We start from the raw sequence: 67,068 nt of genomic DNA, 5'->3' as shown, positions 1-67,068 counted from the left end.
TAAAAAGCACACATTTGTGAATTATGCTACATATAGACCACAAGACCATTCCGAATATCCTAATATTGTATTTACATGTTGTGTTTTGTACATTAACCTTGTGTAGGAATAATAGTGAGACACAATCTTATAAACAGCTCGATATCTTGGCGAAGGACCGCCCGGACGCAGCGATGCCCTGCAGCAGAACTGTTGCAGGTGCGATAAGAGAATCTGAGAAGTCAGTGACGTCTCTCAGCCGGCCGGCACCGTTTATGTAAGACCTGTTGTTCTCTCTGAGTGTATGCTGGCTCCGAGAGATATGCCTCTGGATCCTTTGACCACAAATAATTGTTATTCTCTAATGACTTCATGCTCACTAAGTGGGCCATAGCTTGCAGTCGCATTATCCGCCGGTCACTGGCTTGTCACGGTGTCGACGGGAGTTACTCAAGGGTCAGTAAGGAGTGCTGCATGTGATCACCGTGTCCCGGTTGGGCCGCTCCGCCAGAACTTGTGTAGCTGCTTGCATCTATCTGCTGAAACATTTTGCATCTCATTCTTACCAGAGGTGTCAAAAGTATTCACATTCATTACTCAGGTAGAAGTATAGATACTAGAGTTTAAAAATACTCCTGTAGAAGTTGAAGTATCAACTCAAGTTTTTTACTCAAGTAAAAGTATAAAAGTACTGGTTTCAAAACTACTTAAAGTATAAAAGTAAAAGTAATGTAAGGGGGAAAAAAGCCATTAAGGACAAAAGCTATTGAAAATGAATGTATCTTAGTATAATGCAAATATATTAAAGAACCATATATGTGTATTATTGAGCATTAACATGTGTTTCAGAGAGCAGGAGATATGATGACTAGTTGCCTATAAGTATTGTAATGGTGCAAAAAGTCAAACTTCAGAGGCATGTTATCATTTATCCTAACCTTTATTGGAATGTACATCCAAGTTTAGTTGCAGGAATCTGAGGGCAACGGATGTAAGAACAAAACTGGACAAGAACATCTGAAACAACCACAACCAAATTCACTCTATCTGGATGGAGCAATTTAACTGGATAGTTTTTGTTTAAAGGCCGAAATGAAATAGAGTAACAAGGCTGTTTTTAAAATGTAAGGAGTAAAAAGTACAGATAATTGCGTGAAAATGTAAGGAGTAAAAGTAAAAAGTCGTCTGAAAAATAATTACTCCAGTGAAGTATAGATAACCAAAATTTCTACTTAAGTAAGGTAACAAAGTATTTGTACTTCGTTACTTGACACCTCTGATTCTTACATATTTCAGCAAATGCACAAGTCAAAACATGTAAATAAGAACATTTTGGAGTTGTAAGTAGTTTATTTTGTAGCCATCCACCTCCAGTGACGATGTTACTCTGTGCTAGAAGGGCGTTGCCAGACTGGGTGACTGCATGCACAGGGACAAAGATCAGTGTCTACCTTCTTATCAAACTGTGGCAAATGAAATATGTATCCAAATGTTGGTGCTTCCCTTTAATGCTGTGCCTTGCCTCATTATGCTCTGTGTCTGCGTGAAACTATATTTATGTCTTCAGTCAGTGCAGAGTGCACAGGTCACATCCGCTTGGTGACATTTAAGAAGCTACATGGATATGAGGGGATTTTCTTTGAGCAGAGTACTTTATCCCAATTAACTCCCTTCCTAAGTGCAATCATATTCTCTCCACTCATTCACACATTGGAATGATTTCTCCTCTTCATTTTCTCCGTTCACAGATGACAACTGTCTCCTTTTTTATTGCTCGTTTGTTGCAATGTGCTCACATCCAGCAGTCTGTTGTCTCCATTCATTTTGACATGTTGCAAAAGCACTTTGATGAGCTCCCCGTCATTTGTCTTCCTGTCAATCGTGTTCCAAATTTTTGCACTTTTCCAGGCTGTCTTTGTTCTGACGCCACTTCACTGTGATGAAAAAAAGATGAGTGGGAAAAGAGAAGTGGGAATAAAAAAAAAAAAAAGAATGACAATTCTGCAATGCTTTGAAAACTGCGGCTGCCAGAAATTGGAGGCATTAACATTCAAAATCTGGCACATTAATATTTGGCACTGACAAAAGTTCTCCTTCGCCATAAAATACAGCATCTGCTTTTCAGTGTCATTTCCTCTCAGACACTCATTATAATTGGCATTAATTCAGCGTTACAAAGCTGTGAAAACATCATTTTCAGGTTTGAGAGCTCTGAATGTGAGAACTGAATGTAGCCTGTGTGGAGAGCGTTGCTCTTCTGCTGAGAGGGTTGGGTTAAAAGAATGATGGCGGACCGAGTGTGTAGATAGAAAGGACTGCAGGGGTGGTTATTCAGAAGTAAAGGGGTCGGGGGGGCTTTATGACTGGCTTGAGATCACCTGTGATTACCGTCTGTCCTCCATCAGCCGGCCTGTAGCTTGCACTGCCCACAACACGTCCGTCTGCAGCAGAGCTCAGCAGTTTGATGGACAGATATCATCCTACCTTTTTTTACAGTAAATGAACAAACTGAGGAGAAAGGCAGTTTCTTATTTGGCTTTTCCTTCCTCTGCCCCTGTGTGTGTTTATTCATGCTGAAAGTCTTTTATTATAGGTCTGGGCTCTGCAGACAGCTGTTTCGGTTTCTTTGTGTGCTTTTGTCGCCTTGTTCTCTCTGTTGTCTGATTAATTTTGGATGTGTGTGCTCCTCGTCTGTCAGCTGCTTTTGTGCTGCCGTGTTTGAATGTTTTTGTGGGATTTGCTGAGATTATTCTCTGTCTGGCTCCTCCCTGAACTGTTTGGCTCCCGCACACGTCTGTGCGATAGTTGGACGTCTCTCTGGAATCCTCGCTGCTAACTGGGCAATGCTGGCAACTCTCGGTGTTTATGAGACAGCGGGCATGTGTTTCGTCCCACCTGGCAGGGGGAGATAGAGAGGGACGGGGTGGGGTGGTGGTGGGGGGGGCCTGAGGGAGTGTGAATGAAAAGCCTGTTGTGACACTGTGGGGAGCGGGTGGGCATATTGGAGAGCAGCAGGTGCTCAGCCAATCTGGGAGGTGGCCTGACCCCCCAAAATGGCAACCTCAAGGGGAGGGAGATCCCCTGATTGGCTGCCGATCAAAACTGACAAGGGCAGCAACCATGTTGCCCTGCCAAGCATCCAGTCTGAGTGCACCTGGCCTGGAGTCACATGACCGGAGATGTCTGAGACAGAGCCTGTGTGTGGTGTTTGTGTTTAGCTGCTTTGAAGTCTTTGATTGGAGCCTGCTTATGCTGCGACCACATGGTGAGTGTAGGTCCAGCTCTTCCTTTCAGAAGAGGGAGTGGCTTTGTCAGTCTGCCAAGCCACCGCCGAGGTGACTCTTGAGAGGACTCTTCTTTGTTTTCGAGCTTTTTTCATTGCTCTCCGTTTCTACCGTCACAGCTCTCCAGGGGTGGGACTCAAAGTGTTTTGCTGTCAGGTAGGTTATCAGGTTGGTATCAGGCTATCAGGCAGGTCCACTAACTTTTAAATGTGTAGCTTTTTGTCTGGGCTGCTGAGATGAACCCAGGTGCAAAAGAGGGGAAGCGAGGCAGAGGTACAGAGTCTCGCAAGGCAAGAACTTTAATCCGTGATGGAGGCAATTGGTCATACACAAAAAGGCAGGCAGGATCAGGCAGACAAACAGGCAAGGAGCATGCATGCAAATCCAAAGTCAAAAAAAGCAATCCGGTCATACACAGCAGCAAACAAAAGGTACACAAGAGAGCTTAGCACGCGGGAGGTAACAAAGACAATCTGGCAAAGACACGGGGAATGAGGCGGGGTTTAAATAGACAGGAAACGAGACACAGGGGAAAGACATTAGGGCAGAGACAATAATATACAGGACTGTCTCAGAAAATTTGAATATTGTGATAAAGGTCTTTATTTTCTGTAACGCAATTAAAAAAACAAAAATGTCATACATTCTGGATTCATTACAAATCAACTGACATATTGCAAGCCTTTTATTATTTTAATATTGCTGATCATGGCTTACAGCTTAAGAAAACTCAAATATCCTATCTCTTAATCTTAAAGGACAACCCCAAAAGTGTGAAAACTTAACTTCTGCCTGTCCTGCAGATATGCAGCAGCCTGGCTGTGAGCCTCACACGTCAACTATGATTCTCAGAATTAGAAAGATAATTGAAGCATAAATGAAAACACATACGATCAAAGGATAGTTCATCTGACAATTTAATATTCATAAAATCAGTGACTGATGGTTAATATTAATCTTAATGCAAGTTAAATGAGTTTTCATAGAAAAGTACTAATACAGTAGTAATAGTCACAACTCATTGAAGAGAATTCAATTATGGCTACTGCAACAATTCAATTCCCCTCTGAGATTAATAAAGTATTTCTGAAGTGAACTGAATTGAATACTGTATACGAAATGTAATCGTACCAACGTCTAGTTTTTGGAGGCTTAAACAAACCAAGAGACAAGAAAGTCTCTTTCCTTTTTTTGGTTTCTTGTTAGTATGCAGATAGAGCCGAAGGCATATAATTATCAACATTAAATTAAGGAGGCCCTCTATCAAGGGCTGTCCGGTCTCTGTATGATCGGAGCAGGAGTCTGGTTCGCATTGCCGGCAGTAAGTCCGACTTGTTCACGGTGGATGTTGGACTCCGGCAGGGCTGCCCTTTGTCACCGGTCCTGTTCATAATTTTTATGGACAGGATTTCTAGGCGCAGCCAGGGGCCGGAGGGGATCCGGTTTGGGAACCACAGGATTTCGTCTCTGCTTTTTGCAGATGATGTTGTCCTGTTGGCTTCATCGGACCGGGACCTTCAGCATGTGCCGGGGCGGTTTGAGGCCGAGTGCGACGCGGCAGGGATGAGAATCAGCACCTCGAAGACTGAGGCCATGGTTCTCCATCGGGAAAGGGTGGCGTGCCTTCTCCGGGTGGGTGGAGAAGTCCTGCCTCAGGTGGAGGAGTTCAAGTATCTCGGGATCTTGTTCACGAGTGAGAGAACGATGGAGCGGAATATTGACAGACGGATCGGTGCAGCGTCCGCAGTTATGCGGTCGATGTACTGGACCGCCGTGGTGAAGAAGGAGCTGAGTCGAAAGGCGAAGCTCTCGATTTACCGGTCAATCTACGCCCCTACCCTCACCTATGGTCATGAACTTTGGGTAGTGACCGAAAGGACAAGATCGCGGATACAAGCGGCCGAGATGAGTTTCCTCTGCAGGGTGGCTGGACGCTCCCTTAGAGATAGGGTGAGATAGGGTTCAATCACCCGGGAGGAGCTCGGAGTCCAGCCGCTGCTCCTTCACATTGAGAGGAGTCAGCTGAGGTGGCTTGGGCATCTGTACCGGATGCCTCCTGGACGCCTCCCTAGGGAGGTTCCAGGCATGTCCCTCCGGGAAGGGACCCCGGGGAAGACCCAGGACACGCTGGAGAGACTATGTCTCTCGGCTGGCCTGGGAACGCCTCGGACTCCCCTGGAAGAGCTGGAGGAAGTGTCTGGGGTGAGGGAAGTCTGGGCATCCCTGCTGAGGCTGCTGCCCCCGCGACCCAGGAACGGATAAGCGGAAGAAGATGAGTGAGTGATGATGATGAGTGAGTGAATTAAGGATTTACAAGTTAGATACCCATAGACTGCTCTATTTGGGCAATATTCTGAACTCTGGGTTGCCCACAATGTGTTCCTTACACAATGGGCTTTCAAAGAATAGCTCAGAAAGAGTTTTTTTCTTAAAGAATTTGCACTTTTACAGTATTATAATGTTGTCTTGGTAAAGCAGAGCGTGCTCATGGGCTGCATGGTGCTGTGGTGGTTAACCCTGTTGCCTCGCAGCAAGAGCGCTTACAGCTCCAAACTCAGCTTTGACATTTCTATGAGGACTTTTCATGTTCTCCTTGTGGCTGTCTGGGTGTCTTCTGGGTATTCTCGTCTCCTTTTCACAAGGCCATGTGGAATTGTAAATAGCTGCTGATCTTTCTGGGTGTATCACTGTTGAGATGGGCCCAACTGGATATAAAAAAAGTGAATGAGATGCCTTGTTTTTTCTCCATGTACTACAAAGGACAGATAAGATCAACAGGGCATGTCGGCTCCTGCAGCCTCCGCTCGGACGTTTCTCCCTGACCCTCAGTGACCCCTGACCCTCTGGGACCCACACCCAGGAAGATCACATTACACAGTTGAAATTACAGCCTCACACCTCTGACTTCCACCCATCCTCCTCTGGACCTTGCAAAAAATAAAGCAGCGGCTATTACCACTATGTCATTATTTCATCCTATAAGCAATAAAATCCTGTAGGGGAAAACGAAGAACGATGAGCACACAAGAGAGAGTAGAACTGAATAGCGTGGTCTATTGTTGTGAAATTGCTCATTTTTCTGCGTCAGGACAAAAAGGGAAATCAATGGGAGATATTGATGTCGAGCTCGGAGCACACTTTGTATTGTTGCTGCTTGGTCACGTTTCTTACGCTTGTCAAATTGTGAGAGTGTGTGATGTGTCTTGTTTTTTTTTCTGGTGTGTGTCTCAGTGGGCTGCTGAGCTGTTGAGCAGATGGCAAAGAGACGACTACGTGTCAGTGAAAGAGAAGTCAACACCTCGCATGCCATTCACCTCTGTAAATAATTACTGTGGAAGCTGTGAATAGCAGAGAGAGAGGGGGAATGCAAGTCTACTTTTCACTTTATCACTTGTTTTATAGATGCAAAAGACAATCTTCACTTCACCTTTCATCATCAATCCAAGGCAAAGAAACATCTAAGATATATATGGTACAAGCAGATGCTATGGCATAGTTTCAGTCTTCGTCCTTGTCCTCGCTTGCAACAGTTGACCTATTTGTAAGACCCCTGAATGCATTTGACACCATGGCTGTTGAGTATTAGTTGCACAGGAACCAGAACCTCGAAATCTGTACTTTTCACCTTTATAGAAAAACACTGGAAAATCATAAAATCTCATTTTATTGTGTTGATACCAAACAAGGTGATGAATGGATTCCCTGGGGTGCAGGTGATACCGATTCCAGGTACTCCAAGATACACGAGCAGTGGAGTTCATTTTATTCCATTTTCTAAACTGAAACAAGACAGAGATAAACATCTCCTTTCCATGAAGCTGCCAACTTAATACACAGAATCAGCAGAAGACTGATTATTTACTGCTGAGGCTTAGAGGAGAGATATCACAAGAATGAAATTCATTTATTACACGACAACCTAATGTAGCCTCTTCGTTTTATTTTTGTGCCAGTATCTCTTTTCAAACATTCACATCTGTCAGTCAGGGCTTCATCTCACTTCCAGCGTGCTTCTAAATAAATATATAAATAACACATCTTCAGTGTGTTCTTGTGAAACAACCCTCATTACTTGTCTGCGGTAGAAAGTCCAGAGTCAAGCTATCATTACTGGAACCATCATTACTGGCGCCCACGCACGGGCCATGATACAGTCAATCAACAACATTTTCTTTTTCGCATTTGTGCACAAATGCTGGACATAGAAATTACAAAAAAATCCATATGCACACACACACACACACACACACACACACACACACACACACACACACACACACACACACACACACACACACACACACACACACACACAGCTACACATACTCACACACACACAAGCAATTAAGTCTCCAAATCTGAAATTAAATCACAAACACTCTAATTTCCTTGGCAGTGGCATCCTGACCATGTCTCTCTGCACGGCTGACTGTTTAGAGTGGGCCCGTCTTTGTCTTAGCAGAAGAAGTAATCAGTACAAAAGATAAAGACAGAATTAGCGTTGAAAAGAAGAGGACAAAATTGGGGTGATTGAGAGTATAGCGGGGACTGACAGAAGAAAACACAGAGAGCGTTTGTGGGAGAAAGCTCTGGATATGTGCATCAATGATCTGCTTCATTTTACCTGCAGTTTAAACTGACAATACATTCTGAATACTTTCATTTTCCTTGGTGAGTGCATTCTGTTGCTGAGGTGAGAAAGCTCTTTATTCACTGACATTTGCCGCCTCAATCAAACACAGGCGCCGAGGAGAACTGAAAGCCATTACTGTTATGTTATAGCAAAGAAAAGCCAATCACAAGCACATCTGTATTCAAAAATACATGCACTTCCTGCTTCTGAGAGGTGCGTTTTACAGTTTCAACAAATACGCAGCCAGTTTTAAAAGCTGCGTTCTTTCCAATGGCCAACCTTCCAACTTCCGGATTGAACCTACTGAGGCAGGAAGAAACCCGCTAGAGGCCGGGCTCAGGAACGAGTACATCTCCACTGACCTCCATGCTAAACAACATTACATCCTGGTTCAAAGAACAGTTTTAGTTCCAGCCAGACCTCAGATGCATGACAACTGCAACTGTCATTCTTTTGTACCATATCAGGTACAATCATATAAAGCAACGATTTTATTAATCATTAGGGGTGTGCTCTTTTGAAGGGAAAGAGAGACAGCCAATGGCTACCTGTCATCACTTTTGCTACTTAAAGGAGCATGAGGCTCCTTTTAAGAAATGAGACTCTCTAGCGCCACCCTTCGCCACGACGGCCGCCAGGGGTACTGCAGCCAACAGCGAAGCCGGCACGGGAGAACGGGGAGAACGTGCATGCAGCGTCATGTGACGTCACATCCGCAGGGCAGCGCGGGAAAAGCGGCCCCAGCCTTGCAGCACATTTTGCAGCACACAGCCTGTTCAAGGCAACGGACAGATACACTAGAGGGCTCACTCTTTTTGGTTTGGAAAGCTTCATCTGACATTATCACTAGAAACTTAAAACGTATACAATTTTGTTTCATAAATCCAGCCTCAAGCTCCTTTAACAATTAGCAGTGAGTGTGGTTACATGCACATCTAAATCAAGCTGTTGGCAACAATCCAGCTAAGGATTAAACTGGAGGTTCAGAGAAATCCAAGTGTACATGCGTGAGAAGACAATGGATTATTGAGTGAGATGCGCTCGCCTCGCCACACTAGTTGGCGCCACATGCACTTTTACATTGGCGTTCTTCCAGTTAGTTCTTTGTTGTTCGTCTTCTTCTTCTCCTACTGTGTTGATATTCTGGCTTTCGCAGTGTCGTCACTTCCAGAAGGGGGAGTCCCCGGGTAGTCACTAGCTCGGCTACGCGTGGGTTGGTATACATGCAGGAATAACTCGGATTAAGACACATTATCTGGCACTAATAGCTCGAACTCAAGAGCTTCAGTATGGCTCTTAAAAATTCAATATCGGTCGGACTAAGGCAACAATTCGACTTTCTGTCCTGCATGTTTTAGATTTTTCGCGGCACCTGATTCTAATTAATGGTCATAATAAGCTTGTCACCAAGGTCTGCACAACTCTGTTGATGACACAGGTACTTGTATCACAATGTGCTGAAGCAGGGTAGCATCCAAAACATGTACAGTAGGACTGGGGGGGCTCGAGGACCAGGGGGTTGGGAAACACTGTGTTAGTGCATGTAAATGTACTGAGTGTGATGACTTCCAAACACAACTTCTGAGCTGTGAATAAAGACCTAACTGAGCATTTTGTTGTGCTGTTAATGGCCTTAACACCACCACGACTAGCTGCAGGTTGGTCTGGAAGGATCTGTAAACTCTGTAAACCTCATGCCCCCACCAGAACCATATTTGAAAGTGGAAGTCCAACAGCAGATGTTCGCCAGCAACTCTGGAGCTTCTGCTGCATCGCTCGGCTGAAGGAGCAGGGAGGGTGGACCTTTCATTTCAGGGCCCTTTCAAGCAGGAGCCTGCTGGAACTACAGCACCACTCCACCTGCCACTTGAGGGTTGACACCAGTACGCATTTTAGGTTATGTTTCAGTAGCAACACTTGAAAGGTTAATGTTAGATTTGATCAGAATTAATGTATATAAATTACTATAATAGATTAACGTAATCGTATACAGCCAAGCTAACATATCTAGGTGTAGCTGACGTCATGGGAGGGTTGCCCAGTTCTTCTTCCGCAGTCTATTGTTCTTCCTCACACCCTCATACAATACTTTCATTAGACGACGACGCAGCACATGCATGACTTTTACATTTGAAAGATAGGCACCATCTATCAACATGAAGCAAAGTTATTAAAATTGATTTTTCTTCTTTTCAGCAATAACCTGGATGTGCAGCTGCCAAGTGGAGTTGGCATGAACCTTTGATTAAAAAATAGTTTAGTGCTGCTGGTGTGGAAGTGATGACTGATCAGATTGAATTGATCCCTGGCGAATACAGAGTCATTTGAAGGCTTGTAATAGTTTTCTCTTCACTTCAATTGTACAAGAAAGTGATACATTGAGAAATGTCTGGTGGAAAATGAGAAATGGCAGGGGACGTCTGAGAACGAGCAGATAAAACATGAAAACTTTTCTCAGCTAATCGTCTGAAAACTTTGCATGCAGCACAGATACGTCGTCAAGGCTGCCAGCTTGAGCAAAACCCAGATATGTGCTTGTTTCTGCTGTTGCGGGAGAGAGCGATTCAGCATCGTCCTCTGACTGCAGAAATAGTTTTCTAGCGTCATGCCAGAGCCTGACCCCGGCTGCAGGCCTGCCCCGGGGGGTTGTGGGGCTTCTTTGTATGCAAGACCCCCATTACAATGTTGGATGTTGATTCATAAACTTATCATTTGGTTTTTGATTGGCCATAAAAATTTCATTTGAAAAGTCACCAGCTGCGGCTTGTACATCATAGGAATATAAATGGAGAATAAGGCACTGATGGTTGATTGTTTTTAAATTGACATTGACACAGTTTTTAAAAGATGAGAGCGAGAGTCATTATTTGTCTTTTGAGAGTTTCGTTAGTTCATGAATTGTTTTTCATTTCCCACACAGTCTATCTCAATGCTTTTTTTTCTTTCTAACTATTACTCCATCAAAAGCCTTAACCAAGTATTTAAAAGTTTGTAAGAGGTTTTTTTTTTCCTGCATTTCTTTTCTTTGGCTGGTGTTGTTTGTGTGATGGATTTGTGTGGTGTGAAGGTCCTCAGCGGGAAGGCAGTGATTTATGTCGTGCAGGAGAGAGACTACACATCCTGCTGACATGGTGCAGCCATCACCAGGAGTTATGTCCACCCCAAAAAAACACAAAGTAAACTCTTAGGGTGGACCAAAACAGAACATAAAGCAAGCCTTAATGCCGCTCACCGTCTCATGAACACACACAGTTCTGAGATCTTACACTGACTTCCTCTAATCTCAACTCTAAACATTTTCCTCACCTCGTATAACCTTAAAACATCTTCACATCTTCACCGCAGAAACCAAGTATTTACCTTCAGGGGATTATGCTTTTTATCCCCGTAATGTGACAGTGTGCGGTAAACAGGCTTGGGTCCCCACTGTGTGAGTAATGTCTTGATCACAGCACACACACACACACACACACACACACACACACACACACACACACACACACACACACACACACACACACACGCACGCACACAGCACAGACATCAAGGATGGCCCTCCTTAGTTCACTGTTTGTTCATCTGCTTCTCTTTACCCAGCAAGATATGTATGCACTGCCATTGAGCATCAATAAACTCAGACCTACGTGTGCACAGATACACACATCTAAGTGCATTGAAATGAAAAAAATAAAACAAGATGTTAATGTAATTTTTCCAGACAACGTGTAGCAATGTTGAGAGAATATACTTCGAGGCGATGACAGAATTCACAGATGACATGCTTGAATTTTGCAGTCTTGAAGTGTTGGTCTTTAGTTGCTTCATCTTCTGGATTTCCAAGTCAGAGCCAGTCAGCTTTTACACTTTGTCATTTAACAGCAGAGCGTAATGCCTCACTCTGCAGCAGCGCTCCACACAACAAAGTTGCCATTCTGCTTTAGCCTGAGTGTGAAAGCAGTGGCTGCCAGCTTGGTGATATGCCATGCAAAGCTGACCAAAACTACTCAGTTATGTCTGGGACACAGCCAAAATATCCCCCCCCACTCACTCCACCCATAGGAACTACACATGCTCACAGAATAATACACACAGCTGTGCTTGCAAAGCCAGTGCAAACTTTGATAAGATATACAGAATCCTGTTTGCATGTGCTGTATGTACACATGTGCAGCTGCATGCAGGTCTGAGTGATGCTCGAGTCGCGGGGGCCTAACCGCCTCCAGGCAAAAAGTTTTTCTCACCATGACAAGTTTTGCTGCTCACAATAACGGCAAGTCCTGAGTCACAGGTCACAATAACATTAGCGACCTTTTTATAATGTCGAGGCAGAGAAAGCAGGATGCGGACGGAGGAGGTGGACAGCCGGCTAAACACTCTCCAGCCTTTGCGTCATGTTCGATTGTGTGCTCGGCGGTACACAGGTCTGATTAAGAATGGTTCAGTGGCTTCTTCCGAACCAATAAACCACCTATGCCCACGTTTCCCCTCTGTCTTGTTTTGGTTCATCCGGTTCGCCTGTTCTTTCCTGCAACACGTTGTGTGTGTGTGTTGTTTTTTTTCTTCATGTATTTGGCTGCTGTGTTTTTGCACTCGAGTACTTCTGAGTGACTCACCAAGCCAGGTAACTGGCAACATGTCTTGGACATTACTGGGCTCATTAACATTCTGAGGCATCACCACCACGGTTGCCATGACGTCAGTGTCTCTGTGGCAACTCACTCGGGCATCAGGGTCAGATTCACATTGTGCCACAGACATATTACTATTCATTCGGTTCGGCTGTCAGAGAACACACTTTGAATAATTGTTATCAGCTTCCTGTTCTCATAATTTACAATCAGCATTATGGTTCTGTGCCGCTGATGACAAGTGGTCTAACGGTGTGAAACACCTGCAGGGTACTTATTTTAAGAAAGCCCCACAGCATCAAAGAGAGGACAAAACTGGCTCTCTAACGCAAGTTTAATTGTCCAAATCAGACTCGTTTTGTATCAGAAAGACTTTAGTGAGCATGACGAATAATTTCCGCCAAATAATTGTCAAACCTGGACACGAGTTTTACTCTACAAACGCCCTGATGAGGCTGAGACACTTGCTCCCCAGAGATACGACTAACGTTTAGGTTGTTTGGGGCATTTATTCTCAAGTCTGAAGTTCTAATTTTCTAAAGTGCTGTTGTCATGCACGTCGTGCACAAGATGACATTTTCAATGTCGTGGGGAGCGAGTCATTATACTAAGCTCTGTGATTAGTTTATTGAACTAAAATCCTAATCATACAGTTGTTTCTTTGGAGAAAATTCTTGATTCACAGCGGTGGAAATCTTTCTGATTATGTTTTTCATCACATCAGTAGTTACAATAAATTCAATAACTGTCAGTGTGGTAGTATCTAGGACTGTAAATCTTTAGGGATCACATGATTCGATTAATTTCCAATTTCTGAGGGTCATGGTGTTTGCTTTAATGCGATTTCATTTAACTCAAAAGATAAGTCATTTTGGAATCTTTTCAAATTCACTATGTGCAAAATAAAGTGTATAATATAATATAATATAATATGATATAATATAATATAATTGTTGTGAATTCTTCACGGACAAAGACGATCAGTTTAACACGCTCTTATTTGTTTAAGACGCTCTTATTTTGAAACGCAATCTAGCGGCGCGAACCACTTCCGGTTGCGCAATTTAGCCGTTACGTAGCGCCGACAGGACAGTTAGATTGAGTCACTGACGATAAACTCTTTCATCTTTCAACTGTTCATCATTCAATCAGTTCATTTCTGTCACCATCCGTCATCTGTATGTGAATATTCAATACAGTAACGTGTGGAATATTCAGATGTCTGTGTGTTCTCTGACCGGAACCCTGTAGTGGTCAATATTCATATTACACCAGTTTCTCAGGGGTCGAATCCCCAACAAATGGTCCTTCGAGCCGGATAAATTGACAACTACAGAAGATGACATCTGAAGATAGAGCTGCCCATCAGCCTCATATTGAAGATCAGCAGCGTCATGTGAGACATCATCGCGTTCCCAAACATCTGGAGGACTACGTCCTCGCCTACAATCCACAGCGACCTGCCCTTTCCTCCCACACTACAGAGGAGCAGAGAGGAGTAGCGGCCGCAGCAGAGAGTAGCCGAGCAGGCGCAGCCACTCATCTGGACAGACGCACAGCCTCACACAGCACCAGCTCCGAGGACCTGCTGAGCTGTACTTCACTGAAACGACTCATTGACTCCATTTCTAATAATCAGAAGGAAGAGGATGCTGAAATGGTACAATTAACACATAAACTCCAGCAGTATGAAACCAGACGTTGTCGTCGTCAGGAGCTGTTGGAGCACATCAATTCCTTCCTGATGGAAGAACAGAGAGATGAGGGTAATGACACCAGGAGCGCCACACCCTCATCAGTACCTTCACCTCCGGTACCTCAACCTCAGACATCACTTTACTCCCCAAGCTACTTCCTTTCATCGCCAGAGGAGCTGGCTAAGGACACGGAGCCCCAGGCTGCTGAAACCATAATGGGACACATTTCTTGGAGACCTGAGGTCGACACCGGAGTTGGAGCCTACACTCCTATAGCAGGAGAACAGAAATTAAATTCTGCATTCACCCCAGTGCTTCCAGCCTCATCGGAGCGTTTGGGCTCCTCGTGTCCTGTAATTTCATCAGACAGGATGACACCTACTCTGGTGCAGCAGTACCCTACCAGGCCAGACCCACTGCATTCTCATGTCTCAGGACTGCCTCGCCACTGTGTTGATACAGGACAAAGGATGTGGAGGGTTGTTTGCTGCTGCCTCGGTTCATCATTCTACAGCAGCTCCCTATAGCTATACAGCCGCACAGCATTACCACTCACCACAAGTGAAGCCTCACGCCCCTTCCAGCTACGGCCCGCCTCACTATGCTACTGTGCCACCATCAATACCAACATTCCAGCAGACTCTACCTGTATCCAGAGGTAACTCATCTACAACTCATCAGATGCAGTTGCCATCAGGTCAGACTGCGATCCCATACAGCCATGCTCCGCCATACCGCTCTGCATACGGTGTGCCAACACCCAAAATCCCGGACTTCTCCACTGACAGTGAAAAGGAATTCGCTAATCTGAAGCTGGCTGTAGATAACCTGCTTGAGCCTCATACAGAACTGTCTGAGAAGTACAAATATCACGTACTACTCGAACATCTTAAGCTGCCCGAAGCGCAGATGATTGGTCAGTCTTGCCGCCACCATCCACACCCATACTCGGCAACTATGCAAGCTTTACAGTTGCAGTATGGTCAGCCACACCAGCTGGCCCAAAGCGAGATAGCAGCCATTCTAAACACTGCAGATGTGAAGCCTGGTGATGCCCACACCTTCCAGAGTTTCGCCCTACAAGTCCACCTACTAGTGAGCATGCTGCTCTCCCTCGAGGGGCCTACGGGCATAGAGCTAAACTGCTGCTCTCATGTCGACCGCTTACTCAGTAAACTACCCAAGTACCACAGAGATGGGTTTATTGAGTATTTACAAGTTAAGGGAAAACTTAATACCACAAGTCTCAACCCCTACAACTTACAAGATCTTAATGGATGGCTTCAAGGAAAAGCCCAACAGCAGCGCCTGTCCAGCAGACTGGTACAGCGCTACCAACCAGAACAACCTCAAGTTAATGGAAGGGAAAAGATCACGTCGAAAGGCAAAGGTCAGGGCGTCTCTGTATATCACAGTACAGAGCCCCCGTCGCAAGGTCCTTCCAGTAACCACAGAAAGAAACCACTCACAATACAATGCCTCTTCTGTGACAGCAAAGAACATTATATTAGTCGTTGTCGCAGTATCACAGCGCAGTCAACAGCTGATCTGGACAAGTGGATAACAGAGGGAAGGCGCTGCTGGAAATGTGCACGTACTCATGCGCCTGAGTCATGCAACCTCAAGAAACCCTGCAGCGACTGCAATGGTATTCACCTTCAAGTCCTCCACGGTGTTGCACAGCGTCGAGCCATTAACTTACAGTCAGGAACCACAGAAAGCAGAGTCTACCTGACACCCAGCATTACGTCGAGCAAAGTACTACTGAAAGTAGTCCCCGTCGTGCTGCACAGCAAGTCCAAGTCTTTGGAGACCTATGCTATCCTGGATGATGGTGCACAGAGGACTATCATCCTACCACAGGCAGTCCAACAGCTCCAGTTGACCGGTGAGTCAGAGACTCTTACCCTACGCACAGTACGAACTGACATAACGCAGCTACAAGGGTCAAAGGTCAACTTCGAAATCTCCCCCAAAGATAACCCACAGAAACGCTACGAAGTGCAGGGAGCATTTACGGCTTCTGGTCTAGACCTAGTAGAACAGACCTACCCAGTACAAACACTCCAAAGACGACATGCTCACCTGCGCGGGATCCCACTAAAGACTTTCTTTAATGCCAGTCCAATGGTGCTGCTTGGATCAGATAACGTACATCTGGTTACTGCCACTAAGCCAGTACGAAGAGGAGCTAACAGTGGGCCTGTTGCCATCCACACTGCCCTTGGATGGGCCTTGCAAGGTGCTGAAAGGTGTACATCCCAGCCAACTACAGCGCAACAATGTTTTTTCACCATGGTTGTCCCCCCTAATGACCTCCTGTGCCGAAACGTGGAAAGACTGTGGCAACTCGACGTTCTGCCGTTTCGGAACGAGAAACTGGTAGTTCGTTCCCGGGAGGATCAAGAAGCCATAAACCTTCTAGAGACAAAGACGGAGAAAGTCAGCACCGAAGGAATTCAGCGCTATGCAACCCCCCTCCTGAGGAGAAGAGGAGCCCCTAAACTGAACAGCTCGACCCATTCAGTCATAGCTCATCTGCGAGCCACAGAAAAGAGGCTCAAGAAGGATTCGGAGAAGGCAGCTATCTATTCAGAGGAGATTAGCAAGCTTATTCGGGCTGGTTATGTCAAGAAGCTTCTACCTACTGAAGTAAACCAGTCTGAGGAGGCATGGTATCTTCCCCATCACCTCGTCTGCCACAACAAAAAGCCACGACTGGTCTTCAACTGCTCTTACATTTATCAGGGTACCTCGATGAACGACCAGCTGCTACCTGGACCTACATTAGGTCCCTCGCTGCTAGGTGTCCTGCTACGATTTAGACAGCATCACGTTGCTGTGAGTGGAGACATTCGCGCAATGTTTCACCAAGTTCGTCTTCTGCCTGAGGACCGACCACTCCTCCGATTCATCTGGAGAGACTTGCACTGTGAAGACCCGCCTGATGTGTATGAATGGCAGGTACTGCCATTTGGCACAACGAGCAGCCCGTGCTGTGCCATCTTCGCTTTGCAACAACACGCTCGTAATCAGCAATACAGCTATCCGTATGTTCTGCAGTCAGTGCAACAGAGTTTTTACGTGGACAACTGCCTTGAGAGCCTTCCCAGCAAGCTTGCTGCCACGCACAGAATCAATCAATTGCGTACCTCACTAGCAGAAGGAGGGTTCGACCTCAGACAGTGGGCCAGTAACCAGCCTACAGTGGTAGATCATCTCCCAACTGAAGCCAGGTCTTCCGCTACGGAGCAATGGTTGGGCCAGGACCGGACTGATCCGCTAGAACCTGCCTTGGGTCTTAAGTGGAACTGTGCTGCTGACACTCTTGGCTATCAGTACCGTCTCATTGAGCATGCAGCGCTGACTATGAGGACAGCATACCAGATACTAGCTAGCCAATATGATCCTTTGGGGTTCATTGTGCCTTTCACAGCACGTGCCAAAGTACTCATCCAGCAGCTCTGGTCCAAACAGAGAGGGTGGGACGATCCTGACCTGCCTGCAGAGCTCCGTCAAGCCTGGGAAACCTGGGAGAATGAGCTGCAATACCTCAGCCAGGTATCTATTCCCCGCTGTTACTCACCAGTCTCTGTGGAAGATGCGGATACAGAGTACGAACTCCACGTCTTCTGCGACGCATCGGAGCGAGTATATGGAGCAGTAGCCTACCTCACAGTACATGTAGGAGGCAACATTCACACTTCGTTTGTGATGGCTAGGTCAAGGGTAGCCCCCAAGAGACAACAGACTGTGCCACGTCTGGAGCTCTGCGCAGCATTAGCTGGAGCTCAACTGGCCAAGCTTATAGAGACTGAGCTGACACTCACCATCCGACAGACAACCCTTTGGTCTGACTCCACCACAGTATTGGAGTGGCTTCAATCGGACTCCTGTAGATATAAGGTGTTCGTCGGAACCCGTGTATCTGAGATACAGGAACTCACTGATCGCCAAGCCTGGAGATATGTGGACACGCGGAGCAACCCAGCCGACGACATAACCAGGGGTAAGACCCTCATGGAGCTAGCAGAGCCCGGTCGTTGGAGTCAAGGGCCTCCATTTCTTAAGCAGAGTGTGGAGCATTGGCCAAAGAAGCCCGAGCATGCTACAACAGTGAGCTCAGCTGAACTAAAGGGTATCACGTTCTGCTACCTCACAACAGTAGAACCAAAGGACAATATTCCTGATGCTTCTCAGTTCAGTATATGGAAAGACCTGGTGGAGGCCACTCGCCAAGCAAGACAGAGTGCTCATGGGGCGGCCGAGAATTTGAAAAACCACCAAACTGCAAACCCTGAGGATGCGGAGATCCTTCTGCTGAGGAAGTGTCAAGCCCAAAGCTTCCCAGAGGAGGTCACCGCTCTCAAAGCACAGAAACAGGTGCCAAACCACAGCCGTTTGGTCAGCCTTGCTCCAGAATGGGACCCTTCAACCTGTTTGGTTCGTGTAGGAGGGAGGCTACGAAGACTGCAGAACACAGGACTAGGAGAGATCCATCCAATTGTGCTCGATCCAAAGCACCCAGCAACGAAGCTCCTTATCAAAAACATGGATGAACATCTGCTTCACCCAGGTACGGAGCGGGTGTATGCGGAACTGCGAAGGCAGTATTGGATCTTGCGAGGACGACAAGCTGTCAGACACCATCAGCTCAAGTGTCCATCCTGCCAACGCTGGCGAGCTCAGCCCAAGGTCCCGCAGATGGCGGACTTGCCACCACAACGCCTCCGGCTTCTCTGTCCGCCCTTTTATTCAACTGGTGTCGACTGTTTTGGCCCTTACCTGGTCAAGATAGGCAGGAGGACCGAAAAGCGCTGGGGTGCCATCTTTAAGTGTCTCACAACCCGCGGCATCCACATTGAACTCCTCAACTCTCTGGATGTAGACGCTTTCCTCCTTGCTCTTCGTCGGTTCATCGCAAGGCGAGGTAGACCGAAGGAGATACTATCAGACTGTGGTACCAATTTCCGTGGCGCTGAACGAGAACTCCGCGAGACTTTCGCAACCATGGAACCACAGTTGAAGGAACAGCTGATGGAATATCAGATCGACTTCAAGTTCAACCCGCCAAGCGCTCCGCACTTTGGCGGAGTATGGGAGAGGGAGGTTCGCTCCATAAAGGCCAGCCTTCAAATGGTAGTTGGGAGCCAGTCAGTCTCTGAGGACGTCCTCTACACAACCTTGGTGGAGGTTGAAGGGATTCTCAACTCAAAACCACTTGGATATGTGTCAGCTGATGTTGCTGACCCTGACCCCATCACTCCTAACATCCTCCTCATGGGGCTGCGGGATGCATCACTGCCCCAAGTGGCCTACGCCCCAGCAGGCATGGGAAGACGGAGATGGCGCCATTGTCAGACGCTTGTGGACCAGTTTTGGGTCCAGTTCACACGGAACTATTTGCCCACTCTTCAGACACGGCAGAAGTGGCAGAAGGCCGCTGATAACATCGCTGTAGACTCAGTCGTTCTGATCGTTGACCCATCGCTTCCCAGGGCTCAGTGGCCCATTGGGAAAGTTTGTAAGACAGTCCCTAGTCAGGACGGATGTATCAGGACTGCAGAGGTCTTGGTGAATGGTAAAGTCTACACAAGACCAGTTGCTCGGCTGATCCAGCTCCCTGAGCTCAAAGACGATGCTAACGACGCCTGAAGAATTCCGGTTATTACACATTTGCTGCTCAAATGTGGGGGCGGCTGTTGTGAATTCTTCACGGACAAAGACGATCAGTTTAACACGCTCTTATTTGTTTAAGACGCTCTTATTTTGAAACGCAATCTAGCGGCGCGAACCACTTCCGGTTGCGCAATTTAGCCGTTACGTAGCGCCGACAGGACAGTTAGATTGAGTCACTGACGATAAACTCTTTCATCTTTCAACTGTTCATCATTCAATCAGTTCATTTCTGTCACCATCCGTCATCTGTATGTGAATATTCAATACAGTAACGTGTGGAATATTCAGATGTCTGTGTGTTCTCTGACCGGAACCCTGTAGTGGTCAATATTCATATTACACCAGTTTCTCAGGGGTCGAATCCCCAACAATAATATAATATAATATAATATAATCCACAGGATTACAGGTTATTGAATAAAAATCCCATAAGGCATTATTCTGAAGGTTTAGTTTACGAAAATGTTTATGTTTTAAAAGAGACCACCCGTGAGTGAAAAGAGACATATCAGATGTAAAATCAAAGTTGTTTAATTATCATATGGAGTTCAACAAAACAATATGAAAAAAAATAACAGTGAGTCCAACCAAAATGAACCTTTCAAAATCAAAGACGGGAATATATGAAATGAGAAACACTGAAAAAGATCACTTTGAGTTATTAATCGACAGAAAATCAAAGCAGCACACAGGCCTCCAAGAAAAAGGAAAATCATACAAGTCCTCCAAAAGTCAACCGCAATATTACCTTTTTTGTCATGCATTCATTTGTCGGATTTTGCCTTTTTTATCATTTCAACAGGTGAAACAGTTTACAGAGAGGTGAAACAACATTCCTCTGTAGCAAGGCTCGCTGCTACGGGGTCACCAGACAGGACAGCAGACACAGGGTTTCGAGGAGAAATTCTTATTTATTGTAAACCACACAGACGTGCACCAGGACTCAGCTCTGTCCTCGCTGCAGAGCTCTGCTCTGCGTCCTTCCTCTCTCCCGTCTCCAGGGCCCGCACACTACTGAAATACATAGATAGTGATTAGACACACCTGTGCACCATCAGCTGTTCCAGCCGCGTCACTTGTGCGCCACTCCCCCGCACTCTCTCCCCTGCAGACCATGCCCCAATCCTGCACCCTGCCACATCCTCCAAGGCCAAGGTAAGAACACACAAGAACACAAAACAAAAGTCTTTACAACTCTGATCATAGTAGTTTATGGTCGTATTGGTCTTTTGGTGCTGCAGCTTCGTGCTCCTCATGTTCAACATGCAAGTAAAGCAATATGTGACAAAATTTGGTAATCATAGTAACTGTCCTCTGATTTGGGTCTGTGCTATTACACTATCCTGGAGTTCTGAAATTACCTTTTGGGGTCGACATTTTCACTGTTCGGTTGCCCAAAACAAAGTGACAGGACTTTAAGACTTGAAACACCCAAATACAAGGACGCAAGGACAAAAGTAACACACCCCTTTTGAAGTATCTTTTTGTTCCTAAAAAAATGACAAGTGTCAAGTGCTGCAGCACTAGAGATTGGAATTGAGAAGATTTTTACGATTCCAATTCCAATTTCCAAATCTGCTTAATGATTCAGTTCTTTATCGATTCTCATTTGGGAAAAAAGCAGAACAATGACGCAAATTGCACTAATATGATAGGAAGTGTTCCTTAGTTAATTAGTCACCTGCAGTATTATTAGCCAAGTACATGCTAACGTTGCTGCTGCTGGGTTGAGAATTACTGACGTTGGTCTGGTGCAGATCGAAAAGGCGACATTCATTAATGGTTATTGCATGCTGTGTGCGCAAAGTATTGCAAGTTGTCCTGTTGTCGTCTTTTTTAATGAAATTTAACCAGACTTTCGTGCGTCCGTATCACTTGGGCGCCATGTTTATTGACTGCTGGCACAACGTGCGTGATGACGTCATTCGTGCTACTGGACTGGAAAAGGGAATCGCTTCCAAAATTTGCAAACGATTCCAAGAAATTGAAACACTGGGAACCGGGTTCTGAACAAGAACCGGTCCTCGATCCCCTCGATCCGTCCCTATGCAGCATCCAGAAGAACCTTGGCTTTTCAATGAACGGTTATGCCTTGAACTGCAGGTGTCGGACTCAAGGGGCCGCTAAGCTGTATGTTTTGGATGTCTGCTGCATCAACACATAATTCACGTTGTCATCATCAGCATGTCATCAAGGTCTGCAAGCGTCTGTTGGTGACACGGCCATTTTTATCAGAGTGTTGAAGCAGGAAAACATCTGAAACATGCAGGATAGTCCCTGAGGACTCAAATTTGACACCCCTGCCCTGCTTTAAACCGAGGCTTCTTCTGCCTCTACGTCTCTACCTTTGAGTCTGCTGTGCAGGTATCAGGCTTTTGAGAGGCGATAAAAGTTTTTATTAAGTAAATTAATTCAAATCTTGAAAAACAATTGATTTTTATATCAATCAATTTTTCCACTACTTTTATACGCTGCTGTAGAACCACCATTGTCAGTTACATTTGATTAAACCACATAAAATGTAATAAATTATGCTATAAATCTACTTTTTAATAGCAGCTTTTCCATTTAGCCTCTATTACCATCAACCAGCACTGATCCATGCTGTCTCTATACAGCAGTACCCATATGCTGTGTGTTTAGTGCAAGCTTTTATTTTTTTATATGTTGTATGTATATTTCATCATCCTCCATTTGTTTTTAGTGCTTCAAGCCTGAGTGTGTTCTTTCATAAAAAAATACAAACCAATTTACTCTTGAAGAATAATGGAAATTGAAATTGAGGCAAGGTCATAAACACTGTCCAGAGTGTTGTGTCGCCTCCGTTGAACCTTTAATATAATATCAATTCCACTACTGCTTCTGTAAAGGAAAATGGCATGAGTTTGTTGTTGCTTTTTTTATAATAATATTGCTGTTATTTTGTTTTTTTTCCCCCTCCAACATGACAGACATAAACACAGAATAAAGCTGACAGGTCAAACAACCTTTAGTTCAAGTTACGACGCAAGACAAAAATATATTCATACAGAGAAAAAGACATTATGAGCAGTTTAAGTAGAACTTAAAGCATGAAAATAATCCAATGCTGAATCCATACAAATTGAGAAAAAGCTGAGGTAAAAGAATAAATGATACCAGATTAGGATATCAGACAAGCTGGCGTGTGAAGTTACTAGATAGTTATTACTGAGCCAACTCATATATTTAAAGTAAAATATATGACATATGTTGGGTTTCTTTTTTAAAAAGAAGAAAAATCAATTAATATAATATCAGCAGAGAATATTTTTCACAGTTTTTTCACTTAAAGCAGTCTATTTGACACAAGTTGAGAAAGGCTGGTCAGAGTTTTTGTTCCCTAAGTTTAGGACGATACAGCTGGATAATAAGACTTTTATAGATTAATGGGGTACACATATATTTATCAAGGGTGTTGATTCTGACAGGTTAGTCCCACATTAGACCTTAACCTCAAAAGTTCGAAGGAACTGCATGAAGGAAGAGTTTCCTGGTCAGCAAAATGTTGATGAATCCGAGTTCAGAAGTCCTCTGAATTGTTGGTTAGTTCATATATCATCATGCCAGTGTTTATTTGGGAAATTTCCATTAAACTGTCAGATTAAAATCTCTAGTCGGATATGTTTTATTAGCTTCGGAGACACACACTTACTCTAATCATGTTTTATGTGAAAAGGAAAAGAAATATAACCCTCTGCAACTGGTTACAGTTCTGTTGACCAAGAAAATGTTTCATAAATACAAGCAATAAAAAACACAGAAATGTCAAATTTGTCCGATTGGTTGCTGATGATTCACAAGGAAAATAAGAAATACTGGAAAGGTAGAAATATTAGTTGTAAAAGTAAAATGGACAGTGGAGGGAGAGTATTTTTCATTCAGTTTTAGTCAGATGATCAGTGTACTCCCATGATGCAACTGTCCCACAGATGGTGCAATTTACTGATTCCAGCATTTTTTTATTTTTTAAGAAGTCATATTTTTAGAAACCTTTGTTATAGACGCATTATGAATGTTAATATTTTAAGGAAACATCCTTAATTTATATTAGACTTCTACTTCTCTTTCCCATTTATTTTTCTTTTTAAAGAAAAGCCGATCAATTTACCACACTCTTTGTTGTGTTATAAAAACACAATGTGGATAATACTCCATTAACCTGTGAGTGATTCACAACACCTTTATAACTCCACGTCTTCTGCACAGAAAGCATTTAATCTCCATTTAAGAAAAGAAAGAAAGAAAACAAAAAGCTCCTCTTCACTTCATCACTTCAAGCCAGGTTATATGGACGCTATCGTTCTGGTTAGGATAATTTAAAAGAAAAAATATTAAAAAGAGGAAACTAATCCAAAACAGGTAACTTCAAAATAAAAACAAAAATCCTGAATTTGTAACACCTGATCCACTTTAATGGTAATCTTAATGGCAGAAATTCAGATCAGAGAGCATTAAATTGTGTCGAGTAATGTTGTTTTATGGTATCCTGGCCCTGAAATGTGTTTTAAAGGGTTGTTGTGCACAGAGTCCACAGAATCCACTGCTCTCACACTGAATGATAGTATTTGTTGTAGTCCCAACATTTCTTCCTTTATTTAGTGAAATCACTACATATTTGCACCTCAGAGAGAAGGACAAATCAACTGTCCTGCAGGGAAAACAGGTGCTGGTGTAATTATGCAACAATATATATCTCTGTCTAACATTTTTACATGAGAATATTTTCTTCTTTTTTTCATTCATAACAAAAATACAATTCTTTCCAAACAATACACCATGTAAATGTCCTATCTAGTTAATGCCCAAAGTTAAACGCTGAACCTTTAAATGATCACCATTTGGGGTTTTTAATCTCTACCTGATCAGTTTAACCACAGTTTAACTGAGTTAGAGCAAACTTTGTGGTCCAATCACTGGAATTACACAAGAAATTTGCCTAATTGTAAAGCTGTTATCATGAAAAACAGACATAAAAATGTAGATAACCACAGAAATGAATTTTAGAGAAAACTTTAATCAGCCTGCCACTCACATATGTGAGGTTATTGTTTAGCAATCCTCCACTGCACTGTTGTGAAACACATTTGAGTGTTAAATAAAAGCCTCTTGCATTTCTTTTCTTCACTACCACTGCAGAGCTCAACACAAGCATATCTGCTGCTCCTACCCACATGGAGATTGTAATTAGTTCCACAACCACTTTTATGCCCTCATTTTATTTTCTACAGTGGGCTGGCTGACTTAACTATAAATGAAGCAATTACTCTGAGTTAAGACTTTATATTTAAGGAAGGCACCGCAGCCAAAACTGCAGCGATATGTGAAGTGATCTTAGCATCTGTGCAGAAGTGACTGAGCAATGTTCTCCCTTCCTTTAGCAATTGACAGCGATGTGGCCTTTATTAATGCTCTAAATCCCCAACTGCTCCCCTCGAGTTGTTCAGCGGCCAAACAGCCAACAACCGAAAGGCCATCTCCCAAATGTGTGACTATGTAAATAGGCAACATCTTGCAGCAAATATGAAAACTTTCGGCCTAAATCGTTGAGAAAACGGGCATCTGGCTAGGATTTACTGACTCGCTTGAAATAAAACAAAAGAAAATTAGCAAGAGTTTAAACAAACTGTCCACATTACAGTTTTGTTTGTCATACTTTAAACGGCCACACAGAAGTGGCAGTTACATCCGTTGTTAGGGTGATGTTAGACAGCAGAATAGCAGATGGAGGACCTGCAGTCCACAACTTTTAGTGACCTGGACGCTTCAGCGCAGTATGCTGGTAATCCTGGAACACATAACAGCTGTGTGCAGGGTGGGAAAGCACCTCAACTGCAACACTGCCCTATGTAATGCATAATGAGCTGCTGACAGATGGTTGGTGTGGCAGCCTCAAAACAGCAAACAGACAAAACAAGTTCTTGGAAAATTCTTCGAGCAAATCATTGATCACTTTCCTTTGGTGTTGGATGTTAACAGGAGTAAAACTCAACAGGTTTGTGGGATGTTGAAAGGAAAAATTAGTTCCCCTGTAGATAAAACCGGCTCATTTGGGTGTCCAAAGTCATTAAATGCTCGATAAACCCTCAAATGTATCTTTGGGAGGCACACATAAAAGCTGGTTCATTTTCAATAGATGTCCTCCGCCACGTCGATCAGGCTGCGGACTCCAATTTAAAACCTCAAGCTGTGGCTACTGGGTATCGCTGCCAAATCCCCCCAACCTTTTTGTCTTATCAGACGTCCTGCGGCACAGCTCAGACACGCAAACACTCGCACACAACACCGAATCCCTCTGGGAAATATGTGAGCGTTCACCTGAAAACACAAGATGGAATACCATCGAAAATATCAATAACTCGTAGCAGTGGGCCTCTCTCTGTTTCAGGTTTGATAGTGGAAGACATAAAAAATGAGAACAACAAAAATCTATTTTTTTTCTGTAATAAGATGCTGGTCCCAAATGTAAACTGAGACACACAAGGAAATAAAGAAACACGCACGCACACACACACACACGCACACACACATGCTGGAAAACTATATGAGAAAACATGCTTGTACATTTTAATTAGCAGCACTTCAGTGCAGAAAGCGCTTTGTGACTAATTAATCTTTACAGTGTGTGTTTTCATTGCTTAACTACCTCAGGGAGGAGCACAGGTGGGTCTCCACCTTGTGGGGTTTATCTGCTGGGAAACAGGAAGGTACAGAGTTGAAGCTGGTGAGGGGAAACGGGAAAGGCCGTCAGGATCTTGCACCGCCGGAGCCGTTAGCGCACGCAGGACGCCGATGGTTTGATTCCTGCACGATCAATGTGGAATGCCAACAATGTTTGGCGGTTTCCTGTGAGCATTTGTGTGTTTGAGTTCAGCGTGGTCACATACTGCTTCTCATTACAAATCCTCTCATGACTTTATGCAATTTGTGACTCTGCTCCTTCGCCCTTTGTCGGCAGGAAGCGCCTTCTCTTTCTTGCTCTCCGTCACCCCTCCTCCGTGTGTTTGTATCTCCCTCTTTCTGTCCTTTCCTGGGACGTAACCTCCTCTGCAAATTGTCGTAATTAGCCCTCAATATCTACAATTGCGTGTTTCCTGTGTGGATGATGTCAACAGTGCCGTCCGAGGGAGGAGAAGACCGAGCCGTCTGTGCTTTTTCAGAGCTGCAAAGCTCAAGAAATGCCGAATCAGAGCGTAAACCCACAGAGGTACTTCTAACCCTCCCGCTGCCTCAGCGTTAAAGGGCAAATGGTGATTAGATTGCTGAAATGGAGGCAAGAAGGTCTGCAGTAATAATTTTGTCTTTGGGTGGGTATAAATTGTCAGTGTAAAGGCTGATTTCACTAATAAAGCAGCAGCTGGATTGTATTTATCTTGGCTAGATGTACAGACCTAGATCAATGTCGGGATGACTTCTTTATTGGCCAATGGAGTGGAGACATTGCCCCACTATCAAAGACATCAACAGAGATACACACACACACACACACACACACACACACACACACACACACACACACACACACACACACACACGGCCTAGGGCTAATGCCCAGCTGGTCTCGTGCCCCCGCTGTGGGTGTTATCCTTCGTTTCACAGCTTTCTACCCGTCCTGGGTCGCACATTCTGACAGAGGTCATATCAAATTTGAGGTGATTTGCAATTTATTTACACAATATAAACTATAGTTAATCATTTATTTAAAAAAAAAAGCTTATTTTAAGCAATAATGTTGGAACAGTGGCATCTCTACTTACTTTGTCACAATCATTGACTGCTGTTTCTCTGCAAGGCACCGTATATGCAGGAAGTGATGCTATCCAGGGCTGGTTGTTATTAGAATTGGGCAAATGGGCAGAACCAGCAGGCCTGGAAGCCGGCCGGAGCACACCCACCTCAGCTCAGTAACCACAAATGACCCATTCATGCATTCATTCTGATCTAATCTGTACACATGTCCTCATTCTGTTGCTGCTGAAGGGAAACAAATGCTCCTGAAGCTGCAGCGGGGACTAGTGGAGCTGCGTTGGGACCTGTGGTCATTGGGTTGATTGGTCCACTCACTAGTCGCCAAGCAACATTGGTAGAACCCGAGCTGAACCCATGAGTCAGCCATTGGATACCACAGACTTTGTTCATGTTCCCGGCTTATGTCATTTTACCTCATGAGAAATAGAAAACCTTTAAAATAAGGAGACCAAAACCCAGCAAACGGGATGTAGCTTCGAGGCCACGGCACTTTGAGATTTTGCAAACCAGGAGACGGGTTTCTTTTGTCTTCAACAGGAGCAAAGCTTTTTATCAGGTTGTTTCATAACACGCCGCATGTTTTATGTGTGTGAACATCTGGGTGAGCATCCAGGTGCTGAAATAAGAAAAACACAGTTTTGAAGATGTGAAAAAAGCCCTATTCACCGACCAGTCCCTTGATTTAAACTGTGGATCAATAACAAGCCGTATGATTCCTCTCTTTTTAGCGGAGTGGAGACGACATGGTAGAGTCTTTCATTTGTGAAAGCACTGAGGACGTGTTCACAGGTAATTGTCTCCACAAGCGTCGCTTAGTCCATGCAGTAGTTTCCAACACGGTAAGTATGTCTTAGATCTCTTGTACCGAGATGTAATCTTGTGTAATTGTTGAATTTGTGGAGCAGCTTGTCCCCCATCTTTACTGCAGAATGGTCTTTTTTAACATTTTTTTTATTCCCAATCATGTCACCCACTTGACCCCAGGTAACATGATTACTTGACAATCTTCGTTCAGGTATATTTATTGATTTACATAACTGTTTTCCCGATGGCAGTTTATTGCTGCTAAATTAAAAATAAGCTGATATCTAAAAAAAAAAAAAAAAAAAAAAGAAATCTTTCTAATTCAAAATTTCATCTCAACTTAAGTAGCACAATGGACTTTGTAATGGTAAAATTTCAGTTTCAGTTTAAAAAGTGAGTAAGGGGCTTTTCCTCCCTGCAAGTTGCTATTAAAAAGTTCCTGTTTGCTGATTTAAAGGAGCATGAGGCCGCATTGTGGCAGGATTTATGAAAAGAATCCGTATACATTTTACGTTTTCTAGTAATAATGTCAGATGAAGCGTTCCAAACCCAAAAGAATGAGCCCTCTAGTGTATCTCTCCTTTGCCTTGAACAGGCTGTGTGCTGCAAAATGTGCTGCAATTCGGTCCCGAATTTCCCGCGCTGGGCTGCGGATGTGACGTCACATGACGCTGCATGTGCGTTCTCCCCGTTCTCCCGTGCCGGCTTCACTGTTGGCTGCAGTACCCCCAACGGCCGTCGTGGTGAAGGGTGGCGCTAGAGAGTCTCATTTCTTAAAAGGAGCCTCAAGCTCCTTTAAAAGAAGAGATATGTAATTATTTAGAAACCATTCCCACCAACAAATATTGTGCCAGTCCAAAATGTGGCAGTTTCAAACAAGACAAAAAGAAATGTCAAACCATTAGAAAAAGTTTCTCAATTATAAGAGTCTTTCCTTCATTTAAAAAAAACCAAAAACATTTGTTGTTTCACCAGAGCAGAGATCAGTTGGTACGAGACATTAAGAATACCTGTGACCTGTTGTGACCCGTTGAAGTCATTACCAACATCTGTACACTGCAATTTCTTATTTTGTTTCCCAAAGCTTCATTCTTTCTTCGTCCACCTTTGGATGAAGCTTGTTGACGGGTGACGTCAGAAGAGATGTAGTGCAGTTTGATTTTGTTTTTGCCAGCTGAGAGACGTCTGCAGAGACTTTTCACTCTTCATGTTGTTGGAGTTGGATGGAAACATGAAGGTGCAGAGAACAGGATTAAATGAATTGGACAATTTGAATTTACAGATAACATTTTTTGAAGGCTGGTGGGATGAAGCAAAAAGAAAACTAATTTGCTACAACATTCTGAGCATAATGAGGCAGGTGGTTTCGTCTCTGCTGACTTGAATTTGTAAAGAAAAAGAAAAAAAAAAGGAAAGTAGTCTTTTTCTTAGTGCATTCAAGCTGTTGCTTTATTTTGAAGTCAAGAGAAAGTACAACAAAATAGCCCTAACATTTTACCACGTTAAATTTCACAAAGAAACATCATTAATCTTAATAAATCAAACCGACATAATTGGAGTTGATAAGGAAAACTACTGTTAAATGGGCAAAGAAAAATGATCTTTTGCTAAAATGCACTTGTGGTAGCGATGCTCACAATCACCATGGCGACATTTCAGTCAGTCGGTCTCATTTTATGTCCAACTCCAAATGTCTCATCATTCAGCTGGTAACTAGGATTCCTGTCCAGCACGCAGGTACAGCATATCAATTCAAATATGGCAACAGGAAGGACCTTCGGGCAACTTAATGAGCAGTCCTCGCGTCTGCTGAGCAGCGCCGTCTTTGAAAACAAAGACATCCTGCATCAACATGGCGCTCTCCGCAGGCGCGCTCGCCACTGCTGCGTCGCTGCGCCATCCTCCTTCAGGAAATTAATTCCACTTTAATTCTCGGAACTAGATGGCACTTCCACGGTCGCAGCTTCCACGTGTCCGGAGGCTGAGTCCAATTTCCCATCGTCTCAAGATGAGGAAAAAATATGTAAACAGCTTATAAAATATGCGCACACGCAACAAAAAGAAGTTTAAAAAGCAATTATTTCCACAGTTTCTCAGCTCTCACATTTCAGCAGTGCAAAAAAAAGGAGAAAAGAACATATGGCAAAAAAAACAACCTAAATAATAAATAGAATTCCTCCTTTATATATTTCTATTTTATATATGTACATATATACCGCATGTTTGGGAGAGTGGGCCACTACATGAGTACGCAGCTCTTGGCCCGGTCCTTCCTCATGGCCGGGGCTTGATCAGTTTGCTCAGTCCGACCCGGCAGAGGCGGCAGGGGCAGCTGCGACACCCGCTTCAGGCCTCTGCGGGACGCGCTGCGTTTTAGCTGCGGCTTGTGTGGCCGCCGCACCGACGCCAGGGTGGTGATGTGGAACACGTCCCGGACGCTGTTCTCAGACACCTTGGAGCTGCACTCCACGTAGGCCACCGCCCCCATCTGCCGGGCTATCGTGCTTCCCTGGAACACGGAGACAGGCAGGAAGTGCAGTTTAGCAGAGATGTCAAAAGTATTCACATTCATTACTCAGGTAGAAGTATAGATACTAGAGTTTAAAAATACTCCTGTAGAAGTTGAAGTATCAACTAAAGTTTTTTACTCAAGTAAAAGTATAAAAGTACTGGTTTCAAAACTACCTAAAGTATAAAAGTAAAAGTAATGTAAGGAAAAAAGCCATTAAAGGAGCATGAGGCTCCTTTTAAGAAATGAGACTCTCTAGCGCCACCCTTCGTCACGGTGGCCGCCGGTGGTACTGCAGCCAACAGTGAAGCCGGCACGGGAGAACGGGGAGAACGTGCATGCAGCGTCATGTGACGTCACATCCGCAGGACAGCGCGGGAAATTCGGCCTCCGAATTGCAGCACATTTTGCAGCACACAGCCTGTTCAAGGCAACGGAGAGATACACTAGAGGAAACATTCTTTTGATTTGGAACATTTCATCTGACATTATTACTAGAAAACTTAAAACGTATACGCATTTTTTTTCATAAATCCTGCCTCAATCCTGCCTCATGCTCCTTTAAGGACAAAAGCCATTGAAAATGAATGCATCTTAGTATAATGCAAATATATTAAAGAACCATATATGTGTACTATTGAGCATTAACATGTGTTTCAGAGAGCAGATGCGTACAAACCAATAGGGTGTCGGAATGGTATTATGTTTATACTTCTCATCCAACCACAACCAAATTCACTATCCAGATGGAGCAATTTAACTGGATAGTTTTTTTTTTTAAAGGCCGAAATGAAATAGAGTAACGAGGCTGTTTTTAAAATGTAAGGAGTAAAAAGTACAGATAATTGCGTGAAAATGTAAGGAGTAAAAGTAAAAAGTCGTCTGAAAAATAATTACTCCAGTGAAGTATAGATAACCAAAATTTCTACTTAAGTAAGGTAACGAAGTATTTGTACTTCGTTACTTGACACCTCTGCCGTTTAGTGCAAAGGCTCGTCCAGATGCGAGATTCCTTAACATTGACAATCAAACCTTGCCTCACATGACTTCAGCGCACTGTTATGACCTAAACTTTAAACACTCTAAGTGACCTTGAACAAGAGGCAGCAGTTCTCAGAAAAAGATGTTGATCTAACCAAAGAAGGTCAATGATTTGCACATCTGGGGAGAAATGAAGCTCCTCTAACTGAGGGGTGAATATTGGAGAGGCTGAATTCTCAGTCTGTAGAAAAAGAGAGGAATAAGACGAGCACAGAGCCCACCAAGCCAATGTTGACACACTCCTTACAGCTACTTGGAGAGGAGCTCTTCCAGCTCTAGAGCTTCCCCCGAGTAAAGCAACATTATACTCTGATAATTAAGACCATAAAGTGTTTGCTTATGATCAAATCATGAAAATGTGATATTAAAATCCCTGGGCCTTTCTTCTCATTAAGCCAGACTGTGTACTTCTCTTCTTTCATGATGATCTTTTAATTCACACAGAGTAAGCACATGCAAAGCTTGCAACAGCGGCGCGCTAGCTGTCCTATGACCCTGAAATCGCACGCTCGCCAACACAGGCAGAGCTTTCAATTCCCCGGCGGACGTAGTTTGATTTCTATCACGGATGTGCACTGAGGCGCATGTAAGGAGCGGCGGAGCCCTCATTAAGTGGAACAGCAGCTTTAGATGCTGCAGCCGTGGCTGGAGGGGGGCTGAGGTAAAGACTGCGGTGGCGAGCGAAGAAGCTTGATCGAATCTCGGCCAGATTAGTGCGGAAATGTCTGGAGTTCACCCGGTGGTCATTCTCACCGGCAACTCTGCAGCTCTGCAGGAATTCAATTTGAGATCAACAACAGGATAACAACGAGGGGTATTGGATTAGTTGGGAACAGATTCAGCATTTGCTGTTTGAATCTTTGATTTTCTGGGTCCGCTGCCTCGTAATGAAGTGTAGACTGGAAAGGAGCAGAGCAACTAGACGGTGTAGACCTGGTTGTGAGTGGATTCACCTGTGGTTTACCACACTTTTTCACACTATTGATATTCTGGCATGGGTGCAGATCCCGGGGGGGACGGGGGGGACATGTCCCCCCCAATTTCTGAAAAACATGAATTGCCCCCCCCCCAATAAAAATACCCTAAATTATTCAAAATTGAACAAATGTATTTTCAGACTTAAAAGGTTGAATATGTAGAATATTTATTAAAAATATATTTCTAAAAAAATACTGGTCAGATTGATGATAATCAGGGCAACATGGGTACATTTTGTTGATAATTGTCATGATTTTGTTGTCTCTTCAATGAATGAATATGCATTTATTGTCAAGTTGTATTATCCATGAGTTGTCTAGATACAGATAAGAAGATTTATACAGACAAGAAGAGTTAGCCTATTAAGATACAGGATCTCTTCTTCCAGGGAGTCCTGGAAAATGACAGATGAAAACGAACATGGACATTTATGTAAATAAATTTGATGTTGGGTCAACTTGTGCTGTGTTTATTGTGCTCTTAGCAATGGGTCCTTTTTTTTAGAACTGTTTACCACCATAACTGTGTTAAAACATGATCAGTTAGTTTAAACAACTTGTTTAGGGCTCCATATTTCATCCATATATCAATTGATCGTGCATAAAGTAGTCCCATAGGATAAAAGGAAGATGGTGAGAAGAATTTGAGATGAGTAGATCATCTCTACACTAGCCTACATGCCCAAAACCCTTAAAATTATGATTTACGAATATAACAGTTAAGTAAGCAGTGACACACACTGTTGGCTGTTTAGGACAAATAAACAAGAAAGGTAAGCACAATAAATGATTCCCTTTGCAGTATTTTTTGGCGAGCCTTTATCAATTTATGGCATGGTATGAGTTGCATATTGGCAAAAAATTAAAAATTAAAATCACGTTGGTGTCCCCCCCAATCCTGACATCGGATCTGCACCCTTGTATTCTGGTAATGGCATGCATTTAGCCATAAGGGCGGGGTTCCATCTTATGGGGTAATAAAAAAGCTCTTTCATTTATTTGTATGTCCAACACAGGAGAGCATAAAAAAATCATCCCTATCTCAGAAGTCACAGTGGCTTGCGATAACAGGGCTCATTCATTTGTCAATGTCCCTTTTCTATTCATCCTGCATGTTGAAAATTCCCCAAATCTGTATGAATATTTCATTTGGGGGGGAAGAGGGGCATCACTAGACATAAAAACCATTAGGTTTCCTTTTACTCGGCATAAGTAATGGATGTACTGACACATTTTATCGTCTTGTGTAATCTCCTTGAAATTATTATTTGTTTTTGTTCATTTGGTTTGTTATTTAGTCTTTTAATTTTTTTTTTTAATTTTTTGTTTGTTTCCTAATTATTAAATTGTATTTTTTATACATCCAATCATTTTTCTTTTGTGTAAATTTTTTGTAATTTTCCTTTAATTTCTATAATTTATAGATTTCTAACTGCTCATTTGTATATTTTGTTTTTATAAGTATGATATTAAATTTTATGTTAACTATAGGTGGATGCACCTGATAAGCTCTTTGAGTTTTCGCCTCTTCCTGCACTTTAAATTTGTAAAGTTGGTACTTTTATTTGTGTAATGTTTAACTGTGCAAATAAATAAATCTAAAAAATCTAAAATCTACTCAGCACCATTGGCCATTAACAACCTTGTCAGCAGCTTCCGACCAAAACAATGACGACGGGTCTCATGATGGTCATGTGATAGTTGATGAAGTCTCCTCTCATACTCCTTCCCTGTGGAATCTAAAACGTAAGCAATGTCACTACTGACATGGGGGCGTTTCATCACTGGATTGTTATTTGTATTCTTTTCTGCATCCGTTGCTGCCTTTGATTCAGTCTTTCACTCCAAAGCATCTCGTCCCTGGGAGGAGAATCTCACTCTCTCCGTATTTCTAACACCTCTTTCACCTCAGATATCCATCTGCTGCTTGTTCTCACCTGCTCATGGGTGACAGGGATCAGGCGTTGCTTGGAGAGCTCCCTCAGGGTGTTGACGTCTGTCCTCATGTCCAGCTTGCAGCCCACCAACACCACTTTGGCGTTAGGACAGAATTCCTGCGTCTCTCCTTGCCACTGTGGGGGACATTAGTCAACAGATAAACATAAAAGTCAGTCGCTGCTGTGGCATCATTAAGCCTTTTTGTCTCATCCGACACTGGATACCTGAGTTTGGGGGGAGATTAATGTCCCCTTTGTGAAACACACTGCTTCAGCTGAGGAACTCCAGGGAAGGAAGATTTATAGTCGAATGCAGAATTTTCATTCCCTAGAATACTGAAGTGCCTCGAGTTATGACTAACCCAACTCCAAAAACAAAACAGGAGGGCTGTTTTATACAACATTGAGTTTTATTTTGTTTTATCCTAGAATTATAAAAAGGGAAGAGAGACCCATGAACTGGGCATTTATAGGACAAGTGTTTGTTTACAGTCTTTGTAGAGTTTAAACATAAAATAAATGTAGGAAGTCAAAGTGAAGTGTAGACCAAGAGAAGTTTGAGAGTGAAATCCTTGCAAGTCAAAACCTAAACTTGATGGAAAACGACCTTAAAGAGGATTTAGCAGATCATTAAGCAGTAATGACTTGTTTTACTCTGTTAAATTCACCTTACAAAATGTTCAAATACGCATCGAAACACGCCTGGTGAATAATGGAGGTCCTGTGGACTGATGAAGTTCAAATAGAAATTATATCGAATGTTAAAACCAATTTTCTGTTTAGGGATAAAATCATGCAGAGCTTTTATATTAAATACCAGCAAATTCTGGAAGCCGATGTGACATCACTATCCTAAACACACCTCAAAGTCCACAGTAAACTACCTGAAGAGATGCATAATGAAGGTCTTGCATAAAAATCAACACAAATCTGTCTGAGAACCTGCATGCAGAGCAACTACATCAGTGTAAACACTGGTATCAAAAGTCCTGAGAACTAATGCGTCCGTCATGTCAATTCCTTCATATTTTTGAGTAGCAAGCAACTTCTTTCAGCTTTACCTTTTAGGGGTCACCACAGTGCATCAGTGTATTCTGAATATTGATATTGATTCAGCGTAGATTTGACGTTGGATGCCCTTCCTGTCACAAGCTATCCTTTCATTCAGGCTGTGACAACTAGGGGCCCTATGGTTGCCGGGTTTATACATGGCGTTCAGGACACGTCGGCAGTTTGGGTCAATCTGCAGTCAGCTGGTAACAAGGTTTTTTTTTAATTTTTTTTAATTTTATATTAAAAGTTTTGGAATAAAAAGAACACATTTACATTGATTATCATCAAATAAGTCAAGACCAAAGTAAACGGGCATAAGTCACATTAAATAAAAGATGAAAAATGGGTCCAATCAAAAAAAATATACATTCAATTTTACATTTTACACTTGTACATCTCTTTGAATGCTTTTAATCTCTGTTCTCATCTCTCTGAGAATTGAACGATATTAATCAAAAATTTTAAGTTGATAAACATAAAACTAAAATTTCTGCAGATTCCTTTCTGATCATTTAAGCAATTTTTCAAGCAACCATGAAGACTGATTTGGCATTTCTATTTCAAAATAATATGAATTAAGAGACGTGGTCAGCTGCTGCTGGGTGAAGGGCTCGGGCTTCAGCCGTCACCGTTCACTGCAATTAACTGGCAATTTTCTCCAGTATATTAGTTTACTCAGTACATTATCAGAAAACGTTAAGATAACCATAATTAACTCTTCTGAACCCTTCTCAAAAGCAAGCAAAACCAAATGAATTGCTGTCAGCAACTAAAAGTTGCAGGAAGTTTGCATTTTTAGTGTTTCAGTGCTCAACTGGGTTAATGCATGCCACCTTAGCGTTGGTTTCTGCAGTACCTGACAGATCTCAGGCTTTCTAAAAGACAGTCTCCGTCAAACACACCTATTTCAGGTTCTGCTCAGCCTTCCAGAGCCTTCCAGGGATTAAATGAACCAACAGCCTCTCTTCCCTGCGCCACAAATACACAGCAGCACCGAGATGTTCCTCATGCCGTGTGCAGAACGTCCGGGTGTCCATTCACCCTTCACGCTTAACACAACCTTTAACCTTTCGAGCCCCATCCCCATTCTGCCGATGACATTCAGTGAAAAGCTTTGATTGTTTAACCCCGTCTCCTCCCCCAGCTGTCATCTAGCAACCTCTGAGACCTCCTCGTTCCCGGGGGTCAAGAGTCTAATTTGGGATGGGGATTGTGCAACAGGTTTTCCATGTGCCCCCGGGTTTCAGGGATTACCAGGATGACAACTTGGGGCCAGGGGTCATGGCAACCCCCCGCCAAGTAATTCATGGGAAAAGCTAAACCCGGACGCCTTGATGACAGAGGCCACTGATGCTTGTGAGATATATGTGCGTCAAATAAAAAGAACTTAAAAAAAAATAAATAGGTGTCTGGTTTGAGCTACTAAAACTTCAAGGGCATGTTAGCAGCTCCCTTCAGACAACTAAACTGTAAACACGTAAGCAACCAGCCGTGGGAACCGTCTCTGCCCACAAGGGGTGCAGTTCAAAGGCAAAAACTCACACGGCTTCACAATGAGAGACCAGTAAAAAGGCAAACGGCTGATTACCGCGCTGCACATGCATGCAAACAAACCCATTTAGCCGTGTATTTGCATATCAGTTTTTTCACTACATGTGTTCACACAGTCTCTCACTGGATTAAAAACCACGTCACAGACCACACTCTGAAACTCTGCCCAGCTCATTTAACCACTTTCAACCCCAGAATTACACCTTCTTGACAATTACCCATTTTAACAGTTGCCATCTGGTCAACAACTGAGTTTAAAACTCAGAGTTTAAGTCATAAAAGCCTCCAGAAAGTTCATTGTAGTTCCAGGCTCTGCAAACTGCTACTCTTGATAGCGTCGGCTAATTTATGCATCCGATATTCCTCTTGAACCCTCCCGGCTGCAGAGCCTCTCCTCTCACTCGCTGCACTGACCTTCCATTTCTCGCAGGGACGCGGGTCAAGTACCCATGGACGTTTTGATGAAATGAAAGGAACGGGAGGCGTCGGCCTCTGCGCTGATTTGCTCTATTGTTGAGCCGTGAAAAGCTGCTGGCACAGACATCTGAGATGCTGATCGGCATGAAACAGAGTTGTTTCCTGGTTGCTTTTTCCTGCATTGCAGCAGATATTAAAATGCTGATGTAAAAAGTGTTGAGGAGTGATAAAATGGAATGAAAAAAAAAAAAAATAATAATAATTCTGACCTTTTTTATGACGCTGTCCAAAGTCTCGGGGCGGCTGATGTCGAAACAGATGAGAACGGCATCTGAATCGGGATACGCCAGTGGCCTCACGTTGTCGTAATAAGAAGAACCTGTGGATACACAACAACATATGGCATAAGGTCACGGCGTGTTCTGAGGGATTCCTGTAAGTACTTGTTTATAACCACATTTAACCCCACGAGGGTTTTCATCCCTGCCATCTGGCTCGTCCTGTCAGTCAGAAACCCACTCCCTTGGAAGGTGATCTGGAGGTCATCAATACATGCGTGGCACATTAAAGCAGGCGCGGTGGCACACACTCAGACAAGCTGCAGCTTGACCGCACTCTCCAGATGCAAATGAGTCTTAATCTTCACAGCACGCATATTTGTGCATCGTTTTCTCTTGGGCTTCCACACAATAGTGACCTCTCTTTATCGCAGGGCTTCATGAGGAATGTCGAGGGGTTGTTCAGAGTGGCCCGCACACAAAAGTGAGTTATAGAGGGTTGGGGAGTCGAGGACTTTTGCACGTAATCCATACTAATCTGGGAACAGCAGTGGGTGCCAGCAGAAAGGCCGGAGTAGAGGTTGAACACCTTTTTTTCTCATGACTCATCCCTCTTTTAGCCTTTTGTAGATGATCCTTGTTTTTACAAGCGAGTTCAGAACTGTTAATACTTTAAATCAAGTAATACAGTGGCTATTTGAGATCGGCATGCATGCACATACCCCCGCACGCACACTCGCACTTATTTCTGTACCTTGATCAAATTTGACGTCAGAGTTGCGCCTCTGTACTTAGTTAAATAGCTCCTGCTCTCTTGCAGCTCTCATTAAGAGGCTTGTAAAAATATCTGGGCTCTCAGGGATATGTGGCTGCGGTGCGTGCGGGTGTGGACCTGGTCCCCATGCCTGCATAAACCCAGTCATTCGGTGACATGTTTCCACATCAGAAGGAATTTGGAGAACTCTTTGAATGACTTGACACTTTAGTATGCAAAACACATCTCCTCTTACATTTAATTCCTCAAGGTCATTGATCTACATTTGGTACACAAGTCTTTGCAGCAGACCTGACACGGTAAACAGCTTGTCAAAGAGCTGCATGCCTTTGTCTGCCATGGCAAATGGAGTCCGCACAATGGAGCTACAGCGTGTTGACGCATCACTGTGTTCTTCACGTTGGTGATGGAATGAGATGATGACAATAGCTGCACGCGGTCTGCATCCCCCATCATTCATCTCGCTGTCCCGTGATGACCCGCTTCCCCGTCGAGAGCAGCGCAACAGGCTGCCTGCCACCACAACGCAGCAAGTACAATAAACAATTGTTCCTTTTGTGCAACCAAGTGAGAGGAACAGTTTGGTTTTCACTCTGTTTCTCACCAAAATGCACCAACATTATTCTGCCCCCCCCCCCAAAAAAAAAATGCCATCATATCATCAGCACCAGCAAAACTCACTTAATCTATATTACTTGCACAGCTAGAGGTTTTGCAATAATGTTGTTTTAACACTCAATATGATGATATTTTTATAATATTCAATAACAAAACACAAAAACAGATTAATTGGCATAAATGATTCATGTCTAGCAGCACTGGAAATTAACAATCTTTGATTTAATTTAATTAGAAAACCGATTTCACCACAGCTTTGAGTGGTTATATCTGGTTAAATTCATTATAAAACACTGTATAATGACAACAACCTTATCGCCCTTATAAAATAGTGATAAAGCCACCTTAATTGCCCATAATTTTAATTTAAATACAGGTTCTCTCAGCTGCACGGTAACAATTCAGTCTTAATCTGATGTAACTTTCATATACACTGGATTAAACCTGTTTCGTATTGCTGAGAGGGCAGGACTAACACCTATACACACACACACACACACACACACACACACACACACACACACACAAATAGAAGAAAAAAAATCCAAATAACACAGAAATCCAGCAGTCAGCAAGCTAATATTGTACAACAGCAAGTGGTCACACATGAGGTGTTATAGCTGCCGAAGTTAGTCTTTAATATGTATCACAGAGAAGCAGAGGCGTACTGGTTGGAGCTGGGAAAAAAAGAAAAAGGCACAGAGCATTTTCAGATGAAGAGGAGGGAAAACAGATTTAATGACTTTAATGACTCGTCTGATTTGTAATTAGAAGCGAGAACGAGGCCGTTGGGATGAGTTTGTCAGTCCCACAGATCAAAATGATTGGCAGGCCACGGCCCTGACAAGCGTCGCCGCGGCAGAGCAATTCAGAGCTCCCTCCTCCCTGAGCGACAGCAGGGCTACATCAGCACTTTTGTAAAGTCAAAAAAGAAAAGAAAAAAAAAAGGTCTACTGAGGGACAGGAGGGGATGAAATTGGTGCATTTAAAGCGAGCCAAGCTGGCAGAAACAAGTCCAGGCACCGCAACAAATCGAGAACATGAAGAACAAAGAAAAGATGGGAGAATCTCCAGCAAAAAAAAAAGAAGAAGACATCAGCAAGAATAAAAGAGGATGTAGCTGCAGTGGAGAGGAGCAGAGAGCTGGAGTGGGTGTTTGGGTAGGTAATGAAAACACTGGACTTGACAGGACAGATCAAATGAAGAGGTATGAGAGCTCTGGCTAGGCTGCTGGTGGAGCTGGCCTGGGCCTATTCGCTGTGAGGTGGAACAAAAGGTCAATTGAATTTCAGACGGAGGCAGGATAAGACGAATGGGGCAGGAGGGCGAGGGGAGGGGCGCGGCCTGGCAGGAACCATTAAAAACCATCATGACTGGCAAGGACTGCAAACGCCACGCCAAGGGAGGACATAAAACACCCCTCAAAAACCTCCTACGGAGTAGGAATGGGTGATATTTTACCGTTCACGATAAACCGTCAAAGAAATTCCTCACGATAAGAATTTGTCATCTCGCGGTAAAAACGATAAAAGGAAGGAAGGAAGGAAGGAAGGAAGGAAGGAAGGAAGGAAGGAAGGAAGGAAGGAAGGAAGGAAGGAAGGAAGGAAGGAGAGAGCGGAAGGAAGGAAGGAGAAAGCAGGAGGAAGGAAGGAAGGAAAGGAGGAAGGAAGGGAGAAAAGAGGAAGGGAAGAAGGAAGGAGAGAGCAGGAGGAAGGAAGGAAGGACGGAAGGAAGGAAGGAAGGAAGGAAGGAAGGAAGGAAGGAAGGAAGGAAGGAAGGAAGGAAGGAAGGAAGGAAGGAAGGAGAAAGCAGGAGGAAGGAAGGAAGGAAGGAAGGAAGGAAGGAAGGAAGGAAGGAGAAAGCAGGAGGGAGGAAGGAAGGAAGGAAGGAAGGAAGGAAGGAAGGAAGGAAGGAAGTAAAGGGGAGAAGGGAGGAAGGAAACAAGGAAAGGAGGAAGGAAGGGAGAAAAGAGGAAGGGAAGGAGAGAGCAGGAGGAAGGAAGGAAGGAAGGAGAGAGCAGGAGGAAGGAAGGAAGGAAGGAAGGAAGGAAGGAAGGAAGGAAGGAAGGAAGGAAGGAAGGAAGGAAGGAAGGAAGGAAGGAAAGAAGGAAGGAAGGAAGGAAGGAAGGAAGGAAGGAAGGAAGTGAAAAAAAGGAAGGAAGGAGGGAAAGGGGAGAAGGAAGGAAGGAAACAAAGAAAGGAGGAAGGAAGGGAAAAAAAGAGGAAGGGAAGAATGAAGGAGAGAGCAGGAGGAAAGAAGGAAGGAAGGGAAGAAAGGTAGGAAGGAAATGAGCAAAAAAGAAAGAAAGAAAGAAAGAAAGAAAGAAAGAAAGAAAGAAAGAAAGAAAGAAAGAAAGAAAGAAAGAAAGAAAGAAAGAAAGAAAGAAAGAAAGAAAGAAAGAAAGATAAATTCCTGTTGATGACGTTTTTGTGTAACAAACATGAGAGCGAGATAGATTTATAGTTGAAAAGGTGGAGTTGAATTGGTATTTTTTTTATCGTCATTTTTATCGTTATCGGGATAAATGCCGGAAATTATCGTGATACATTTTTTAGTCCATACCGCCCATCCCTACTACGGAGTTAGCATTGGTCCAATTTAGCACATGCAGTCTCTCACCGTGGAGATGGGATTCCTGCCGTTATTTCCACAGGCTTAATTAATCCTAAACTAAACTGCAGGGTCCGCTGAGAAGGGGGCGACAGAGGTGGAAGGAAAGTGCCAACCATCAGCAGAGCTTCAATCAAAGGGCTGAAATATCTGAGAGGATGTTGAGGCAGGCAGGAGTTTAGTGGAGCGCTAATATGCAGTAATCAGGCTCCAGGGTTCGTGGTATGACTTCATTTGTGCCTTCCCTCCCTCGATACGTTCAGTACCCTGTAGGGACGATCTGTCTGAAACATGACAGCTCTCTAAATGCTCAGTCAAACGCTCGTCTGGAGGGGAGGCTCAATTTAGGAGGGCAGACAATTAAATAAACTTAACAATTAAGCACAAATTGTGTTGTTTGGTGGAGAAGATTCTTTGGGAATCCTGTGCAACGGAGTGTGAATCATCATTTAACAAAGCCTTACGGTTTTACAGTTTTCTCTGCATGAAACTGATCCGTCACAGAAGGAGTACATTTTCTGTTTGTTGCATGTTTAATGCAACAAGGGGGGGGATCAACAAGCAACAAAAAGCATCATCAGGCCATCGAGACAGCGACAAACATTTAAAAGTGTGGCACCAAGCAAACTCTCAAATGTCACATTAAGGAAAAACAGTTAAGTGGTCAATGTTTTTTCAACTTAAAATCCGCCTTCAAAGTAAAAAGCAAAACAGTGAGAGTCGGGCCTGCAGAGTATCATAGCAACCTGGAGGGATGCAAATGGCTTCATTGAGATGTTGAAAGGAAGTCCAGATAAGGGAAAAGCAGAGGAGCGAGGGGATCACAGAGGCACTCTGGTCCACTGGTGATTAGAAGAGACATTACAAGAAGAGAAGATGAGAGTCTGCACTCCTTTAAGAGGTCGAGCGAACTTTTCCAGTGCCTGAGTTCCAGTCTGCCGTGAACCGTTATGACTTCTTTATGCTCAATCAAGTTTCTACTCAATACTGGTAAACACAGAGTTGCAGAGGTAGCCTTTGAGAGGAGGTGGATTCACTTTAACCCTCTGTGCCGCCACTCCTTGCAAGACAGTTTCATTTTGTGAAGCCTGCACAAATCCCCACTCTTTTCCTCCTTCTTTTAATATTGCTCCGTGTCTAGAAACCAATATTGTTTGCAGCATGTAAAGCCAGAAGCACTGACCTTATTCCCAGCGCAAAAAGTGTAAACTCACACTCTGGGAGGAAAATACACCAGGGAGCATCTGCATAAAGATGCGTGTGCACACAAAAGCAGACGAGTGCATTCCTTTTTTCATTTTTAACTCAAATGTGACATATTTGTAAAATGTGCACAAGCCTCATTTTCACACCCATTTTGCTTGTAAATGAACGTGGATGATCTAATAATTTGCAAATAACAAAGACATGTTTGTGCCACAGCTCGACGTGACAGTGAACGCAGCGGCAAAAGATGAAGCACATGTGAAGCAAATGTTTAATTGAAACACTCCAGAGGCCCAAAAGCAAATTAACTGAAAGCATCAGGGGTTGTGCAGATGGACAAGTAACCCCTGCTATACTTACAACAAATAAGCACATAGCATGAATATTGATTCATGCTTCCATGATGGAGATGATCAAGATGAAAACATAGATGTACAGCTGGTATAGTGTGGTATGTTAATTTTAATATTGTTCTTATTAAAACAGGGTTTTGAAGCCTCAAAAGGACACATGAGCCAACAATCATCTGGTGCTGGAAAACCACAAGTATACTCATTATCTTCATATAGTCACATTATTAGGTTTTCCAACAGTGCTTAGAGCTGCTACGACTGTCAGCTGCAGTTTATAGAACCCAGATTTAAAAATGAGTATTTTATAATGACAAGAATCAAAATCAGGAATTAATTCTGTCATATCACTTTAATTAAATTGTCTGCTTTGCTTTATGATAAATTACTCAGCCTTTTGTCCACTTGATCATTTCAGACGTGCTCCAGGAACATGTATAAATGCTGCACCTTTTCATCCCACATTCACAATGCCTCATGTTAGCTTGTATAAATCTGCCAAAATATTCTGTCTGACTGGAGATTCCAGGGGACCCTGATGCCATTTGTCATGTGTCCCTAAAACTGAAGCAGTCTGTCCCTTCTGTGGCATATTCAGCTGGTCCAAGACGTGTACGCCATCAGTTCAGCGCCAATCAAAACACTAAATCTGAGAATCAAAACCCAGAGCCTGTAACTCAAAAATATCTAACCAAGTGCACAATTATCTTTCTCAGTTACACTTTGGTTCTCTCGCCGTCGTTTTAAAACCAGCTCCACCTTGGGATAGTCTCTTTGAGTTGTGCTAGTTGTTTTTGCTGTCGCAGTTCGGAAACAAGTGTAAAATCAGCCCCACCTCAATGTAAAGCGTGGGAGGTGGACTTGGTCGAGCCCTAGTAGCTCATTGGCTACTGACTCAATGTCATAGCTCCAAAAACTTGCTTGTCACAGTCATAGAAAACCCGCAAGTAGAGGCAAGTTGTTATTGTCCGTCCTTTATTTATCATAGATGAGAACGTTGTTAATGTCTTACTTCTATCGATGAAAGACGCTGAGCCATTCAGTAGCCAGTGAGCTAAGAGAGCTTGGCTAGGTCCCACCTCCCCTTCTTGTAGATTGACAAGGAGCCAATTTGATACTCATTTCTGAATTGCAACCATAAAAACAAAAAGTGCATCTGAGAAATACAGATCAACCCCGGGCTGTTTCAGACTCTTCCCTCTGCCAGGAGGCTGCGGTCCATCAGGAGCAAAACCTCACGCCATAAAATCAGTTTTTTCCCATCTGCAGCTGTCCTGGTCAACAAGACCCGGACCCCCCTCTCCACCGTCCACCACAGACTGCCCCCCCACCCCACTCTACGTTACATTAACATAAAGACTCCACTCCTGACCTTATGCGTCACATTAACGCACATCCCAGGTCTCCTCATGTACATTTTTTTTCCTACAGACTCATTACTCCGGCACTTTAGAACCAACTTGTTGTACATTTTTTCCTTTAATATTATTTTCTCTTTTGTATTGCACTAATCACCACAACAAGTCCCTTGTGTGTGTTAAACTACTTGGCAATAAACTTCTTTCTGATTCTGAAAACAGAAATAGTTTTAGATGATGGCGAGAAAAGGGAGATGTAACCCAGAAAGATGGTTGCACTCTCGGTTGGAGATTTTGTGTTTTGATTTGCAGTACATTTGGCATTGAACTGATGCCATGAATGCATTTCCTATGAAGCCCATTAAAAAAAGTTATTCATTGCATTATGTTCGCGTTCCCATGAATGTCTAAACATTTGCACAGTATTTCATCCTTTGTTTAATTAACATTGAAGTTACAACTTGATTTATCTGAAAAAACAAGGCTAAGATAACTCTAGGATCACTAAGTTTTAAAATATTTAACTAATGAATATAGCCATAATGTTTAGAAATTTAGATACTTTTTTGTACCGTATATATTTTTTTAATATAAAATCAATTAGTTCTCTAGATGTGAGCAAACATTAAGAGTTTCATGGTGTTCAGTTCAGACACATTACAGCACCAATATAACTACATTTAGTAAATTAAAAATGTCTAAAGTTCGACAAATCTAAAACAAATATTTGATTAAGGACGCAGTTATGCAACCGCAATATTTGACATGAAATCTTGTCCTGATTTTTTCAGATATCCTGAAATGAAACTACTTACACTTGCACTTCTTTTTCAGTACAGTGAAACAGGCCATTGACCCCAGCTGATCTCCAGGCTAACGTTTATATCTTCTAGTTTGTTCTTTCAGCGTAAGATATACTGTAGACTTTACTGTAGAAGTGCATTTAGCCAATACAGAAGAAACCTGCACAAAGAGATCAAGCTGCTGATGATACCGTGTCAAGTTTTCAAGAGTATTAGCATGCAGCCTGGGCAGAGGAAGTCACACAGGGTTAAATGGCCATTAACCTTCCATTTCTGCAGCCTTCAAACAGGAGATATTGATCAAAGCCGCCACACTTTCTCTCTGTAGGAAGTGCAGCCTTTGAAGGGCATCAAGCACCTTTCACGGATCTGCTGTGTGCTCCGAGCTGACGCCCGTGACCGGTGTCCACTTGCAGGTTTATAAAGCAGGGTGGGCCAGGGGACGGAGCAGTATCGCTGCTCTCAGTTTCTCTCAGCTCCAGCCTCTCTTTTACAAATCACAAGCACAGACTCCCTCATATCACCAGAGTAACAGCGGTGCATTTCATCTCCTCCCGTCTGATCTCTGCGCCCGTCTCGGGCTCTGGGTGACTGTGCAGTGCTTTGCTTTGAAAGATCACTATACTTCTTTGTCACTCACTTCTTCTGTCAGTCTTAACACATTCTTTGTCTAGCTGAAGAAAAAAAACGTGGGTTGTGTAACTAGCGCTCCCTTGCAATCTGTTTTGAAAGAGCCTGTAGACTTCTGAGACACTTTACACTCTGACAACTTTGATTCCTTGGAGATGTTCACATTTTATGCATTAAAATCCAAGCACTACCTGGGATTTGTTTGTTCATGAAAATCAAAAAGGTTGTGACTGACTTGTGCTGCTCAAGGAGTACAAGCCCCATTTGTTTTTCTTTCTTTGTTTTGTTTTATTCATTGTTTTTTTGCTTTTCCTTAAGCTCACTACTACAATTATGTTCAAATCAGGAGACAGACACTTAAACAGCACATGTTGAAATAATTAAAAAACAAACCTCACAACAACATTAAGATGATCTTTTGAACTCCAGCTTTTATCAATATCCATTACGTACTGCACTTTTCTGCTTGCATTTAGCAGTAAAGGCGGGATCTTAGAAAAGAAGAAAAATGAGGATCAGTGGAAAATCAAGTGCTCTTTAGATTGGAGGAGCCTCTGCTTCAAAGGATGTCTCAGATAAAAGCTAGTAACTACAAATGATACCGGATCAAACATGAACATGGTTACACAGTTGGTTTAACACAACAAAACGCTGCTTGTTCACCAATATCAAGCATGACACTTGGCTTAGCTTTCTGCAAAGTGGACAGTCTATCAAAACTTTTGGCATGAATAAAAATACTTTTTAACCATATATGTAAGAAAGACCCTTCTAATAATAACGGTCTAGCTCCAACAACTAGGGTATATTTTTCCTAACTTTGCAAAGCTGCAGTGCACCTTCGAGACTCATAAGATCATGATCTCTAGAGAATCCAACAAATATTCAGAGATGTTGTAGAGTTGCAGAGGTAGGACTGGTTACATCTACATAGATTTAATTTAGTGAAAGAAGTAAAAACCAAAAAACCTCAACATCACTTATTCAATGATCGTATTAAATTTGACACAAAGAAAGAGGAAACTGGGCTTGAAGCGTTCAAGCTGAAAGGTGACACCAGAGTCTCAGCGTGGGGGCTGTTTCACGCCTCCTGGACAAAGATCCTGTTGCTGAAGACTTATAATTCATAAGGATATACTTCGATAAATGTGAAACAAAACATGAGAATGTTTGACGGATCCATTCTTTCTAGAAACGCTGCTCTCCGTGTTGCAGCCATGACGAGCATCACTTTCTTCCACATAGTTTCTGTGATGAACTCTCAGCGTTGAGCAATCAACACAAGTACATTTGATCAGCAGCATCGTGGTGCAACCATGCACCGTGTTTGTGTAAACTTAAATTCATCTAATTGTAAGACCTTGTATGGACAGGTGACTTCCTCTTGTCCTGATACATAAAATCTTGGAAGTAAAAGACTGCACTTTTTTCACATGCTGATTGCAACTGAATGGATATCCCTCACTAAGAACATTGTAGTTGCCTCTGGCTGGGGAAAAAGACGTGCACCATCTGTAGACAGAAGTAACTATGACTTAACTTTTGTTTTCTCCTGTGTCTACGAAACGTATTTATGTATATTCTAGCCAACAAAGCTATTTAAATGCTGAATGCTAAATGGAAAGATTGGTGGTGGTGCATTTCTGAGTTTGCAGCTTTCTGACAGCAACTCCATCCAATAAGTGAAGAATTAAAATAAGCTGCAGTGAATTCTGTACGAGGATGCTGGACCATTTTCCCTCCAAGTTAATGTTAATGTTACATTCTTCACAGCCACCCCACGGTGGAATCCACTCCGAAATGCACCAAGTCCTGCTCACAGATCACCTCTCCACAGCTTTCAGACTCATCTCTATACGTTTCTGAAGAAGGCAGTCACATCCTTCTTTTCCACTCATCCTTCAGTCTCCTATTTTCCTTTTGAAACTTGTAACCCGCCTGGAAGACTTTCTTTAAAACTTGAAATAGCACTGACCACCGATTCCGTGTCCCCAGCTGTCTGCCCGAGATGAGACGGAAACTGAGAATATTCAGTCAGCAAACGAACTGACATATTGAAGAACGTGGAATAGCACACCATAGCTCAGCAGCTTCCTTCAGTGTATGACCGTACAAACACCTCCCTATCATGGCGGTATCTATACCCAACCCACTTTGCATCACCAAGGGGGGCCACCAGGGAGAAGTCCTGCCAAAGCAAGTGCTATTTCACCGCCTCAAAAGCAGGAGCAGCAGCCAGAACAGCCGCTTTGGATCTTGTTTATAAATAAAGTCATCCATAAATGATGGGATCTGTCGGGTGTGTTTGCGTGTGTGAGCAAGGTGCAGGTGGGGGGTGAAGGATGGAGGTGAAATACGGCCTCTCTGCCTGTATCCCCTTACGCTCGGATGGGCCCCAGACGGATGCTGAGAGGGTTTTTTTTGCTCATGTGTAGGTGGGGTGCAGGCTGTGGGGAGTGGGGGGGGGGTAAGCTAACTTTGGGAGCGGCAGAAACGGTCAATGTGCCCGTTTGAAGTGAGTTGATCAAAGCTGGCGCTGCATCGGTTACTGTTGCACTGGGCAGAGGGAGCCGAGCGGAGGAGAAAACGCACAGAGAGCCACAGGTCCATGGGCGGGTTATCCGCCCGCCTGCGTGACTCAGGCTTTCACTGCTGGGGGAAAAAAGAAGAAGCTGTTTAGCTTAGGATTAAGTTTGTGCCGTGAACAGCTCCTGGAAGAAGCTTCATGTTCAGCATTTTACACATCTGATCCGAGTAGAGCGGGGGTTTGTCTTTTAAAGATTACATTACTAAAAAGATGAAAGGGTAGCCCGTGATTAGATCCGATCTGTCGGAGCACTTGGCCTGAAAACTTCCCGACATGAAAAACGGTAGTGGGTGTGGAGATTTGAGTCTGTTAATGTGAAAATAAATAACTCCAAACTGAGAAAGCTACAAGTTCATCTGAAAGGGCGGATGAGCTAACTTCAAGGGCACATAGCTGTGTCAACAGCCTCCTCTGCATTGTGCCATACATCACTTCTTTTAAGGTCAACAAAGACAACTTGCACGATTAAAGCATGTTTCCTCTACCTCACAGTAGAAAAAGAAAAGAGACTGCATTATATTCCCTGCAAGACTCCTCCGTATTGACGTATGTAGCAGAGAGTTCAGGGTGTAACAAGAGGCGGGTCTCATTTAAAACGTGACGCCAGTGGTATTTGTGTGTCTGTTTCCATAAGGACCAGAGTGGGTCAGGTCCCAAGGGCTAACCCCAACCATCCGACCTAACAACACAAAGCCTTTGAGGGTGGGAAAACCACAGATGAACTATTCTTCTCTCTGCTCCCTTTGTAACCTTTTCTAGTTTTCAATCTCGTAAGCACTTGCTGCTCTCACTAAATGCTCTTGAGGTAGCCCACCCACGCCTCACATACTAATACTTGATTCAACACCCTAACTCCCCCAGTTTCTGTGCCTGTTGTTTGGGGCAGCAGATGCACTTGCAGCGTCATTGTGCCCCTGCTGCTGCTGCTGCTCCTGCCCCCCCCCCCCCCTCCTCTCCCTATATTACGCATCTGGTCAGCTGAGAAATAATAGGAAGGGTCACGAGCTCAGAGCTGGAAGAATTTCCATTCATGAACTCACTCAGTCCCTCATATGCTCCGATATTCATCACAGGCAATTTCTTTTGGTTAGAAAACCAAATTTGGATACCTGAAGTTCTGGGGGTACGTTATGATTATTTGTAGCTTTACATGTCTTCATTTTGAAAAAAAAAAAAAAAAAAACTTTCTTCTGATTAGGGTCGCATGATCTTGGCATGACGTTGGGGGGGGTATATGCACTGAGAAGCCTTTTTTGTATCATGAAGGTTAGAATATTTAAAATGCTACACCTTCAGTATGAAAATACCACACCAAAATATTATAAAGATAAGGGGAAAAAGAAAAACACAACAGGACACCTCTATGTAAGCTCAACTTTCTATGATTTTCATGCAAAAGAAAAAAAAAACAAAAAGAAATCCTGAAATGTGCCACTTTCAGAGATAAGACTTCAGTTCAGACATTTAATTTTCATGAGGGGGAAATAACGTTTACAGCAATGACAATATGGGAAGACACAAGACAGTACAAGCAACCCAAGTCACAATCTAACAAAAGCAGATATGGCATTATAACAACTATAGATGAATAAAATGTATAAAAGTCCCTCTCATCACTTGCCCAGCTCCATGTTTTGTTATGGGTTTTTTTTTTTCTGTAATAAAGTACTTAAAAATCCTATAATCTGTTCAGCATCACATATCAGACACAGTCACTGTTGAACATACGGTGGTGGAACATTTAGCAAATGAAGGAGAAATGGACATCAACCTAAAAATTTTGTAAAATAAAAAAAAACCTTAACAGCTGATAATGAAACAGCACATTTTTGTGAGAAACATGACTCCAAATGAGTGTGATGTTGCTGACTGAGCCTTCAGACCTCATCACCACCACTCTCAAATCTTCACCTTCGTAGTTTTGTGTCCTTTTTACGCTTGCCAATAAAAAAGAAATGAGAAAAAAAGCACATGCCATAATTCTTTTTCTCCCCCGTCAGCCGTTGGAATAGCTAAATCATCAGGTAATAACTCTGCATGGTAAGACATGAGACGGGGGTTTGTAATCTGAGTTAATATAAGCCTTCAGTCCTTTTCTTTACAACGTACTAAAAAGACTCCTTTTAACTCTGTCCAGTTAATGTTCACCCCCTAATAACTTATCACTTTTTTTTTTTACAATGAGACATTAACTAAGTAAAAGCTTAGAGCAGTCATTCAGCAGCGGACTATTAAAACAGGATGTACACTTGTGAAGGGTGCTAAGCGTTGAGATGACAGAAAATGGAGTGAGAAGTGGTGAAGGAATGCATCTCAAGCAGCAGACACATTTAAAGGCTCATCTCACTGAAATAAAAAGGTCAAAAGGATCAGAGAGTTACATTCTCTGGGGCCTCCCAGAAGTGCTCGCTTCATTGTTTATGGACGGGTGGACATGTGGGCTACTCGCTTCTTTTTGTATGCATTTAAGAGTGGGTAGGAAAGTGGGTGCTTGTGGGAGGCTGCATTAAGAATAGGGGTCTGTGAGTGTGTGTGTGTGTGTGCGTGTGTGTGTGTGAGTGTGTGTGTGTGTGAGCACTTCACCATGTCACTAAGGAGAGTAGATATACTCTTTGGTAATTACACATCTGCCCACCATCCCCGGCCTAACACGGGGACCCTGACTGCCCCTGACCTCAGCGCTGCGCTCCAGCAGCGACCGTCACTAATGGGCTATGGGAGACGGAGAACATCGGCAAGGGAAGAAAGAAAGAAAGAGGGGAAGATTAATAGAAAAAAGATATACTTGACAATTCACCCCAAAACTAGTACTTCAGAGCTCTCTTTGCTGCTTCAGCTTCCGTTTCTTCATCATCTTCTCTAACATGCTCTGATCAAAGTTTCCTTTCTTACCTGTCGATACTGATTTTAATCACTTTTGATTTCTTTTCAAAAACTATAATCATCCGTAACACTTTTATTGCCTAAAAGACAGTCTTTAGTTTCATCGGGTATGTTCAGTGGGAAGATCCTTTCAAGAGTTAGATTCATTTTGTTGTGCAAAGCATTCTGGCATTTTTGTTGTTTTTTACCTCAAAAGGTTGTACAAACTGTTATGTTTGGGTGTTGTGTACTCGCGGTGAAAAACACCATGGACATGCATCATCAATATGTACTTCCTGTTTAGTAAAGCATCCTAATTTCTCAGAATACTGTGCACTGATGCATTAACTGATCCCCCAAATAAAATTAATTTCACAGGGATGTGCATATGATTTATACATTTACTGACTCCAGAGCAGAGATGTTACAATGCTAGTACCGGCCAATCACCAGTTAGGACCAATCCACAGAAATCACTCAAATCTGATGACCAGTTAATGAGTTAGTTCATCTCTAGGCAAGGAAAGGCAAGTTTATTTATACAGCACATTTCAACAACATTGAAATTCAAGATGCTTTACATAATGAAAACATGAAAAGTAAAGAGAAAAAAAAAAGACGAAAGTTATGGTGCAAAGATAATAAAGAAAATGTAGCATAAATTTTAGCAACAGTAGAGTTCAATGTAGGACTGAAAGAAATATTGTTTAGATTTAAAATGAGAACGGTGTAAATAATTCAGTCAAAGGCAGCTGTAAACAAGTGAGTTTTAACCTTGATTTAAAAACTTAGGGATTCAGCGTTCCTGCAGGTTTCTGGAAGTTTGTTCCAGATCTTGGGAGCATAAAAACTGAATGCTGCTTCTCCATGTTTGGTTCTGATTCTGGGGACACGGAGCAAACCTGAACCAGGAGACCTGAGGGGTCTGGATGGTTGGTATGGCTACAACAAGTCTCTGATGTGTTTCGGTCCTAAACCATGCAGTGATTTATAAACTAACAGTATTTTAAAGTCTATTTGAGAGTATTTTAAAGTCTATTCTCTGAGGTACAGGGAGCCAGTGTAAGGTCCTGAGAACTGGAGTGATGTGGTCCACTTTCTTCTGGTGAGAACTCAGGCAGCAGCATTCTGGCTCAGCTGAAGCTGTCAGATTTACTTTTTAGACAGACCTGTGAAAACACTAATGAGTCCTTTGATCCTGGAGATGTTCTTCAGGTGTGTCTCTGAAGGTTTAGGTCTGAAGCCTTGACTACACCCAGATGCCGGGCCTCGTCAATGGTTTGTATCTGTAATAGCTGAAGCTAAATGCTGACACTCTTCTTTTAGTCCAAAGACAACTACTTCAGTTTTGTTTTGGTTCACCTAAAGAAAATTATGGCACATCCACTCACTGATTTATGCATCTACTCAACGCTTGTATGGGCTCATTGTCTCTTGGTGACATTGTAATGTAAAGCTGTGCGTCATCAGCATAGTTATGGTAACGTATCTTGTTGTTTATTATTATCCAAGCTAGCGGAAGCATCTAGATGTTAAATAGGAGGGGTCCTGAGATCAAACCTTGGGGAACTCCACATGTCCTGGGCGCTGTACAAAAAAAACGGCAGGCCACTGCTCCTAGTTTGACTAGAGATGGGTTAAATGCAGAGGAGGAATTGTGGGATTACTAAAGGAAAAATGTCTCTTTCTTTCTTTCTTTCTTTCTTTCTTTCTTTCTTTCTTTCTTTCTTTCTTTCTTTCTTTCTTTCTTTCTTTCTTTCTTTCTTTCTTTACCCCGGTTCTGGCCTCCCTGCACTGGCTTCCTGTTCACTACAGGATTGATTTTAAGATTCTGCTGCTTGTTTTTAAATCACTGAATGGCTTGGCTCCCCAATACCTTACTGAACTTCTCCACTCTCACACACCAGCCAGAGCTCTGAGGTCGTCAAGTCAGTTGCTTTTAGACGTCCCGAAATCTAGGCTCAAAACTAAAGGTGACCGAGCTTTTGCGGTGGCCGGCCCTAAGCTGTGGAATAGTTTGCCACTAAATGTTAGATCTGCCCAGACCCTAGTGGTTTTTAAGTCTTCTTTGAAAACTTATTTATTTTCTTTGGCTTTTAGTGTGTGACAAATTAGTTCCCCACATCTGTGTGAAGTGATTGTGCGCTTTATGTGTCTGTTCTTTGTAGTCTATTCTCTATTATCTATTTTTTTTATTACTATTTTATTGATCATTTTAGTATGTTAGTGATTTTATTGTTTCTACACTGTGCACTGTGTTTTTCTTTTGGTATTGTTTTATTTTCTTGTATGCTGTACAGCACTTTGGTCGACCTCTGTCGTTTTTAAATGTGCTTTATAAATAAAATTGACATTGACATTTCTTTCTTTCTTTGAGTCTGATGTAAAGTTACCTGTTGACACATACTGTAGTAACTGTAGTAACCTGTCCTCTAAGTAAGACTCAAACCAGTCCATACTGTACCAGAAAGTCCAACTCCTTTCTCCACTTGGTCTAGTAATATACTATGGTCAACAGTGTCAAATGCTGGGCGGAGGTCCAACAATATCACCACTGTGGTTCTTCCACAGTCCACAGTATTTATGTGGCTGTCATGTAACACGAGGGCAATCTCAGTGCTGCGGTGAGCAGGAAAACCTGACCGGAAGACATCAAAGCGGTTGGTCAAGAGTTAAGAAGGTATTTAACTGTCGAAACACAGCTTTTTCAATAACATTACTGATGAACAGAAGATTTGAGATGGGACTGTAATTTTGCATTAGCATCTTGCCCAGATTGGTCTTTTTGAACAGTGGTTTGTTGACTGCTGTCTTCAAGGTCTGGAGGAAAACAACTGACAAAAGGGATGAGTTTACTATTTGAATCAGATCAAATACCATGAAAGCTGTGGGTACAATATTGAGAAAACAGGAGGATGAGTTTAGCTGGTCCATAATATCCTGCAGGTGTTTGTAGTTGGTTGGGTAAAATTGTGTCATTTTTTCCAAATTGGTTTTGATAGGACACCGCTGACTGCTTTTCCCATCTTCTGAATTTTCTCAGTGGTGCTAGTGCTATATTTGAAGCCAATTTCCTGCTCATTCATTGCTGTTTATCTTCAGGAATAGTCTTTGACTTGGCCCGCTCAAGGAGGACATCCATCCCTGTACACTCCTGTTTTCCTGTTGCACATACCTGCTCTGAGTCATGGTTGTATTGATGTGCAACACTGCATTTGAAACCATCTTTTCTCTTTTTTAAGTTAGTAGCTGGAGTCAATTTGCAACGAAGGAAAAAGGAGGGAAGAAATAATCAGGATTAATTACGATTCATCATTGATTGTCGACTTAATCGTAGTTATTTATAGCATGAGGTGCATCTGTATCTCTGCAGTTGCTGTTTCATTTCAATTTATTTGTACGCTTTGCTAACTTTAAGCCCAAGAATAATAAGCCACAGCCTGCCAGAGAAACTGCAGAGTCACCTCAAACCTGGTGCCAGGTAGACGGCTTTAAAAAAGGACCAGAATATATCTTATCATCTCTGTTACTTTGCTTTTAAACGTATAAAAGTCCAATAGGGCAGAACAGAAACCTCTTCGTCCGGAAATACTTCTACAAACACCCAAGGATTGATACAAAAGAACTGGTCATTAACTGGTCTTCTGCAGACCTTGTGGAAAAATTGAGAGTGACCCATTCATTTTAGTCAGGTGTGTCGTAGTAGCAATATAGGGCTGTTCGATTAATCGATTTTAAAATCGTAATCGCGATTATGTAATTAGAACGATGTTAAAACGTGAAAATCGTAAAATCGATTTTTCACTTTTTTTTTTTTTTTTTTTTTACCTTGTCTGCACACATATTAATGATTGATGGAAATACCTCTCAATACCTGCGACAAGTGCCCCATCGGAGAGGCTCTTTAGTGTAGGAGGGGGCGTTGTAACATGCCACCGGGTAGACCGGCTCGTGTTCCTTGCAAAAAACTTGCAAATGTGAATAGCAAATGTAATGACTGACATTACACACCTCTACCTCCTTCATGGGTTGCATTATTATTTAGCATGCAAAGACCCAGTTTAGTTTAATTAGAAAATGTCTTGTTTTATTTAATTGGAAATATAACTTACTGTATGTTTGCAAGTGCTGATTTGCTGATTTTTTTTTTCAGAGATAAAACTTTATATTTTTTTTTTTTAACTTTTTTTCAACTTATTTTACAGAGTTTTGCACTTTATTCATTTGTTTTTGGTTTAATAAGAGCAAAGTTTGCACTTAAAGCCCAATGGGGCAAATGTTCAATAAAAAAACAGCATATTTGAAATCATTTCTTTGCCTTTTGTCAATTCACAAAATAATCGTAATCGAGATTTTATTTTTGGGCAAAATCGAACAGCCCTATAGCAATACATCTAAAAACATGCAGGACAGTGGCCCTTGGGAACCAGGGAGTTTGGTATAAACATCTTAAACCTATGAAACCACCCAACAATGCAGACACGACTACAGCGTTACTCCATTATATTTCTTGATTTAATGAATGTAAACCGAACGAGTCAAGAAACATAAGTGGGGATCATTGAGGTCTTTAAAAGTTATTCTCTGGTAATGTCTCATTACTCATTAATGTCTTCACATAATTTCCTCTCAACCCATCCAGATTATTGTAGTGGACCGACCTACAAACCACCAATACAGTCCATAAAAAGCTGTTACATTAGTTTCTATTATATTTGAAAAAAAAGGCCTGAAAGTGTTGCCGATCAGGAATCATCAGGAATAACCATCCATGTGTTCATTTCCACCCATTTTCCCAACCGTTTTGTCCATTTCGGAGCCTCGTTGATATACAGGAGAAGTAGAAATTTCCAGTTCTCACTGTTTGGTGCAATTTTCTCAAGGACACCTCCAGCTGCATTAAGACCAGCTGTGAGAAATTACTCCTCCAGCAAATCCAGTCGGCCCCGGGGCCTCCACCCAGCTGGCCGTGCCCGGTACACATTAACCTTGTCAGGTGACCACCCCACGTCAGCTGGCTCCACTCCATATCAAAAACTCTCACCTGATCTAAGAGAGTACGTCTTTTTGCCTGCCAAGAGCTTGTAATCTTGTAATCTTGGTCATTCCCCAAAGTTCCTGAGTAATGGGTTCCAGTCACATCACAGCCAGGAAAAAAAAATAATAATAATTTAAGCGAACACCAGGAGCTCTCCTGCAAAGGTGCCAGAAGGATAACAGATGTAGAGATGCCGCCTCACCATCCCTGCCTTGAAGCTGAATTACTAAATTGATTATATTAGACAGTAAAAACAATTTCTAATAATAACCGTTTTAACATCTGTATGCAGACTGGAACGATTTTCGTCACGTGAAAGGAAAGTGACTATTTTTTTCATGCACTTTGAGTAAGAAATGATAAAAGGAGGTAAGACTTCCAACTATATGTGTTGGTTGCTGAATAAAGAAACAAACAAACAGTCTTATAGTTAGTATTTCACCTTTGCCTTGCTTCTGTTTTGTCTTTAACTGAAACTGTCACTCAAGCAGCGTTTCTCTGTGGAAGGGAGTGTCTTTCTTCCTCGCTGTGCATCATCAAAACAGGTTTCGTTTAGGCAGTTATTGCCCTGGGCTGCTTTAGGAAGTGGTAGCAACAGTTTGAAGGGCTCAGACTCAGCGTGCACATTCAAGTTTTTGAACAGAAGTTGAAACTATGTCGTCATCCTCCCATCAGGATGTTGACAAAAAACAAAGAAAAGGTGTATGTATCAGTGTCTTCATCCCTATGGGAACAACCTCCTTAAAATGTTACCTTTTTCTGAGAAAAGTATGTGAAAAAATATGTTTTTTACGCTCATTTAATCACAAATCTGGTATCAAAGTGATGTTTCAAAAAGATGGCAAGCTGAGCTGCTGATAATATTATCTCTTGTGATCAGTGAACTCGCTCCTCAGATCATATCAGATCTCACAGCAGTTCGTGAACATCCTTCAGCTGCATGTTTGAGGGCCGGGAGGAGGGTCTGTTGACTTTATTTCTGCGCTGAGTTTTGCTTGTAGTTCGCTGATCGTCCAGTAAAGATTAATCAAGTGGAAAGAGTCGAGGATCGGAAATTCCCAGTGAACTATGCATGTTTTCATAGGCCTACTGGTCCGCTGCACTTAGAATGTGCAGCTTAAAGAACATAAAGTCACCAGGAATGTTGGAGAGTCTGTACGAGAGGAGGGAGACTCATGCCAGACCGTGACTGTGAGCCAGCGCTGGCACTGGGAGTGGCGTTACTCACTGGGAGTGTCTTGTTATCGTCTCAAGTGAAAAACAGTTGCATAAAAGATTTGTGATGAGAAATGGAAAAACAGAAGGAAGCTCAGAAAGTCCTGTATGCTAATCTTACTAAACCCCATCTTAGCTCAGTCTGGAGCAATAATCGCTGACAATCTCCTCCAAATACATCACAGTTTGTGAAGTAAAAGAACTCTTTTGTTATCGTTTTTTTTATAATAAAATGAAGTTGACATCATAACAAGTGATGCTTCATGTTCCCAGTAACAATGGTAGCCTACTTTGTTTGAGAGCAAACTGAGAAAGAGCCAGTAAATAATAATGGAGGAAATAGCCAACAAGAATACAAAAGGCAACACAGTATTAAGCAAAACAATTAAATCAAAATAAAACACCACAGCATGAGTAAAAAAGAGAAAGAAAAGCGAAGCTCCTTTCTATTTCTGTTTGAAGACGCACTCCGATACGACCAGGAAGTGGAGTCATGTGAGAATCCGGCCATGCAGGACAGCTGAGGAGACAAACTAAGCGATGTGCCCCTCCAGCTGTAGAAACTTTGGGAAAATCCAGCCTTCATGACTAAGACGTGTAAGAGGCAGCACGTACACCTCTTAGAGGCCTATTGCTCTCAGGCCACGGCTGCGAATTTTCCCAGGCTCTCTTTCCATATTGGGAAGCGCATTAATACTCCTCAGTAAAGAAGAGAACCGGATTGACTGACTACCACAGGAGCCCGTGAGCGCTGCCAGTCACTAATGCGTATCAGACAAGCGATCCCTGAGCTACATTAACATTTTGACAGCTTTAAAAGTCAGCTGCATCTCGTAGTGCAACAAACATCACTGTCCATCACCATGTGGCTGCACTGATGTAGAACAAGGGAGCGCTATCCCATTTTTCAAAATAGTCTAACAGATTATTCAAAGTAGACAACATGGGAAAAGCTAAATAACCTACATGTTTGGGAGGCTCAATAAAATAAAATACACAGGCAGAAACACTGATTTAAACTGAGTAATAACCTCAATTACATGAACAACTCATCCTTAATCTGTCCATTCTTGCAAGAAATACATTTTGTGGAAGAAATGGCATTACTAAAACCAAACTAAAATCAATGATTTACTTCAATGCTGCAACAATGAATGTTGCGCCCCCTTTTTTTCCCCCTTTCTTTTTTCTTAAATGGCACATCTAACCATACCAGAGAAATGTGAACCAGGGAAGACACAACAGCCGTGCCTCCGACAGCGATCGATGATGTTTTGTGAACAGAGCCAGACCACAGAAGGCAGCCTTCTCTGGCAATTAAAGAGGAGCAAATAATTTAGGGGAGACCTGAGAACAAGCAACCAGATTCATGCATGTGGTGGAAAGCAGTGCGACCGAGGAAGCGCGGCTGGATGTCTGAATGATGCAAATGTTACATAGAAATTAAAAACATCTCGTGAATTACAGATATGCCTACTGGAAAGAAAATAGGTGGGTGGTGGTGTGTGTTTGTGTGTGTGTATGTGGGGGGGGGCTCCTCTCAAGCAGTTCTGGGATAAGTAAAGGGATGGTGACAAGTCAGTCAGATTAAACTCAGCTACAGGCGGTTGTTGCTTCTCAGCTATACGAGAAAGAAAAAGACACTATTCTGGATAAAGCAGCACAAAAGTTTTACTTTCATGTTCAAATTTCAATTTCAGTATTAATTGAACGAATGTTTGTCTACCCTATTTTCCGCACTATAAGGCGCACCTAAAAGCCTTTCATTTTCTCAAAAACCGCCAGTGCGCCTTATAATGCAGTGCGCCTTATACGTGATCATTACGGTAATTTCTGTTACTGTAGTCAGGGGGATTGTGGGTAATGTAGTTAGTGTCGCCGAAGTAATGGCGCTAAAAACGTCAGGAATCGTCAGACGTTCAAGACAACAGCAGCGACGCTGACTCGCATAATGGCGACTTTGACGAGACGGAGCAAAGCTGGTTTTTATTTTGTTAATAAAGTTTGACATACGGTACATTTCTTCTTGTTTTTTTTTTTTTGCATTTGCTGTAGGATTTTGTAGCATTTCCTGTAGCGCAGCTCCATCAGGTAGATGCGTAACTCAACCCCCGCCACTATAGTATGGTATTTTACCATATATTTAGTGCGCCTTATATGGAAAAAGTTTTAAAATACGTCATTCATTGAAGGTGCGCCTTATAATGTGGTGCGCCATATAGTGCGGAAAATACGGTACTTTTAGTAAAAGTTAGTCAAATCAACTATGGAGGGTTAGGGTCCACCAGTACTGTATGTGGAATGGTTTGTTGTTGCTCTGATGCCTCTCGGGAGGTCCAACCTTCAGTTTTCAGGTTCCTCTCCTCTGCAGTTTGTGTTTGAGGGGCAGACACATTCTCTATCTTTAAGATTAAAACCATTGCTTATAGTTAGGCATGACTAAGGTGTCCGAAAACATCCGTTGGTCATATGCTGCTATAGGCAGGGGTGCACACAGGCTGGTACTGGAGGGCTAGTCTACTGCATGTTTTAGATGTTTCCCTGCCTCAACACAACCCTGATAGACAAAGCAGTGTCACCAAAAGAGTTGTGTAGACCTTGATGACGACCAGTGATAAGATTCAGGTGAGTTGAAGATGGGGAAACATGTAAAACATGCAGTAGACTAGCCCTCGAGTACCGGCTTGTGTGCACCCTTGGCTATAGGCCTAGACTGCTGGGGGACCTCCCATGATGCACCTCTCCTCACTCTGTTCCCCTTTACTCCTGCTCTATTGATGACACTATTGTCGTTGTTATTAGACTGCGCCCCTTGTTCCCAGCAGGTGCTTCTGATCAGTTTTTGTCGTCGTTCTCTCCCTTTTCATGTTCACTCATCCCCCAATCAGCCGAGGCAGATGGCCGCGCTTCCCGAGTCTGGTTCTGCCAGAGGTTTCTTCCTGTTTTTGCTTTCTACAGTCGCCTGGTGGTTGCTCAGGACAGGGGGTTGTATCAAAGAAAGGTTTTGATGCAATCTGTTGGTTTCCTTAGCGAGGCAACAATAATTATTATTTTATCGGCTTTGTATCAATTGGACTCATTTGGAAAGAGTTGAACCATATTCCTGGAGTGCCATGAAATGACATTTGTCGTGATTTGCGACTATATAGATAAAGCTGAATTGAATTAAATAAAATTTTGAGCTATATTATTACCACCACTGAAGGATCAAATTACATAAATACCAAAACAAACATTGTGAAAAGCATAAAAAGCTGTCACTTGATCTCTAAGAGCAGAAAAACCAGGGAATGGGGGCGTGTTGAATAATTTCTAGCGATTTTGAAGGTTTTTGTTTCTATTTCTAAATACAGAGAGAAAAGCTCGGCAGTGTTTCTTTGAACCTGTGTGAGATATTTTCCTATTTGGAGTCTCCAGCTCTCTGTTCACTAAAAAGGTCAGTGCTGTCGAAAGAGCTTGCAAGTCACACACAAATTAGTAAATTCATGGGTCAAACTTCACCAAACTTTCACTGTACGCTAAGCGCGTCACATTGGCCTGTCAACAAATTAACTAAAACAAAACCAGGTAAGATTCACCTGTTCAGAGAAGGCGGAGGAGGTGAAATCAGATCTAGTAAAGCAGAACTGAAAGGGGAGTGTGTTGGGTGAAGCAATAAAAAAACAAATTAAATCTGTTTCTAAATGAGAAATGATGAGAGGCATGCTATTTTCCACAGATGAAAGCTCTTTTCATCTAAGTGTGAGCCAATTATTTTTTTCTTGTTGAGAGAAAATATGAACATCTGTGTTTGCTGTGAATCAGTGAATAATGGCACACCACACAAAGACCTGTGAATGCATGCACACACAGAAGAGCAGGCAAACACACACACACACACACACACACGTTTGCCCAGTGGGCTGGTGACGCCATCTTTGCTGTATGTTGGGCGGCTCCTCACCGAGGATTAAAGCCAAACATCGCCAAAGGTGGTTTAGGGTTTTGGAGATGGACAGAGGCGGGACATTCCCACTGCATCATTAGCTTTGTGCAGCTGACAGATAAAGTAATGTAAACGGAGGCCCCGGGCCTCATCAGACCCCAAACTCTGAGTGACAGCCTCGAGGAGATTTACTTACTGGGTCGACTTGTGGTTCACGAAAAAACAACATTCTTTCACTGACTCCACTTGGGACATAAAAAATGATCCCAGCTTTCCCAGAAAACACTGGCAGGTTTGGGAATGTTTATGGTACCAGAAAGATTTCCCCGTGGGAGGATCCAATGCCCCGTTCTCCATGTGCTCAGCCATGTCACCGGTCATATGGTTGGCTGGCAGGCGTCTGATGGGGCCTGAGATTGCTTTGACATGCAGAGTCTCAGCGCAGCTCGGAGCAGTAAATCCATCCACGCTGACAAGAGTGTGATAGAGCAACAGTCTAGGCAGCGCTGCTCGCTGCCTCGTAGCCAAATCTACTTTCTCAGCAGAAGAGCGCATCAGTCATATGAAGTCCCCGTCTGATGACAACATAACACTGACATGCACTCCTTTTTTTTATTTTTTCCACAATGACAGCATTTGTTTTTGTGAATGAATCATCAAGTTTGAGTTAGAAATTCTTAATGCCTCAAGAATTCTCTCGCAGAGGGAAAGCCCCTGAAAGAAATTCACAACATCACATGTCAGCTAAAACCTTGATGAATGAATCCGGATGGAAATCATTTTGCTCAATGAGAGTCTTTCAGGACTGAGGAAGTTGGTGTCTCCAGCTGTGCAAACTGCAGAAATGTCACTAAATCCAATATGTAAAACGATATGCAAAGGAAGTTAAACTCAACGATCAAACTCGAAAGTAAAGTTGATCTGCAAAGCAGGAAACTCAATAAAAAAAATAGCCAAAGCAACATCAAGTATTTGGCCTGACAACAGCCTTTATGTTTGCAAGCCGGCATCCATCTAAATCTGCTGAAAACACTTAAACAGTTAGAGCAATTACTGCTCCCTTCAGGCCCATCCTGTCTGAATTATCCATGCCTTCACCCCGTGTCCTCCCCAGAGTCCGCTGACCCCAGGCCGGAGCATGGGAAGAGTCAGCCACCCACAGTGGACTCTGCAGGGAGGAATGCAAGCAGGAGACGCTCAGAGACGAGGCTGGCACCGGGGTCTCTCTGAGGCCATAATCATAAACTACAGACATCAAACTGAAAACCAGAGGTTTGCTGAGTCAATGCATTTTATCATTGAAATGACTCCTAAAAAAGTTGTAGCTGGGAGATGGAGGCAGCACCCACCCCCACCCCCCCAACCACAGCCAGGTACAGGAACCTTGGCAGGACTGGGAGGGGATTGATTTTATGTCTCACAAAAGGATGGATGCAGAGATATGAAATTATCTTACCTGACGTGTCCCACATGTTGAGCTCAATCCGGTGCTTGTCTATCTCAAAACTGGCTGTGTAGTTTTCAAACACAGTGGGCACGTAGTTCTGAAAATAAGAGATGTGTTTTAGTCATCCAGTTAGACCAAAGTTAACCCAGGTTTGACCAAATAATAGATCTAGAAAATAGAAAAAAAAATATACAGCAGACACAATTCAGAGCAATAATATAATAAATTATTTTGAGGAAAACTACTTATATAGCAGGGAGTGACAAAGTCGTCTCCTGGACAGTGTTTGAGGCAGCAGAAACCCTTTAATTATTATTTCACAGACATCTCCTCTCCACAATTTAGCGCAGGTGGATGGAACCTGCTGAATCAGAGCTGAAGTTGTCTCTTGTATACATTTCAGTGTCTTAAACTCTGGATCCCCTTCCCCAACAGAGAAAAAAAAAAGCTTAGTGTTGACTTTTCGGAGATCTACCTCAGGAAAGCAGTCCTTCGCAAAAACGTGCAGGAGCGCCGTTTTCCCACACTGCGTGTCCCCGACCACCACAATCTTACAACGACTGCCGAGACTGTCCATGGTTAGTCCGTCAGACGGGAATTCACGACACGGGGTGCGACTGTGTCCAGCATCCGAGAAGACACGCGGAGTAAATGAGAATGGAAACCATGAAACGCGCGCAAGAGCCGGTGCGCTTTTTCTCCAGCTGCTCCGGTGCGACGCGCGGCTCCGCGGTGCCGCTCAGAGACTGTGTGAACTGGTGGGCTCCCGAAACTACAACCAGACACACTTACACACACTCACACACACACACACTCTCACACACTCTCACACACACACCCTCCCCTAAAACTCCGGCACTTTGATTACTGGCCACGCCTTCCTAATATCCACGGCTGAGACATGTGCAGAGTGCGCGGATGGGACATGACAGTTTATGTGACCTTATTTATTTATTTATTTATTTATTTATTTATTTATTTACCTATTGTTATCTCTCTTACTGCTGATAAAAACTCACTTACATTCGTATATTTATATATTTTTTTGTACATAAGGAGACATGCCCTGTTTTTATTTTTATTCTACTTTATTTCTGGCTCTATTTGAGATTTTCAACGTCTTAGTTGTCCTGCAATTGCCCCTCGGGGATGAATAAAGTTTTCTGAATCTGAATCTGAATCTCAATCTTACCGAGTTATTAGAAAACAAAAATCTATTTATCAGCTTAAATGCTTATATTGTTGCAAGAAATAATTGTGTCATTTATGACCATCATTCATGCTGAGGCGCATTTGGTTTACTTGTCAAGTTGTGAAACTGAATATTAAGTTTAACTCCAGACACTTTAAACAAAGAGTCTATGTGGGAAAACACAAAGATTTTGCACTGAGAATCTTTGCTGTTTTCCTTAAATCAATATGATAATCACTGATGATAATTCCCGGCACGCGCTCTCGGTTTTCCTCTTGATTTAATGCACGCGTGACCTTTTAATGGCGCTACACTAAATGCAGCATACCCGAATAAAACAGCTAATCAAAATAAGTAGTTAGCGATAATTGGGCTGTCTTTATGGCCCTTGTAATCCCTCATTTATTTGACATTACTTGGAAGTCTTCCTGCACAGAGGTAAAGGTCTCCCCCCCACCACCCTTTGTTTTTTTTTTTCTTATTTATTTATTTTTCTGAATGAGATAATGAAATGACGTGAAACCACGTGGCCATGGCAGCTCAACACTCCGGGTTAGTCTTAGCTGAAGACCAACAACGCCTCCCTCTGGACACAAATGGTACTTCAATGAATTAAAAGTGTTCCCAATTAATGTGATCACATTTTAATCAGAAATGAGTTGACAGTTAAAGCGTCCTCCTGTAATAATTCAGCATCTCAACTTCCAAAATGACCAAGGTACTGATTATTATTTTCATTTTAGTTATTTACAATCAAAAGTATGACAAAGTATGACCTGGTTTTCTATAGGAGGAAAAGGGGACACAAAATCTACTTCAAAAAGGGTTTTGAGTATTCACATATTTCCAAAAGAGATTTTTAATTTAAGAGTAAACTGTGGAGAAGATAATCTGTTCATTTTCTGCACTTCATCCTGTAAAAGGATCACAAGGAAAACACTCAACACAATCCCAAACACTCTTGGGATTGCAGGACGTTCCCAGGTCAGCTGAGAGCCAGTGTTTCCAATCGTGGATATAGTATTTACTGTATAATCACATTTATCCCATTAGAATTAATCATTATAAGTCCAATCACATAATAAGATTTCTCACTTTGTGTCAGCAGTAAAATTAATCCCTCCACAGATTAAAGAACCATAGAAAAGCCTCATTTCACATAATTCTTCATTTGTTAGAAACATTCAGCAGCTTTCTTATATTTGACATATAAAAAAGGAACAGTGCGAGTGTTATTTCTGAAAGATCCTGATAAAGACATACATGACAACTAAAACAATAAGAAAATAGATGTAAAATGAGTAAGTGAGACTTTAATGGAGGAAGTAGAGGATCTGTATTGCGGGAGGCGAGGAGACAGCTAAAATGAAACACATAACAAAAAGACCCTGAAGTGTTATAAAGAGATGTAGAATAAACAAAATGAGACAGAAAAATGTTGAAATTGTGACCAAAAATCAAACCAAACAGATGAAGATCTGCTAAAAAAAAGAGGCAAAATGAACAAATGTTGCATGAAACATCCAATGTAAATAAATACACTGTCAATGTTAATCTTATGCAAAATTGAACACATCATGTAAATCGTAGGTTTGTTAGAGAAAGTGACTAAAAACCAGGTTTCATTTGCATCCTGTGACATTTGTCTGCGTCATTTTCAGTCTTTGCCCTAAAGAACAAGTGAAGATCTATTTGCATGTTTGTGTGAGCCCTGACAACGCTGCATTATTGACTGCCACAGGTATTGACTGAAGATCATTTTAGTTTCTTATAAGAACTCTGCACATCTTCATCACTTTTTGTGTAAGGACCCATATGGTGTAAAAATCAGGGAAAACAGTCCTGAATATGAGCGATCACAGAAACTCAATGGCAGACTGCAGCGTATGAGTTCCAATCTATAAATAAACCTCCCTGGTTCTTAACGGGAAAACGTCTTGAAATCCAGTCATTACCAGCTCTGCTGCTGTTAGGCACTTGGGAGTGTTTTGATCCAACACCTTAAATATTTACAGCTTTCCTCCTGACAGGTGGAAACTTTACCTTGGAGAGTTAACAACAGCCTTTTAACAATGAGGCAGTGACACTCACGTTTTTCTTCCCCGACTCAGTTTGCAGGTCTACCAAACTCGTTCCACATGAAGCACGGCGAATGCTGCATATATTTTAGTCATAGTATTAATGAGTGAATCTGAAAGTGTCATCCTTGGAAAGCTTC

At 42.7% G+C, this 67,068-nt stretch overlaps 1 protein-coding gene across 1 annotated transcript; it reads right to left on the bottom strand.

Moving 5' to 3' along the window:
* Positions 1-29,892: 29,892 nt before the first annotated feature.
* On the bottom strand, positions 29,893-64,465 carry rnd2 (Rho family GTPase 2). Its single transcript, XM_061711956.1, has 5 exons — positions 64,134-64,465; positions 63,668-63,755; positions 38,226-38,335; positions 34,936-35,070; positions 29,893-30,980 (listed from the first exon to the last, which is right to left on the bottom strand). Exons 1-5 carry the CDS (start codon positions 64,233-64,235, stop codon positions 30,711-30,713), a joined length of 705 nt encoding a protein of 234 aa, XP_061567940.1. The 5' UTR covers positions 64,236-64,465; the 3' UTR covers positions 29,893-30,710.
* Positions 64,466-67,068: the final 2,603 nt, after the last annotated feature.

This window comes from Cololabis saira, chromosome 21 (genome assembly GCF_033807715.1).
Source record: "Cololabis saira isolate AMF1-May2022 chromosome 21, fColSai1.1, whole genome shotgun sequence".
Lineage (NCBI taxonomy): Eukaryota > Metazoa > Chordata > Actinopteri > Beloniformes > Belonidae > Cololabis > Cololabis saira.
Note: the sequence above shows the minus strand (reverse complement) of the source record. Positions and strands in the feature narration are given on the sequence as shown.

What these genes read in the sequence shown, in the direction of transcription:
- rnd2 (XM_061711956.1), bottom strand. Translation starts at nt 64,235, where the DNA reads ATGGACAGTCTCGGCAGTCGTTGTAAGATTGTGGTGGTCGGGGACACG. An exon ending in TGGACAGCGTCATAAAAAAG is followed by an intron (nt 35,071 to 38,225) that starts GTCAGAATTATT and finishes TGTCCCCCACAG; the next exon opens with TGGCAAGGAGAGACGCAGGA. An exon ending in TCCCTGTCACCCATGAGCAG is followed by an intron (nt 30,981 to 34,935) that starts GTGAGAACAAGC and finishes TCCGTGTTCCAG; the next exon opens with GGAAGCACGATAGCCCGGCA.